At 39.7% G+C, this 72,089-nt stretch overlaps 1 protein-coding gene and 1 long non-coding RNA gene across 2 annotated transcripts; both read right to left on the minus strand.

Annotated features, from left to right (window-relative positions):
* Positions 1 to 32,341: 32,341 nt before the first annotated feature.
* LOC142179587 (uncharacterized) lies at positions 32,342 to 42,466 on the minus strand. The gene is made up of 4 exons (XR_012708133.1): positions 42,148 to 42,466; positions 35,785 to 41,254; positions 33,432 to 34,891; positions 32,342 to 32,896 (listed from the first exon to the last, which is right to left on the minus strand). It is a non-coding gene; the product is annotated as an uncharacterized LOC142179587 (long non-coding RNA).
* A 6,601-nt stretch (positions 42,467 to 49,067) lies between these two features.
* Positions 49,068 to 50,497, minus strand: LOC107779806 (gibberellin-regulated protein 4-like). Its single transcript, XM_016600298.2, has 4 exons — positions 50,319 to 50,497; positions 50,193 to 50,240; positions 50,042 to 50,075; positions 49,068 to 49,344 (listed from the first exon to the last, which is right to left on the minus strand). The coding sequence occupies exons 1-4, from the start codon at positions 50,379 to 50,381 to the stop codon at positions 49,163 to 49,165; spliced, it is 327 nt and encodes a 108-aa protein (XP_016455784.1). The 5' UTR covers positions 50,382 to 50,497; the 3' UTR covers positions 49,068 to 49,162.
* Positions 50,498 to 72,089: the final 21,592 nt, after the last annotated feature.

Here is a 72,089-nt window from a genome sequence, read left to right on the forward strand (position 1 = left end):
TGCCTTTAAATATGCATAAATATCTTCAAAATACCCAATTCCTAAAAGAAATGAGTCATTACATCCCATAAATGTCGAAACCCGGACCTCTTCCCCCGTCAAAAAGGGGAGGGAAAAAGGGGGCGCGATAGGATTTTCTCCGAATAGGAGAAAATATGATATCTTAGGCTCTTGTGTGTTTAATAAAAGGATGATTTAATATAAAGGAGATATTATGTATCCTATAAATATGTATACATAATATATGCCTTAAGTTCATAGCATAATTATAAGGAGAATGAAAACCAATATCATATTTATTTTAATTCATGAAACTGCTTAAAGAACGGTTATTCTCCGAGTTTGTTTACATGCGTGTGGTTATGAATTTGACGAACTTCGATTGACCTAAGACTTGGTAGGTTCATTGAAAACAATCTAATGAGAAAAACTCACTGTTGTGCAGTAAATCATGTTGTTTTTTGGCATTTTGAGGTCATTTAGATGGGTTTTCCAACAGTTTATTAAATTAAACTTGTAATAAATATAAAAAATTATTCTTTATATATCGGCTATATTTGTGTTAAATGTGAAACATGATGGCACATGATGATTTAACTTGATATGATATATAGCAAGAATGCAAATCACATGGATTTAATCCTAAATACGTCAAAAATATTTTATTCAAATTTGGTCTAGTTTTTTGGCAATCGTGAATTTCATGATCTCCGAATGACCTGAAATTTGATATGATCATCGAAAACAATCAGTTGAGAAGAACTTACTACTTTGCAGTGAATCACATCGTATTTTGACGATTCAGGATCGTTTAGATGAGTTATTTTTGTGGTTGGGCAGATAAAAATGTAATTTACAAACGAAATAGCATTCTTTTTGTCATTTTATATTATGTATAATCTGGAACATAATAACACATGTTGACATGAATTTTTATATAATAAGAATGTAGGTCATTTTTTAAATTCTTAAAAATGCTTAAAATGGTAATTTTCCAAATTTGGTCGCAGTTTTGGAGATTGTGATTTTAACAGTCTTCGATTGATATGAGTTTTGGTAGTTTTATCAGAAATAGCCCAGTGATCAATACTCACTTCTAAGTAGTGAAAAACGTTAATTTTAGTTTTTAAGACTATTTAGATGGGGTTTTGAGCATTTATTTTAATTTTGGAACTTAATCCTTAGAGAAAAGTTCGTGGTTGTAATCAAGTGGTGATAAGAATTAACCCCTATGGTCTCCACTTTTTATATATGGTGAGATAACAAATTTATGCATTGACTTTATGTCTTCCTTCATATCGGATAAATTTATTATGAACCTCACTGGGTATAGTTACTAGTTATTGATAACATGTATTGACTCTCTATCTGAATATAAAGGTTGAATCAATTTTGTAATTAAAATATAATCATGATTAAGTGATGATAGAAATATATTTTTATGGTCTTCCACTATTAGTTTCAAGTGAGTAATAAATTTACGCGTTGACTTTAGGTCTTCCTCTATATCGGATAAATTTATTGAAAGTTCACTAGGTGAAATACTAGTAATTGATATCATGTATTTACTCTCCACCTGAGTGTACAAGTTGGATCAATGGAACTAGAGCTATTAATTATGGTGTTCACTTGACTTAAATTTATAGTGTACTCTCCATCTTAGTTGGGTCTGTTTAAGTTATTTGAGTGAATAATCTGGTATTACATGTGTATGTTGCATGAGTAATTCTTTTCCGATCGAAATTTGCTATTCAAGATCCATGAATACATATATTTGTAGTGTGTTTAATTTTTTTTTTTAAAGGGTTATATACAATTGATTGAAAATAATAATATCCTCTCCGTCTGAGTTGGTTCTATTTATTTTTGGATTGTATAATTCTTGTATTATATAATGTACTTTGCATGAATAATTCTTTTCCCATTGAAATTTATTATTCAAGATGCATGTACGTATATAAATATTGAATGCAATCTGAATTTTATTATTCAGTGTTTTGACTTATTATGATCTATTTAATGAATTATCTTAACTTCACAATGACTTTATGTAATTTATCGTATTACTTGTTAAAATTTTCTTTTAGTGATAAGACATTAATTTAAAGGATGCAATATATGTACCTTCTGTTAGAAGGAATTTAATTCCGATTTTTGGGCAAAATAAGAGATGCATATTTCTTATATTTTTCGAATAACTCTTGAGTTATTGAGCTTGATAAACATTTTATCTATTGTGGTAAATGAATGCATGACTTTGTTATTATATATTAATATCTCATAAGAGAATATGTTCTTCAAAAGTGAGTAAACTTTATATGTGCACTTTTGTCTAAGTCATAGTATTAATATGGATAGGATTTCAAGTTGGTCAAGGATGGACCTTAATGTTCATTGAAAGTAGAAGCATTACCAACTTCTGAATCCTGTTTGGAAGGAAATTTGACCAAAAGAATGTATTCCTTCAAAAGGAAATAAAGCTAGTGATAAGCTATAATGCATCCCTTTTGATTTGTATGGTTAAATGAACATACTCGTAAGAGATAGTTTTGAGTATTTTGTGGCGTTCATAAATGATTACTCAAAATATTAATATATTTATTTGATGCATCGTAACACTTAATGATTTAAGCAATTCAAGGTTTTTAAGACTTGAAATGGAGAAGCATCAAGGAAATATATTAAGTTACTGCTATTTGATTGTAGTGGCAAGCACCCCTCTAAAGAGTTCTTTTGTTACTTATCAGAACAAGGGATTACATCTCTATTGTCTATACTGTAAACTCCATAATAGAGTGGTGTGGTAGAAAGAAGAAATAAGTCTCTTTTGGACATGGATAGATTAATGAAGTGTTATTCGGATTTGCCTTATTCGTTTTTGGAATATTTCCTAGAAACTGCAAATTACATTCTGAATTTAGTTCCTTCTAAGTTAGTACCTGTGACATCTATAGAACTGTGAACTGAATATAAGCTTAGTCTGTGGCATGTTTAGATATAGGATTGTCCCGCATATGTGATGAAAGGGAAAACGGATATGTAAGTTGGAACTAAGAACGAGTAGGTGCGTGTTTATTGAATATCCAAGAAAATGAATGAAGTTTTATTTTATTGTCTTAAAGAAAATAAGGCAATTGTTAAAACAAATGCATTTTTCTAGATAAGTACTGTTTAATAAACTACGTTCCTAGAAGTAAATAGTTTTTACAGGAAGTGAGCAAAGAAATAACTAGATGTTCAAGAACATCAAAAGTCATGCGTCAGAATTGACCTTTCATTGCCTTTAAATGGTGGGAGAATGTTAATAGACATAATATGCCTTTATGGAGTGTGAGTGATGTTTGAACAATGAACACTATAGTAAGAAGTCACTAATATTTCAATGCTATAAGGTAATGAAGGTAATATTAGTAGTACTTCGTCGTAGTGGGAAAATGCTAAAGAAAGTCATAGTTCGGTGCACACTCTTGGGATAGTTTCGGTAACAGGATCCCTGAAAGGTTTAATACAAAACTAGATGGTTACGACGAAGCACTACTGGACAAATATTGCATCAGAAATAACTTGGCAAGATTCTTTAACAAAACCTTATTTGGTGAAGACTTTTAATAATAATGTAAAAGAATGCCTGAGAAAGTTATAGATGCATGGTTACGAGTCTAAGTGGGATATTTTTGGGGAATATAGTATTAACCATGCATTTGGATATAGTATATTCTAATAATTATCATGGTTAAAAGTCTAAGTGGGAGATTGGTGGGATATATACTATTAATGTAACGACCCGGCCAGTCGTTTCATGAGTTACCGCTCCATTTTTCTTATTTCTGCTTTCTTATGAGTTGTTCAACTACATTTCATCGTATTGTATTGGTTGGTTCGGGCTTGGGGTAGTTTCGGAGTGTTATGCGACACTTAGTTTCTTAAGTTGGCCATTTAGTTGGGAAAGTCAACCGGAAGTTGACTTGTGAGTAAATGATCTCGGAATTTGGTTTTTATGATTCGGATAGCTTCGTGAGGTGATTTGGGACTTAGGAGCATGTTCGGAATGTAATTTGGAGGTCCATGGTGGATTTAGGCTTGAATTGGCGAAATTGAAATTTTGGTATTTTCTGGTTAGTAGTGGAAATCTTGGTATCGGGGTCAGAATGGAATTCCAGAAATTAGAGTAGGCCCGTAGTATCATTTTTGACGTGTGTGCAAAATTTCAGGTTATTCGGAGTTGATTTGATAGTTTTCGGTGTCGTTTGTGGAATTTGAAAGTTTCTAAGTTCTTAGGCTTGAATCCGAGGTTGATTTGGAATTTTAGTGTTGTTTTGAGTGATTCGAAGGCTCAACTAAGTTTGAATGATGTTATGGGATGTGTTGACATGTTTGGTTGAGGTCCCAAGGGCCTCGGGTGAGTTTCAGGAGGTTATCAGACCAAGTTCTTGGTTTTGAGAGTTGCCGATTTTTCTTCTGTTCTGTTGTAGAGGTCTTCGCGATCGCGTGAGGAGGCTCGCGATCGCGTAGAGAATTTGTGGAGGCAGTCAATTTTGTTTTTTGCGTTCGCGTATTAAGGGTTGCGATCGCGATGGTTGATCAGGTGAAGCATCGCGAATGCGTGGGTTAAGTTGTGTTCGTGTAAGGTTAAGTGGACCAAAGCCGGGGCCACGCATTTGTTCTTCACGAACGCGTTCAATGGTCTGCGATCGCGTAGGAGTGAGGGGCAGAGCATCGCATTCACATAGGTATCAATGCATTCGCATTGAGTTATTTCTGGAGCTAGTAAAATTTGTTTTTCACGATCGCGATTAAGGAAAATCACCTAGGCAGAATGTATATAAATTCTTCATCGCAATTTTTAGGTCATTTCTCAGCATTGTTGGACGGTTTTGAAGCTTTTTCAGAGGGATTGAAGAGGGATTCGAAGGGAAACACTTGGAGGTAAGGTTTTTGAACTCAATACTCGATTCTATGGCGATTTCTAACTAATTAGACATGAAATTAGTAGGATTTAAAGCTAAAAATTGGGGAATTAGGGCTTGAAATGGAGAGTGTAAATTGGAGATTTGAGGGGACATTTGTGGCTTGACTTTGATATTCTTTGTATGTATGGAATCGTGGGAGGACAAGGATTCTATTGATGTAATTTTTATCGGATTCCGAGACATGGGTTCGAGGATTGGGTTTGACCAATTTCGATTTTTTTGATGTAATTTGATTATTTTTGCATGGGCTTTGTTCCCTTAGTATATATTGATGTTATGGTTCTGATTTTGGTTAGACTCGGGGCATTTGAAGGCTGAATCGAGAGGCAAGGGCGTCGCGGGCTAGAGTTTGGTTTGGCTTGAGGTAAGTGATGCTTCCAAACTTGGTTCCGAGTGTTCGAAACCCCGAACTATGTGTTCTATGATTACTATTGAGGTGACGTAAATGCCAAGTGACGGGCATGTGGGTGTGCACCGTGAGAAATACGGCCTAGATCATTCCATGATATCGCGTATTAACTATTTCTTGTTGATATCCGTGCTTCTATCATGTGATTTAGTAAATGTGCTGTGAAAGCATGCTAGATATCCTGTTAGGGCTTCACGCCGATACTGTTGAGATCCGATAGGTCATTTCTTGTTGTCATATCATTATCTTCATTAATATTCTGTATTCAGTCATATTCATGCATTGTATATCATGCCTTAGTCTCGATTATTGTTATTTGGCACATCATATCATTGTTCAAGCTAGTATCATGACATTGTAAGCCCGTATGTGTGAGACTGGAGAGTTATGACTAAGTGAGGCCGAGAGCCTAGTTGTGAGTAATAGTATACGGGATCGGGCTGCATGCCACATTGGTTATGTTGATGATTATGATAGCGCTTGGGCTGTAGGAGCTCCCCCCGGGAGTCTGTAACTCACCCCCAGTGAGCTTAGTTGATGATAATGAGGGATGGATCTTCCCTAGACATGGATCTAGTCCGTAGTATTTATACCTGGAGATGGATTTTCTCAACAGGGTTAGAATAGCCTTCCTCGGTACTGGATGACTGCGGTCAGTGGTATATATATATTCGGGGATGGATCTTTCCTGGGCCGGATGACCATATACAGTACCGAGTGATTGAGCACTTGTGACACGGAACATTGATCATGCTATATGTGCATTGGTTTATCGAGATTTCTTGAGCTTTATACTCCGTACTGTTCTGACTGCATTTATTTATTATTGAGTTTTTGCCTGAACTGCAAGCATGTCTACTTTTCTATACAGTTTAATGATATTACCTGTTGAGTTTTGGTTCGTCACTACTTGTTAGTCCATAGTTTGGGCTTGTTATTTACTAAGTTGGTGTACTCACATTACCCTCTGCACCTTGTGTGCAGATCCAGGTATCTTGGATCACGGTAGCAGTTGCTGATCATATCAATTGTGGACTTTCCTTGGAGATAGAGAGGTAGCTGTCTAACGACTGTAGTTCTGCCTTCTACTTCCTTATCTTCCTCTTAGTATATTTGCTGGATATTCTCAGACTTTGTTAGTCTTGCTTATTTCGAACAGTTGTAGTATTTTGCTCATGACTTAGTGACACCTGAGGTCGGGCTTGTATTTTTCCGCTTTGTTAAACTTGATTTTATATCTTTATCGGGTTTCTGTTGAAAAATAGTTTTTCTTAAGTTTTAAATGAAAATGTGGTTTGTTTTGGAAATGAGTTGGCTGGCCTAATTTCACGATAGGCGCCATCATGACCGGGTCGATTTTGGGGTCGTAACAATTAACCATAAGTTTGGTTTTAGATATAGTATTTATTATAAAATAATTATTTATTCAGTTTTAGTAAAGTTTTAAATAAATCATATATTAGTATGTGTCCTTTGCTTATATAAAGATGATTTAGTGTATAGAGTTTAGCTTATACATGGAAGATTAAATTATCGGTTCTAAGTATAAAGTTTGAGTTCACAATCTAATGATGGAATTGGACAAACCATGAGGAATTATTGTAAAACAAGATTAAATATAATTTATCTTGATTATGGGAAAGGTTTAACTCCAACTTCTTGTGCTAGTACATTTTGTATGTATTGAACGGACCAAGTAGAGATAAGTATTTTATACTTACTTAATAAAATAAACTCTCTAGCCATTAAATGTACTTATACAATTATACTCTTAATGTTGATATAATTATTATTAGTTGTGTATATTATTATTATTATTTTAATTTATTAAAAGGCGAGATTCTTTCGTGGGTCAATATGCCTGGTAAATTGGACAATAATAATGTACATTAGCGAAGTAATAGTTAGTTAATGGAATCCATGTCTCCGTTTAGAGATTAATGATACACCTTTATTAAAGCTTATATGTTTTCATGTGTAAACCCAGACGGTGGATTTTGTATCTGGCACATGAAATAAGTTAAGCGAAACACTAAAGAAAATAATCAATAAATTAAATTATCAATAATTTAATTTAATTTAATTGATTAGTATTTGAATCTTAACATGGGGAGTTAAATAAGATTTAATGGATGGATTTCGAAATTGAATAAGGAGTGCAATTGCGAATTTTATTGGAATAATTCGTAATTAATTATGGTGGATATTTGTGATGACTCAAAAGGGTCATCACTTGCGTTGCAAGTGCATTCAGTGTTTCGAGGCCTAAAAACCTCCCTTTTTGCCCCAACTTGATTTACATGCACGGTCCGGACCTATATTCGGAAAACCCTTTATGTGAAAATATGAGAAATAGAAATTTTAGAGTTAAAACTTTGATTATGGTTGACTTTGGTCAACATTCTTAGCAAACGGACCCGGATTCGTGTTCCGACGATCCCGGGAGGTCCGCAGTAAAATATGAGACTTGGGCGTATGCCCGAAAATAAATTCCGAGGTCCCAAGCCTTAAAAATCAATTTTTGAAAGAAATTATTTTACTGAATTATCTAAGGAATAAAGAAAAGAATTAATGTTTGAAACTATTGTTATTTGGCCCGTATTTTTGTTCTGGAGCCCGGTACAAACTTGTTATAGTATTTGAAATATAAATGTGAAATTTGGTGGAAAACGGAGTTTATTTGACGTGAGTTGGACTTCCGGTTGAAGAGTTATGAACTTTGAGAGTTCTTGATGAAAATGTTGAGTTTTGAGGTTTAATTCATGATTTTACAGGTTATTTTGATGATGTGATCGCACGAGTAGGTCCATATGATGTTTTTGAGTTAGTATGACATTTGGTTTGGATCCCCGAGGGCTCGGGTGAGTTTCGGGATATGTTTACACTTAGGAAAAAGTTGCAGGTCTCTGAAGCCAGGTCTCTCGGTCCATGGTGGAAGCTTCGCGGCCGCGGTGGGGATTTCGCAACCACGGTGGAATTTGTGCGGTCCGCGGTGAGCAAGGCCAAGCTTTCGCGGCCGCGCTCGATTTCTTGCGGTCCGCGGTGGAGCTCCGCGATCGCAGTATTTTTTACGCGGTCCGCGGAGAGGGTCTGAGAGGAGTATATTTAAACGGACTTTTCAGTTATTTTTCACTTTTCAAAATCCTAAAACATAAGAGGCGATTTTTCAAACAACCTTTCTTCTCCAAATCAATTGTAAGTCATTTTTAACTAGTTTTCTTCAATCATTAACGTCTTTTAACATGATTTCAACTTCAAATCAATTATTTTTATGGGGGAAATTGGGTATTGTGGGTAGAACCTAGGTTTTTCAAAAAATGGGGATTTGGACCTCGATTTGAGGTCCAATTCCAAAACAAATTACATATTTGAGCTCGTGGGGGAATGGGTAATCGGGTTTTGGTTCGAACCTCGGGTTTTGACCACGTGGGCCCGGGGGCTATTTTGACTTTTTAGGTAAAACTTTAGAAAACTCATTTTCATGCATTCAAATTGATTCATTTAGCGTTTATTGATGTAATGAAGCAAATTGTGACTAGATACGAGCGAATTGGCGGTGGAATCGAGAGGTAAAGCTACAATTGAAATTTGAGTTGTGTTCAAGGCATCGAGGTAAGTGTTTGGTCTAACCTTAGCTTGAGGGATTAGGAGTTGACTCTTATTTGCTACGTGATAATTGTTGAGTACGACGTATAGGCATGGTGACGAGTATCTATACATTGGTGTCTAGCATGACCGTGAGTCTTAAAATTTTGAAGATCTTGATTTCGTTATATCTTTCATACATTGGTGATGATTTCTAATTGTTGTGGAAAGTTTGTGCAAGGAAATGTAATCTTCGAACATCGAGGAGCATTGGCTCAAGTTATATTAGAATTCTGAAGTATATGAGATGATTGAACCCTTTGGAGCATTGGCTCAGATTATATTGTGAATTGTGAAGTATTTAATTGTTTAACTGTTGTTCCCTTGTCGGGATTTAATTGTTTAACTGTTGTTCCCTTGACGGTATCTCCATTACTATTTTGTTTATTCACATGTCCCTTTGCTTGTGATTGTTGTTTGGGTGAGAAAAGTGTTAAAGCACGAAGGGTGATGTCGTACATTGTTTGCTATTGTGAGGAAAAAATGTTTATCACGAAGGGTGATGTCGTGCCGCATGACGTACCATTCCTTGCCGATTCTATTGATTATATGGTGAGGAACGAGAGTAAAAGCACGAAGGGTGATGTCGTGCACATTTTGATTATACGATTGTTTTGGTGAGGACAAGAGTAAAAGTACGAAGGGTGATGCCGTGCACAATTTTATTATATATCTGCTTTGGTGAGCCTGAGAGTAAAAGCACGAAGGGTGATGCCGTGCAATTGTTGATCTCTCCTTCCTTGTTGATATTCTAGTTATGTTGTTTCTTTCCTTACTTGGTGCCTCTCTATTCGGAACTATTATCTTCCCCACAGCATGTTTCCCCCTCCCACATTGACTGGTTATTTCTGTATTTCTTTTCCGCTGTATACATATATGAATTGCACATGTTTATTTGGTAGTCTGGTCCTAGCTTCGTCACTACTTCGCCGAGGTTAGGCTAGACACTTACCAGCATATGGGGTCAGTTGTACTGATACTACACTCTGCACTGTGTGTAGATCCAGGAGCAGCTTTCAGACAGTAGTTGGAGTGCTTCCTTTAGTCCACCCGGAGACCCAAGGTAGACCTGCAGGTGTCCGCAGGCCCTGGAGTCTCCCTCTATCTCTATTTCCTGTTTCATTTCCTTTTGTTTAGAAATAATGTATTGTTTTTCTTCAGACCTTGTATGTAGTAACTCTTAGATAGTCTATGACGCTGTGACACCAGGTTTTGGGGTATTTGAGGTTTTTAAAAGTTGTAACAGACGTAGCCTTAAGATATATAATTGTTGACTTCTGCTTATTTATTTAAAATTCCGCTTTTATTATATTATCGACTTGTGTTTGTTAAAAGAAGCAAAAATAAAAGTGTAGCAAGTAGTTAAGGTTTGGCTTGCCTAGATCCCATTAGTAGGTGCCATCACGACTCCCAAGGGTGGGAAATCTGGTTCGTGACAAGTTGGTATCAGAGCTCTAGGTTACATAGGTCTCACAGTTCACAGACAAGCTTATTAGAGTCTTAGGGATCGGTACGGAGACATCTGTATTTATTCCCTAGAGGCTACAGAGTTAGGAAAAACTTCACATTTGTTCTTTCTCGTCATGCGGTTTTGTTTCTCAATGCTAATTGAACTTCTACTCTGTTCTTTTGCAGATGGCGAGAACACGTGCTTCCTCATCCTCCGCTCAACAGCCCGAGCCCCCACCAGCCGCCCCCACGAGGCTAAGAGGGCGAGGCCAAGGCCGTGCTAGAGACCGAGGTTAGGGCAAATCTCAGTCCCGAGAAGCATCCCCAGTGACAGAGCCTCAGGTTGATTTTGATGAGGAGGTTCCGGCTCCAGCAGTTCCAATGGGCCCAGCTCAGGTCCCAGAGGGGTTTATTGCTACCCTAGTTTTTCAGGATGCTTTAGTCCGATTAGTGGGCCTCATGGATAGTGTCACCCGGGAATACTTGCTTCCTGTAGTACCAGCCATTTCTTAGGCTAGAGGAGGGGCCCAGACTCTTGCTACTCGCACTCCGGAGCAGGTAGCTCCTCATATTCAGACTCCAGCAGTTCAGCCAGTTGGAGTAGTACAACCGGGTGTGGTAGCTCAGACTGGTGAGGGAGCGACTATGTCCGCCAATGCTTTGTGGAGACTGGATTGGTTCACTAAGCTTTTCACTTCTACTTTTAGCGGTGCATCTACTGACGATCCCCAGGATTATCTAGACAGCTGCCACGAGGTTCTCAGGAACATGGGCATTATTGAGACCATTGGGGTCGATTTTGCTACATTTCGCTTGTCTGGATCCGCCAAGACTTGGTGGATGGATTATTGCTTAGCGAGACCAGCCGGATCGCCAGCCTTGACTTGGGAGCAATTTACAGTGTTATTCCTAGAGAAGTTTCTCCCCGTTATTCAGAGAGAGGCCTATCGGAGGTAGTTTGAGCGCCTCCAGTATGGTTCCATGACTGTTACCCAGTGTGAGACCAGGTTCATCGGCTTAGCTCGCCATGCTCTCATCATACTCCCCACCGAGAGAGAGAGGGTGAGGAGGTTTATTGTCAGTCTTATTCAGTCGATTCGTCTTTAGATGGCTAGAGAGGCTGGGAGTGAGATTACTTTTCAGGAGGAGGCCAATGTGGCCCGTAGAGTTGAGATGGTTCTGTCACAGGGAGGCGGTCATGGGTCAGACAAGAGGCCCTGTCATTCCGGCCGATTTAGTGGTACCTCATCCGGAGGTCGAGATTCGTATGGTAGAGGCCATCCTCCTAGGCCCTTTCAGTCAGCGCTCCAGTTTTCTCACGATACTCCAGGTGGTCGTGGTCCCCAGATGTAGTATCCCGATCAGCAATCCTACAGTGCACCACCTGCTCCTATCAGTGCATCGCTGCTTCAGAGTTTTCGGGATGGTCATTCAGGTCGTCAGGGCCAGCAGCCCCAACAGCTAAGGGCTTGTTACACATGTGTTGATGCGGGTCACATTGCCAGGTTTTCTCCTCGAGTACCGAGTAGCTCTCAACATTAGGGTTCTCATGCTATGGTACAGGCACCAAGTGTTCCACAACCCACCCAGCCAACTAGAGGTGGGGGTAAAGGTGCTAGAGGTGGAGGTAGAGGTACTAGAGGTGGAGCTCACACTGATAAAGGTAGAGGCCAGCGAGCTGCAGGCCATCCCAGAGATATAGTTCAGGGTGGTGGGGCCCAGCCCCGATGTTACGCCCTTCCAGCCAGGCCCAAGGCTGAGGCTTCAGATACAGTCATTATAGGTACTATTCCGGTTTGTGATAAATATGCTTTAGTGTTATTTGATCCAGGGTCTACCTACTCGTATGTGTCATCTTATTTTGCACCGTATCTGGTCATGCCTAATGATTTAATGAGTAGTCCTGTTTATGTATCTACACCGGTGGGTGATTCTATTGTGGTAGATCGAGTCCATCGTTCTTGTATTGTGGTGATTGGGCTTGTTGAGACTCGTGTGGATTTGTTGCTTCTAGACATGGTTTATTTCGACGTTATATTGGGGATGGACCAGTTATTACCTTACAATGCTATCTTGGACAATCATGCCAAGACTGTGACCTTAGCCTTACCGGATTTGCCCCGTTTAGAGTGGAGAGGGACTCCTAGTTATTCTATCCGCAGTGTTATCTCGTATGTGAAGGCTCGGCGTATGGTCGAGAAGGGGTATTTGCATATGTTCGAGATTTTCCTGATGTTTTCCCTTCAGACCTGCTGGGTATGCCACCCAACAAGGATATTAACATTTGCATTGATTTGGCTCCAGGCACTCAGCCCATTTCTACCCCGTCGTATCGTATGGCCCGCCGGATTTGAAAGAGTTGAAGGAAAAGTTGCAAGACTTGCTTGAAAAGGGTTTCATTAGACCTAGTGTTTCACCTTGGGCTGCGTCGGTGTTGTTTGTTAAGAAGAAGGACGGATCGATGAGAGTGTGTATTGATTACATGCAGTTGAACAAGGTTACAATCAAGAATAAGTATCCGTTTCCGAGGATCGATGATTTGTTTAATCAGCTTCAGGGTGCCAAGGCGTTCTTAAAGATTTATTTGAGATCTGGATATCATCAGTTGAGGATTAGTTCATCTGATGTCCCTAAGACAGCTTTCCGCACTCGGTACGTACATTATGAGTTCCTGGTCATGTCATTTGGGTTGACCAATGCCCCAACAACTTTTATGGATTTGATGAACCGATTGTTCAGGCCTTATTTGGATTCGTTCGTGATAGTCTTCATTGATGATATATTGATATATTCCCGCAGCCGGGAGGAACACGAGCAACATCTTAGAGTGGTTCTTCAGACCTTAAGGGATAACCAGTTATATGATAAGTTCTCGAAGTGTGAGTTCTGGCTGAGTTCAGTTGCATTCCTGGGTCATGTTGTATCAACAGAGGGTATTCGGGTGGATCCGAAGAAGATTGAGGCAGTCAAGAACTAGCCTAGACCAGCATCAGCTACAAAGATTCGGAGTTTCTTAGGATTGGCAAGCTACTATTGCCGGTTCGTGGAGGGGTTTTCATCTATAGCAACCCTGATGACTAGGTTGACCCAGAAGGGTGCCTAGTTCAGATGGTCAGACGAGTGTGAGGTGAGCTTTCAGAAGCTCAATACAGCTCTGACTACGGCACCGATGTTGGTTTTGCCCATAGGTTCAGGGCCTTATACAGTTTATTGTGACGCTTCTCGTATTGGGCTTGGTGAAGTGTTGATGCAGGATGGAAAGGTCATTGCCTATGCTTCGTGGCTGTTGAAGATTCATGAGAAGAAGTATCCGATTCAAGACTTGGAGTTAGCATCCATTGTTCACGCATTGAAGATTTGGAGGTATTATTTGTATGGCGTGGCATGTGAGGTGTTCACGGATCACAAGAGTCTTCAGTATTTTTTCAAGCAAAAGGAGTTGAATTTGAGACAGAGGAGGTGGTTGGAGTTGTTAAAAGATTATGATAGCACTATCTTGTATCATCCGGGAAAGGCCAATGTGGTGACCGATGCGTTGAGTAGGAAGTCAGCCAGTATGGGTAGTCTTGCTTATATTCCGATTGGTGAGAGACCGCTTACGTTCAAGCTTTGGCCAATCAGTTTGTGAGGTTGGATATTTCTGAGCCTAGTCGTGTATTGGCCTGCACGGTCGCTCTTTCTTCTTTATGGAGCGTATCCGTGATTGGCAGTATAATGATCCCCATTTGTGTGTCCTTAGAGACACGGTGTAACGCGGCGGCGTCAAGCAGGTTACCTTAGATAATGATGGAGTTTTGGGATTGCAGGGTCGATTTTGTGTGCCTAATGTGGATGGGCTCTGAGAGTTGATTTTAGAGGAGGCCCATAGCTCACGGTACTCTATTCATTCGGGCGCCGCGAAGATGTATCAGGATTTGCGGCAACATTATTGGTGGCAGAGAATGAAGAAGGATATCATTGTATATGTAGCTTGGTGTTTGAATTGTCAGCAAGTTAAGTACGGGCATCAGAGGCCTGGTGGTTTATTTTAGAGGATTGAGCTTCCCGAGTGGAAGTGGGAGCGGATAACTATGGATTTCATTGTTGGACTCCCACAGACTCGGAGGAAGTTCGACGCAGTATGGGTCATTGTTGATAGGCTGACCAAGTTAGTGCATTTCATTCATGTGGCAGTCTCCTATTCATCCGAGAGGTTAGCTGAGATCTATATCTGGGAGATTGTTCGTCTTCATGGTGTGCCTGTATCTATCATTTCGGACCGAGGTACGTAGTTTACCTCGCGTTTCTGGAGAGCAGCTCAGCGAGAGTTGGGCACCCAGGTTGAGTTGAGTACAACATTTCTTCCTCAGATGGACGTGCAGTCCGAGCGGACTATTCAGATTTTGGAGGATATGCTTCGAGCTTGTGTCATTGACTTTGGAGGCTCGTGGGATCAGTTTTTGCCTTTCGCAGAGTTTTCTTACAACAATAGTTACCAGTCGAGTATCCAGATGGCTCCTTGTGATGCTATATATGGTAGGAGGTGTCGATCTCCGGTTGGATGGTTTGAGCCGGGAGAGCTCGATTGTTGGGTGCGGATCTGGTTAAGGAGGCTTTGGACAAGGTCAGGATTATTCAGGACAGGCTTCGTACAGCTCAGTCCAGGCAAAAGCGTTATGCAGACCGCAAGGTTCAAGATTTGGCATTCATGGTAGGTGAGCGGGTATTGCTTCGAGTGTCGCCTATGAAAGGCATGATGAGATTTGGGAAGAAGGGCAAGCTTAGCCCAGGTTCATTGGCCCGTTTGAGATTCTTGATCGAGTAAGAGAGGTGGCTTATATACTTCCATTGCCGCCTAGCTTATCAGTCGTGCATACAGTGTTTCATGTGTCCATGCTTCAGAAATATCACGCCGATCCATCTTACGTGTTAGATTTCAAAACTGTCCAGTTGGACAAGGACTTGTCTTATGAGGAGGAGCCGGAAGCTATTCTAGATTGGCAGGTTCGTCAATTAAGATCAAAGAGTTTTCCTTCTGTTCGTGTTCAGTGAAGAGGTCAGCCCGCTGAGGCATCGACCTGGGAGTTTGAGTTCGATATGCGGAGCCGTTATCCCCATCTTTTTCCCGACTCAAGTACTTCCTTCTTATGTCCGTTCGAGGACGAACGATTGTTTTAGAGGTGGAAAATATGATGACCCAAAAGGGTCATCACTTTCGTTGCAAGTGCATTCAGTGTTCCGAGGCCTAAAAACCTCCCTTTCTACCCCACCTTGATTTACGTGCGTGGTCTGAACCTATATTCGGAAAGCCTTCTATGTGAAAATATAAGAAATAGAAATTTTAGAGTTAAAACTTTGATTATGGTTGACTTTGGTTAAAATTCTTAGCAAACGGACCTAGAACCGTGTTCCGACGATCTCGAGTGGTCCGCAGTAAAATATGGGACTTGGGCGTATGCCCAAAAATGAATTCCGAGGTCCCAAGCCTTAGAAATCAATTTTTGAAAGAAATTGTTTTACTGAATTATCTAAGGAATAAAGAAAAGAATTAATGTTTGGAACCATTGTTATCGGACCTGTATTTTGGCTCCGGAGCCCGGTACAAACTTGTTATAATATCTGAAAGATAACTGTAAAATTTGGTGAAAACGGAGTTTATTTGACGTGAGTTGGACTTCCGGTTGAAGAGTTATGAACTGTGAGAGTTCTGGATGAAAATGTTGAGTTTTGAGGTTTAATTCATGATTTTACATGTTATTTTGATGATGTGATTGCACGAGTAGGTCCATATGATGTTTTTGAGTTAGTATGACATTTGGTTTGGAGCCCCGAGGGCTCGGATGAGTTTTGGGATAGTTTTACACTTAGGAAAAAGTTGCAGATTCAGAGAAGTTGCAGGTCTCTGAATCCAGGTCTCGCGGTACGCGGTGGAAGCTTTGCGGCCGTGGTGGGGATTAGGAGTTGAGTCTTATTTGCTACGTGATAATTGTTGAGTACGACGTATAGGCATGGTGACGAGTATCTATACGTTGGTGTCTAGAATGACCATGAGTCTTAAAATTTTGAAGATCTTGATTTCGTTGTATCTTTCATGACTTGGTGATGATTTCTAATTGTTGTGGAAAGTTTGTGGAAGGAAATGTAACCTTTGAATATCGAGGAGCACTAGCTCAAGTTATATTATGAATTGTGAAGTATATGAGATCACTGAACTCTTTGGAGCATTGCTCAAGTTATATTATGAATTGTGAAAGTATATGAGATGATTGAACCCTTTGGAGCATTGGCTCAAGTGGTAAAGTGAGTTATGAAATAAAAGTGAAAGAAAGAGAAAGAGTTATTAAATTGTCCCCTTGCCGGGATATTGTTGCCTTGTTGATTATCTCCCTTACCGGGATGTTGAGATTATTGATGTTGTTCCCTTGCCGAGATTTAATTGTTTAACTGTTGTTCCCTTGTCGGGATTTAATTGTTTAACTGTTGTTCCCTTGCCGGGATTTAATTGTTTAACTGTTGTTCCTTTGCCGGGATCTCCATTACTATTTTGTTTATTCCCATGCCCCTTTGCTTGTGATTGTTGTTTGAGTGAGGAAGAGTGTTAAAGCACGAAGGGTGATGTCGTGCATTGTTTGCTATTGTGATGAAAGAGTGTAAAGCACGAATGGTGATGCCGTACCGCACGACGTACCATTCCGTGCCGATTCTATTAAATATATGGTGAGGAAATAGAGTAAAAACACGAAAGGTGATGTCAGGCACATTTTTATTATATAACTGCTTTGGTGAGGCTGAGAGTAGGGTGATGTCGTGCAATTGTTGATCTCTGCTTCCTTGTTGATATTCTAGTTTTGCTGTTTCTTTACTTACTTGGTGCCATTCTATTCGGAACTATTATCTTCCCCACAGCATGTTTCCCCCTCCCTACATTGACTGGTATTTCTGTATTTCTTTTCCGATGTATACATATATGAACTGCACAGGTTTATTTGGTAGTCTGGTCCTAGCCTCGTCTACTTCGCCGAGGTTAGGCTAGACACTTACCAACACATGGGGTCGGTTGTGCTGATACTACACTCTGCACTGTGTGCAGATCCAGGAGCAGCTTTCGGACAACAATTGGAGTGCTTCCTTCAGTCCACCCAGAGACCCAAGGTAGACTTGCAGGCGTCCGTAGGCCCTGGCATCTCCCTCTATCTCTATTTCCTGTTTCATTTCATTTTGTTCAGAAACAATGTATTATTTTTGTTCAGACCTTGTATGTAGTAACTCTTAGACAGTCTGTCACACTGTGATACCAGGTTTTGGGTATTTGAGGTTTCAAGAATTGTAATAGACGTAGCCTTAAAATATATAATTGTTGACTTCCGTTTATTTATTTAAAATTCCGCTTTTATCATATTATCGACTTGTGTTCGTTAAAAGAAACAAAAATTAAAGTGTAGCAAGTAATTAAGGTTTGGTTTGCCTAGCTCCCATTAGTAGGCGCCATCACGACTCTCGAGGGTGGGAAATCCGGGTCGTGATAATATTAATTTCAAAAATTAGAAATTAATTCCATAATTGGAAACCTTGTTAAATTTGTGGTCTCAGCTGTGCCTAAATAATAGGAATAAAGGAATCCTTTTTCTGGTAGAAAAGAAAACCCAACATGTTTTGGAAAAGGATTTTAACCCTTAAAACTTGTGCTATAAATACATAAAAGACAGTGGAATGTTCAGGAATCGTGATCATAATGATGATGATGATTTCATTGAGTTGCCATGGAATTAGAGGCTCACGTGATAGGAGGGCTTTGTTCACGCTCTAAGAGGTAACCTGTAAAATTTCGTTTATACTAGTTGTCTAGGTTACATATAATTTTAATACTGGAATTACTTCCTTTGCTCATAATAATCCATCAAGATCTTGGCTTGAGAGCTTTATGTCAAATTTAGAGAAAGTGACGATTTAATTTTCAGAAGGCAAGCTGAATATACTTATTACACTTGAAATGGTATGTAGAAATAATTTAGAGGTATAATTCAATATTTTAAGCATTGCAATGGTATGTATGCCTTGATAAATTAATTTTGGTGCTCGCCTCCATAGAAACTCCTCCAAGTAGGAAATGGCACCTACCCTAACACTATTTTTCACCTTATCCACTACGGCACAAAAGCTTAAATTATTAGATGAGTAGAAACGAATATTACGATACTAACCCACAAATTTCATAAACTTCCGAACCGCTAAACTTTCCAAACCACGAACTTTTGAACTCATAAACTTTAAACCCGTCAACTTTCAAACACATAAATCTCCGAACTCATAACTTTGGAACTTGTAAAATTTTGAACCTGTAAACCGAAAGATGAAAAAACTAAAACTAAAATATATTTAAAAAAAATTCTCGGGGAGGGGGACGAGGTGTAAAGAAAAACGAAAAAACAGAAATTTGAAATTACAAAAATAAAGGTATCATTGTGAGAGGAGAAGCTTCTGGACAGAAATGAAATTTGGAAAAAAAAAGCATTTTTTAAGAGGGGTTTAGGTGGGTAGGCAAGAGTGGGGTTGGGTGGGTGGGTGCGGAGGTGTGGGGTGGGTTAGTGAGGGTGGGGAAGGTTGAGAAGGAGTTTCGAAAAATGTTTTCCCTTCTCTTGATAAGAAAAATATTTTTGGATGAAAATGAGTTCATAAGGAAAATATTTTCCAAAACATTTAAGCCAACAAAACATGGGAAAATTGGAAACAAATTTCCGAAAAATGTTTTCCTTTCATCTTCAAACATTTCAATGAAATGATATATGCCTTTGCAGTTAGATTTTGAGGTTTTGGTATTAGTTTGTTTACTTTTTGGGGCGAGTGTTGGGGAGAGACGCACCAAAAACACCTTGAGGCAATGGTGTGGGGCGAAAGTCTCAAGAGGCGTACGCCAAAAGCAATTCGGGGTATATTCCAGGCGTTCGGAGTGTACGTCCGGCGTTTGAAGCTCATTTTTGTAGTGAGGTGTAAGTTGATCAGGTCCAACCCTACACCACTATGGAGTGGCAAGAGCGGTCGATGCAGTTTTTACCCGAGAAGGTCGAGATCGAATCCACAGGGCGCTAGAATCATTTGGAATTGGATTCCTATCTAAACTAGTACTGCGTAGTGCTTTTAATTACACTTATAATCATAATTGTTTGTTTGTTACTTCTAATTTTTATGCTAATGATGTGCGAAATTAAGCTAAGTATGAATGCTTGAAAGGTTTACTAAATGGATAACGAGACACTAGGGAAGTGACTTTCTCCTAGGTGAATACTTGATGGGTTCTAAAGCTTAAGGTAAAGTTGTTATGTTAGGGATTGCGATATAGACAATGCACGAAACTACTCACTCTATACCTCTCGGTAGCTTGAGTGACTTTGCCCTAATTGACTTTCTCAAGACCAATTGAGTGTCAAAATTGTGCAAACAATATAGGCTCAAGTCAGGTATTACTATCTTTAGGTTTAACCCTTTAATTGGGGCTATTAATTTCTTGAATACACCTCAATTCCTTGTTGGACTGATTTTTCTAGTCTCAAGCTCTCTTTCTCAAGAAAAGCCCAAGTCAAAAAGGCACAAATTAGTGTTTGCAACCACTAATTCAACATGTAAAACACAAATTAGTCAAAATATCAACTATCCATAAACATCTAAGCCTTAAAAAAAGACCCATCAAATACCCATACTAGGGTTGAGCCACAACCCTAGCTAATTAGCTACTCATAATGATAGAAGAAATCAGATATTGAGATGAAGAATAACCCATAAAATAGAATTACAAGCTAAGATTAGAAGGTTCAATATTAAACTAGCTACAAAATTTCTCAAAAAAGCTTAAAACCGCTGTTCATGTGCTCTGCTAAGATAAAGATACCCTAAAAATGTGAAAAAGAAGTATTTATACAAGGCCAAATTTTCTGGACAAAAATACCCCTGACAGAGGTACTGCGGACCGTGAAAAATGCACTGCGGCCGCAAAGAGGCTTTTTAGCTCCATTGCTCAGTCTCTGAATCTAGCCACCGCAGACCGCATAAAAATGCATGCGGTCCCCACAAAATAGACCGCGGACCGCAATGGCTTCCAACTTCAAAACTTCCTCTCTTAATCCCCTCTCTGCAGACCGCATAAAATGGATTGCGGCTGCGAAGAGGCTACCGCGGACCGCAGTGCTTGAACATCCGAAAGTGCACCTCTCAGATCTTTTCCACTGCGGACCACACTAAATGGACTATGGCCGTGGTGGGTCTGTTGCAGCTGCAGTGGATTTTATGCTACAACAGTGCCTTGACTTTTTTGGTACTTGTGCAGGTTTCACTCTTTTTTGAGCTGATTTTGACTACTTGTCACTTTTTTGACCAAACTCTGCAAACAAGCACAACATGTAAGCTTTCGGGATTACTTGTATACATATTTAGTCCTAAACTCAAGCAAAAAAGAGTATAAAATAGACTAGAATCCCTAGTTATCAACTCCCCCCAAACTTAAGCTTTTGCTTGTCCTCAAGCAAACAAAATAATTCCCACCACCTTAAGAATAAAACCAAGAAAATTCAGCTGACCTAAAGCAACTCATCTAGCATCAATTGGGACTAACAATTTCCCTCAAATCCTTTTAAGCACCATGGTTTTAGTGCGACATAAGAGCATCAAGAGTTGACTCAACTCATCAAGGAAACTCTTTCTACTACTTTGGTCATTGTGGAACACAAACTCATACTCCTCAACTCTTCATAAGTAAACCACACTTTTAGGTTGTAGCACTCAGAACGAGGATTATGGAAAACACACTCATCTCTCTCAAAGAAAGGTCACAAGTCCGGCTTTAAGTACCATAAGCTTGACCCTTATGTGAGTCACCACTAATGTAAGCTTCATTCAACTCAAGATCATATAGGGCTTTTGTGGAGATATAGCGAAGGCTTTTGGTTCAGGGTAGGAAATATTTGGTCTAAGTAGGTTTCATCTTCCCTTAAGCACTTTATTTCTTTATTTCGGCACAAATTCTCTTGACTTTTTGTGTTATTTACTTCTTTCTTAGGGGTTAGAGAGACACACTATCACTCTTTCTTGTGCATTTCAAACCATTTTCTCCTTTCTAAACTTTCCACACCTTTAATCTCTTTATTTTTATTGAATCCCTTCATTTCTTCTACATTGTTTATTCTTTTTGACTTTTTGATTTTCTTTCTTTTTCTTTGTGCCTTTTCTTTTCTTCATTTTGTACCTTTTACCACTTTGTTGCATTCCTCGTCTCTCCCCCCCCCCCCCCAAACTCGGGATATTATCATTGATAGTCTATGGATGTTTTCATGATAACATTCGGATCAATGAGAGCCTATAATCACTTCTCAAGTGAAACTACATTTAAGATTTCGCCTAGACAGACATTCAGGGCAAGTTCTAAACTAATGGCATGGGACTTGGACTTGCAATTCAAATTCTTACCACACAAGCTATAGGATTGCTAAAGAGACAGAGTCGGGGTCCCACAACAATCTTAGCTAAGATTTGAGCAACACAAATGGTCCCGAAAACCACTTGATGATTATTGGCCAATACAAGAGTCTCAAGGTCACAACTGTCACCATCCTATACACACCAATTTGTTTTTGACCATGAGATCAAAGGCAAATGTGTTAGGCCCAAGTGAAGCCTTGCTTGAGGCACTATTACTCATTATCTACTATTTACACAAAAACAAAAAGAAAACAGACTCAAACCCTTAAGAAAGTTGTCATGCCATCCATCATCGGGAAGAGCCACCCGGTTCACACAAGTTCCACCTTCGGAAAGAACTGAGGCATTAAGAAACCAAAGTCTTATTGAACATAAAACTCAAAATAAGACGCTAAGAAAATGAAGTAAGAAGCTATGAAAGAAAATGCAGAAATTAAACTGAATATGTACAATAGGGGATTTAAATGAATATACATAAGAGGGAATGAATATATACATCAAAAATAACTTTATATACAGACCAAGGTTGCAAAGTACAAAAAGTGAAATAAACTGGTAAAATTATATACATACCAAAAGTGAAAAAGCATAATAAAAATGAAAATAGTATCATATTTACAATCCAACATCATCAAAATAGGGCTACCCCCTCAAATAAAAGCTAGCATTTTCCTCAATACTAACTAACCAAAAATAGCCCAAAAATAAGATAGAGTATAAAGAGAAACTCCCTATGGTCCTCCATCTGCATGAGATCATGAGCCTGGTTCTATTTGTCCTGTGACTGCTCGGGAACCTGTGATTGGATCCCAGTATCTTGTACTTGCACTGGGACCTGAGGCTGCTCTGGGGCATGAGGCTGGCTAGAGGACCCTCCTGCGGGTCCTCCAACTCTATCACTGCATCATCTGTTTGTGGGATCATTCTCCTCCTCTTTGGTGCCCTCTCCATCTCCTACTCCTGCTCCGGCTCAATTTGAGCTGCTGGAGGCAGCTCGTGCAATAGTAGTTCTAAAGGTAGATGATCGGTAGCCTTCATCTTCTCCACTTCTACCCTCAACTCCTTCACAGACTCCTTTGAAGCTCGAGTCTTTCTCAACTTCTTTGTCTCCTTTGTCAGCTCCTTCAATGCCTTCTCATGAGTACCTACAGCCTCCAATATCAACTACTGCTTCTCCAGGAGCTTCTTCTGGTTGTCCAGAAGCTCCTTGAGAGTCTCCTCCACTGAAGCTGGAATCTATAGCTGTGGGGGTACGGACTGGGCTGCCACCGAGCTAGAAAGCACATATAGCTTAGAATTAGCTACTTGCATCCAGTTGTTGATACTGACAAGGGTTTGGCTCAAATGGTGGGCAGTGAAAGGGTAAGCTAAGGATGAGGGGATATCTGGAGCAGTGGCGGTAGAGGGTCCTAGGGCAATATCTGGTGTGGCTGAGGGAGGCTGAGAAGAAGTGACTGCTACTACTACTGGCTCTTTAGAATAGCCAGTAAAAGTAATGGATTTACCTTTAGGATCTTTGGGGTTGTCATCACCTTTGAGGATGTACCAGGAAAAGGGCATCTTTGGTTTCACCTTCACATCAAACTTCCTTTTCTCCACTTCCTGGTCCTCAAAGTACATTGTCAATAAATTTGGGAAGGGGTATGATCTATCACGTTCATTGACCACGTGTGTGATCACCCTCGACATAACATTCCCGATGTTGATCGGGTACCCCGTCATGATAGAGGTCACTAATATTGCTCGGGCGACAGGCAGAGAGTTCTCATGAGTAGTGGGGTCCAGCCTGCTACATACGAAAGTCTCCCATCCCTTTGTCTCAAAGTTTAAAATTCTCCTCAAAATTGAAACTCCTGATGTCAACCATGGTGGGGTGGTACCCAGAAGTGCCATGTATTCGGCCAACCACGGACGAGCTGCCTCATCCAATGCTACCTTCTCTAAGTATAGGGATTCATCTTCCTCTGGAAAGCCCAGGTAGTCGTTGATTGTTTTCCCATCAAACTTCACCATTAAATTCCGCACCTTCATCACTTTAGTGCCCTTTTTGATATGGGCAGCATTTCACATTAGGGTTGTGAGGCGGAAGGTCCCTCTCAATGAATTTCCGCTTAAGTATCAATTTCCTCTCGGTCCACCACTCTCGAAACTTGTGGTATTCTATCTCACTAACAAATCTATCCTGCCAAGCCTCCGGGTTTCTAGTTCTCTCTACCCCTCCCCCCTCCAGTTTGGGGTTCTCCCCTTTCTTCTTCAACAATGGGATCCTCCCCAGGTGTTGAAGTAGATGTTGCACTATCACTGCTCTCTGTTGAGCCCTCAGACGTCTCAGAAGAAATTTGAACTGAAGCTTGAGCAGTAGGAGAGCCTGGAGGTGCGGGCACATCTCTCAATATATGCCTCCCCGGGAAGTCAGGTACATATTTCGGCATTGAATCTGACTCAGATGTCTCCCGGGAGGGCAAATACTCACTTCCCTCTGAATGGGAAACAACTCTATCTGCAGCATTTATTGACTTTCTGGTGTCCCCAATTGCCTTCCGGACTTGGGCGGTCAATTTGATCATACCTCGTCCCTTACTCCCGGAAGACTCTCGTTTGCCTTTCTATTTTTCACCTCCGCCTTGTGATTTAACCATTGTCTGCAAGGAGAATTCATTTATTGTTTGTTAGTATCACAGTACTAGGATAAACAATGAAGAATATGATTAAAAACAGCTGAATACGGACCACATAAAAAGTAGTACGGCCGCCAAAGTACCACCACGGACCGCACAAAATGGCACCGCGGTCCGTATTGAAGTGGGGTTCAAAATACCCATTCTCTGGTTCCAGGCACTGCGGATCGCAAGAATTGCTATGCGACCGCGGTAAGGTACCGTGGACCGCAAAAAATCTACCGGGGCCACATCCCTTAACATTTACCTCTCTGAAGTTTTACCACCATGGCCGACATAAAATAGCATTGCGAATCGCAGAGAGGCACCGCGGACCGTGGTAAGCCGTACTAAGCATACCAACCTAGGGTTTCAAATTTTTTCTCATTTTTAGTCTTAATCTACATATTATCAACTCACTAGGTAGTTAATCATTATTTTTAACTAATTAATCCTAATCTAGACAACTTATGCAACCCTAAGCTAAAAATTGAAAGAAAATGGAAGAAAAAGAAGTAGAACTAACAAATTAAAAGAAAATAGAACACAATTAAAGACTAAGGAAAGAGTTAAAGTACCAGAGATGAGATACAGTACAGATGAATAAGAATCAGTGATTGAATTTGTGCAAAGAGGGCGTGATGAACAGTAGTTTTTTCTATTTAGAGAGCAATTGAGCGAAAAGTGTAAATGAAGGCCTGAGGTCCTATTTATAGAAAAATGACATGGGGCCCACGATACCTACCTACCGCGGTCTGCGGTACTTAAACACAAGAAGCTCTGAGGAGGCAGTCACTGCGGATCGCATAAAATGCTCCGAGACCGCGGTAGGCCAACGCGAACTGCCTAAAATGCATTGCGGCCGCAGTGACCACTTTAGAGAACCCCCACTTTTGACCATTCAACACTGCGGACCGCAATGAAATTTTTCCCCGGCAATAAGGCCATTACGGCCGCGAAAAATGCATTGCAGCAGCAGTCCAAACTTCAGAGAGTGCAATATTTGTCCAATTTGGTCCTGCACTGCATCAAAATATCCCTATACACATCTTACAACTAGTTAGTCCAAAATCAAATCCTATACTAAAAAGAAAATCAAAGAAGAACAAAAAGAAAGACACATGTGTTGCCTCCCAAGAAGCGCCTGATTTAACATCGCGGCACGACACATGTTACCATCAAATCACTTTAGATGGATCAGTGCCACCACGTGACTGTCATCAATCTTGCCGAGATAGTGCTTGACTCTGTGCCCATTAACTCTGAAGACCTCCTCATTTTTGTTTTTCAAGTCAAGTGCACCAAAAGGAGTCACAAGCACCACTTCAAAAGGTCCACTCCATTTCGACTTAAGCTTTTCCAGAAACCGACGTAACCGAGAATTGAACAAGAGAACCAAATCACCCACTTTGAACACCTTGCCACGAGCATACTTATCATGAATATACTTCTTCTTGTCCTTATACAAGGACGAACTGGAGTAGGCATGAAATCGAAATTCATCAAGTTCATTAAGCTGCTCCACACGAAGATTTGATGCCACATCCCATTCAAGATTCAGCTTCCTCAAAGCCCACATGGCCTTGTGCTCTAACTCAACCGGTTGATGACAAGCTTTCCCAAACACCAACCGGTAAGGAGACATACCAATCGGAGTCTTGTAAGCAGTCTTATAAGCTCATAGAGCATCATCTAATTTCTTTGACCAATCGGTCCTATTTGCATTGACCGTCTTTGACAATATACTCTTGATTTCCCTGTTTGAGACTTCAACTTGGCCACTAGCCTGAGGATGATAAAGGGTAGAAACTTTGTGATTGACATCATACTTTTCAAGCAAAGTGTCAAAAGCTCTATTGTAAAAATGAGACCCCCCATCACTTATAATTGCTCGAGGAGTGCCAAACCTAGTAAAAATACTCTTCTTGAGAAACGCAACAACACACCGAGCCACGACCTCAACCCACTTTGAAACATAGTCAACTAGAATGTATGTGTTGCCATATGAACTAAGAAACGAGCCCATGAAATCAATGCCCCATACATCAAAAATATCAACTTCGAGAATATTATTGAGATTCATCTCATCCTTCTTCGAAATTCCACCCGCTCTTTGACATTCATCGCATCTCTTCATAAGATCACCTGCATCCTTGTACAATGTTGGCCAGTAAAACCCGTAACTAAGAACCTTCGAAGTAGTCCTCTCTCCACCACGATAACCACCATAGGGGTAGGAATGACAAGCCTCTAAGATATTCAATTGCTCCTCCTCCGGGACACATCTTCGGATCATACCATCAGTGCATATTTTAAACAAGTACGGCTCATCCCAATAGAAGTCCAAACTATCCCGCTTAAGCTTCTTCCTTTGGTTAGAAGAGAGCTCACACGAGACAATACCAGTCACAAGGAAAATAGCAACGTCCGCAAACTATGTCATACCATTCACCGACACATAAAGGAGTTTCTTATCGAGGAATGAATCATTGATCTCTAGGCCATCACAAGGCCTCCCCTCCTCCTCCAAGCGGTACAAATGGTCTGCCACTTGGTTTTCACACCCTTTCCGGTCCACAATCTCCAAATCAAACTCTTGAAGTAACAAGACCCATCACATCAGCCTAGCTTTGGAATCCTTCTTCGTCATCAAGTATCGGAGTGCAACATGATCGTTATGAACTATGACCTTGGCACCCATGAGATACAGCCGAAATTTCTCCATTAAGAAGACAATAGACAACAACTCTTTTCAGTCACCGTGTAATTCACTTGAGCATCATTCATTGTCTTGCTTGTATAATACACCGGATGAAACATTTTATTCACTCTTTGATACAAGACCGCCCCAACCATAACATTACTCGCATGACACATGAGCTCAAAAGGCAAGCTCCAATTGGGTGCGGTAATAATAGGAGTGGTGGTCAACTTGTGCTTGAGAAGTTTCAAGGCTTGCATACATCCCTAATTGAACACGAACTTGGCATCTTTTTCCAATAACTTGCACAAGGGATTCACTACCTTCAAAAAGTCATTGATAAATCTGTGGTAGAACCACGCATGCCCTAGAAAACTTTTAACTCCCTTGACTTAAGTAGGGGGAGGGAGCCTTGAAATCACTTTAGTTTTAGCTTTGTCCATCTCTATACCGTGCTTTGAAATTTTATGGCCAAGGACTATGTCCTCCTCAACAATGAAGTGACATTTCTCCAAATTAAGCACAAGGTTGGTTTCTTCACAATGGGCCAACACTCTATCAAAATTTTTCAAACATTCATCAAATGATTCACCCACAACACTGAAGTCATCCATAAACACCTCCAAAATGTCCTCCACCATGTTGGTAAATACGACCATCATACACCGCTGAAATGTAGCCGGTGCATTACACAAACCAAATGGCATCCTAGAAAAGGCAAAGGTGCCATAAGTACACGTGAAGGTTGTCTTCTCCTGATCTTTCGGAGCAATCAAAATTTGGTTGTACCCAGAATACCCATCCAAGAAACAGTAAAAGGCACGCCCAGCAAGTCTGTCTAGTATCTGATCAAGAAAGGGTAATGGAAAATGATCCTTGCGGGTCACTTTATTTAACTTGCGGTAATCCATGCACACCCTCCATCCGGTGACAGTCCTGGTAGGAATCAACTCATTTTGTGCATTGGTAACCACAATCATACCACCCTTCTTCAGCACATATTGCACTGGCAAAGTCCAAGAGCTATCAGAGATGGGGTACATAACCCCGACATCCAACCACTTGATCACCTCATTTTTCACAACATCTTGCATTGCCTCGTTCAACCTCCTTTGATATTCTACGGAAGGCTTTACATCATCTTCAAGAATAATCTTGTGCATACAAAATGCGGGGCTTATCCCCTGAATATCGGCTAAAGTCCATCCAATTGCCTTCTTCCATTTTTGGAGCACCGCCAAAGTGGTATCTACCCGCATGTTAGTAAGACAAGAGGAAAGAATAACTGACAAAGTTGAACTAGGGCCTAAGAATTCATACCTGAGGTGTGGAGGCAACAACTTCAACTCCAACATGGTAGGTTCCTCGATTGAGGGCTTTGTTGGTGGAGTCTTCCTATTCTCAAGATTCAAAGAGAGTTTCCGAGGCTCATAAGAGTAAGAGCTCATTCCATGTAAAGCATTGACACACTCCACCTGGCCTTCATCCTCATTTACATCAAGATTCAACAATACCGCCTCTAAAGGGTCCTCCACATTGATCATTACACTAGTATTATCAACTATCACTGCTGTGACAAGATCCACAAAAGAGCACATTTCAGAACTATTGGGCTGCTTCATTGACTTGCACTCATGAAAGACCACTTTCTTCACCCACCCGGAAGGTGAGTTCCCCTACTTCCACATCAACTAAGGCCTTCCCAGTTGTAAGGAAAGATCTTCCCAATATGATAGGAACCTCAAAATCAACCTCACAGTTCAAGATCACAATGCCAGTAGGCAAAATGAACTTGTCCACCCGAATAAGAACATCATCAATAATACCAAGAGGCCTCTTCATCATTCTATTCACCATTTGTAATCTCATGGAAGTCGGCCTCAGTTTCCCAATACCCAAAGTCTTGAAAACGGAGTAAGGTATTAAGTTGATACTCGCCCCCAAATCACATACTCCCAATGGTGCAAGAAATGGTGAATGCATTGGGATCTTCAAGCTTTGGAGCCATCGAATGCACAATTACACTAACTTGGTAGGTCATCTTGATGGTCTCACAATCCATGAATCTTCTCTTTGTCACCAAGTCTTTTATGAACTTGGCGTAACCCGTCATTTGTTCTAGAGCCTCCACCAAAGGCACATTAATTAATAATCTCTTCATCATATCAATAAATTTCTTGAACTGGTTCTCATTTTTCTGCTTCGCGAGCCTTTGAGGATAAGGTGGAGGTGCCCTTGGCAAAGGAGCCTTGGCTTTAGGCACAACCATTTTCGGCATGTCTATTACGTGTTCCCTAGACGGGTTCATGTCATTCTGAGTTTCCACCTTGGTATCTTGGATATCAATCCTCACTTCTTCATTCACGTTCTCATCAATTATATTCTCAACCACCAAAGGGATCTCATCCTCTTGAAACTCAACTTCATCACTTAAAATTTCTTTTTGTTTGGAGGCATTCACATCACCGCCTCGTCCACTTCTTGTAGTTACCACCATTACATGCCCGAAATTGTTTCCACCCTTTAGGTTGACTACTGTATCACTAGGTAGAGCCCCCTTACGGCGAGTATTCAAGGATTGTGAGATTTGGTCTAATTGACCTCCAAGTTTCTGATTGAAGTATTGTGGGATGACAACTGGGCATCAGAGTCAACATTCTTTTTCATCATCTATTCAAACATCATTTTGATTCTCCCTATTTCATTATTGGAAGAACTAGGACCTTGGGATGGAAATGGGAGTGGGTTGTTCGGTTGTTGATACATTGGGGGCCTTTGAAAGCCTTGACCACGATTTCCTTGGTTGTTATTGTTCCAACCACCTTGGTTGTTATTTCCACCCCAGTTGTTGTTGTTGTTGCCACTCCAATTACCCTGATTGTTCTGATTATTGTTCTGGTTGCCCCAATTTGAATTTTGGTTGATGATCCCCCAATTATTATTCCCTTGTTGTTGTTGATTTCCCCAATTGCCTTGGGGTCTTCATTGTTGTTGGTTGGAAGAATTTCCCCTTTGGCCTTGATAGCTGTTCAACTATTGCACTTCTTCATTCTGCTCATCATACCCATCATCTTGGAACCCACCACTATCTTGGTCATATTGATCTGAACTCCTTTGGTTCTGTTGACCTCTTTGTCTTCTTTTGTTCACTAACATGTTGACACCCTCCATAGCATTTACTTGTCGTGGAGATTGAACCTGCTGTAATTGTGCCTTTACTAGCTGGTTCATTGTTAGTGTCAGTTCTGCTATTGCCTGCCCATGATCATGGAGCTCTTTGTGCAAGTGAATGACCATGGGTCACCCTGTGGCACATTGGTTCTACTTTGCCAAGCAGAGGTTGTGTCAGCCATCTCATCCAATATTGCATTAGCCTCATCAAATGGTGTGTTCATGAAATTGCCCCCGGCGAGTTGGTTCACTATGCATTGATTTGTTGTGTTAATACCCCAGTAGAATGCATGTTGTATCATTGCCTCAGTCATATCATTATTTGGACATTCCTTTAACATGGTCCGGTATCTCTCCCATATCTCATGCAGTGGTTCGTTGGGCTCCTGCTTGAAAGATAAGATTTCATCACTTAAGGTCGGCATGTGTCTCGGCGAGAAAAGCTTTGCAATGAATTTATCTGCCAACTCATCCCAAGTAGTGATGGAATGGTTGGGAAGACTTTCAAGCCAATCCAAAGCATTCCCTCTAAGTGAAAAAGGGAATTATCTCAACCGAAGTGCATCCTCTGACACATTTGTTTTCTTGCTCCCCCAACAGGTATCCATGAAACCCTTAAGATGTTTGTAAGCATTCTAATAGGGAGCACCTGTGAAATACCCTTGCTGCTCCAACAATGTCAGCATCACATTTGTAATTTGAAAATTGCCCGCCCGGATCCGGAGTGGGATGATTGCACTAGCATATCCTTGGTTTGGAATCACCCGAGGAGCCACTCTTGGAGGTGGCGGGGGAGGGTCTGGAACATTATCATTGGCCTGGCGTCCTCTCCTTTGAGCTTGAGGAAGTATAGGTACCTCATCATCAATATTGTCATCTACTTCCTCCCCCGGTGGAAGGTCTCCAAGAGGTGTGTTGTTGTTGTTTGCCGCCATTTTGTACCTGAGTTGGCAACACACACAAATTAGTAACATATAAGGAAAGAAAAACAATACACAAAACTATTTAGATAGATAGCCAAAACCGTTAGCGCCCAGGCAACGACGCCAAAAAGTGATCGGGTCCAACCCTACACTATTATGGAGTGGCAAGAGCGGTCGATGCAGATTTTACCCCAGAAGGTCGGGATCGAATCCACAGGGAGCTAGAATGATTGGGAATTGGATTCCTATCTAAACTAGTAGGGCGTAGTGCTTTTAATTACACTTCCAATCATAATTATTTGTTTGTTACTTCTAATATTTATGCTAATGATGTACGCAATTAAGCTAAGTATGGATGCTTGAAAGGTTTTCTAAATGGATAACGAGGCACTAGGGAAGTGACTTTCTCCTTGGTAAATACTTGACAGGTTCTAAAGCTTAAGGCAAAGTTGTTATGTTGGGGATTGCGATATAGCCAATGCGCGAAACTACTCACTCTATACCTCTTGGTAGCTTGAGTGACTTTTCCCTAATTGACTTTCTCAAGACCAATTGGGTGTCAAAATTTTGCAAGAAATATAGGCTCACGTCGGGTATTACTATCTCTAGGTTTAACCATTTAATTGGGTCTATCAATTTCTTAAATACACCCCAATTCCTTGTTGGACTGATTTTCCTAGACGCAAGCTCTCTTTCTCAAGAAAAGCCCAAGTCAAAAAGGTACAAATTAGTGTTTGCAACCACTAATTCAACATGAAAAACACAAATCAGTCCAAATATCAACTACCCATAAACATCTAAGCCTTAAAACAAAAGACTCATCAAATACTCATACTAGGGTTGAGCCACAACCCTAGCTAATGGGTCTTGCTACTCATAATGATGGAAGAAGTCAGATATTGAGATGAAGAATAACCTACAAAATAAAATTACAAGCTAAGATTCGAAGGTTCAATATTAAACTAGCTACAAAATTACTCAAAAAGCTTAAAACCGTCGTTCACGTGCTCTGCTAAGATAAAGATACCCTAAAAATGTGAAAAAGAAATATTTATACAAGGCCGAATTTTCTGGAAAAAAACACCCCTGACGGAGGTACTGCGGACTGCGGAAAATGCACCGCGACCGCGATGAGGCTTTTTAGCTCCATTACTCTGTCTCTGAATCAGGCCACCACGGACCGCATAAAATGCATCGCGGCTGCGTTGGCTTCTGTGGGGTCCGTACAAAATGGATCACGGACCGCAATGGCTTCCAACTTAAAACTCCGAACTCTCTGAATCCCCTCTCCGCGGACCGCATAAAATGGATTGCGGCCGCGAAGAATCTACCGTCGACCACAGTGCTCGAGCTTCCAAAAGTGCATCTCTATGATCTTTTCCACTGTGGACCGTACTAAATGGACGGTTGCGGTGGGTTTGTTGCAGCTGCAGTGGATGCAATGCCTTGACTTGTTCTTGGTACTTGTGCAGGTTTCTCTCCTTTTTGAGCTAGTTTTGACAACTTGTCACTTTTTTTATCAAACCCTGCAATCAAGCACAACATGTAAGCTTTCAGGATTACTTGTATACATTTTTAGTCCAAAACTCAAGCAAAAAGGAGTATAAAATAGACTAGAATCCCTAGTTATCATAAGCCCCACGGACTACTTCCCATTCATTTCCTGTGTACCATTCTTCCCTCAGTTCTTCCCATTCTACCAATGAATTCTCTATAATAATTCGTAAATCTAGATCGGCTAATTGTTTTCAAATTAAAACAATATTTGTTAAATAAGTCTGTCACGACCCAAATTTCTCTCCGTTGGGAGTCGTGATGGCACCTAGTCTTAGGGACTAGGTAAGCCTAACATTTAAATGAAATAACAACAATAACTAACATCTAACAATTTCTAATTTGAAGTCTCTATACAAATTTAAAATCCTATAACCGGTAGTACAAGTCATAAGCTCTACAGAGTTTGCTAGAATCTCTAAATACAACTGTTTCGAAATAAGGATAAATAATCAAATACAAATCCAAAGGTGACTCTGAAGCCTGCGAACGCAGCATCAGGTTTACCTTGAAGCTCCATAGCAAGAATCTGCACAGCTATCTAACGATCAACTGATTTTGAAAATACCTGGATCTGCACAAAAATTATAAAGAAGCATAGTATGAGTACACCACAGCGGTGTCCAGTAAGTAACAAGACTAACCTCGGTGGAGTAGTGACGTAGAACAGTCAAGACACCTACTGGACAAATAACCTGAATAAGTATAAGTGTAGAAACAACAGAGTAAGATACCTATACAAAGACTGCGCATAATGACAAGATAAAATGGTAACTACAGTAAAAAAAGGAAAACAACAACTAACAACAGAAAATAACAAGTATTTACACGGTAAAGTAAGCTGAACACAATCTAGATCCGGCGAACACAACTAAAAGAAGAACAAGTAGCAAATAGATGAGAGTAACCACTTTCACATCAGGTTTTATCTAATAATCATCACGAAGTACCAAACCTTAGAATATCCACAAGTTATGGGTCCCACTTTATGAACCATACACACTTGGCCTCGTGTGCCCTCATTTAAACTAGTACTGCACGGACGATGCTCATGCCAATAGGACCATTCTCACATAGAAGGCAAATAAGCAAGGGTGTGCATCAAGACTCAATAATATCAAGATTCATCCTCTTAAACCGATAGGAGTGATTAACTACGTGTATTCTTGTGCAAGTGTCTTAACATAGTTCATGCCAGCTAGTATGTATAGAGAAAATGGACAACACGTAAGAAGGTTTTTCCCACAATGTTTAACAAGGTAAAACTCACACAGGTAGGTACACTAATACACAAATATCATCAACAAGAATGCTCCCAGGCCATCACAAGTCATCACAAATCAATCCCTGACATAGCCCACCTTGTCTCACCATGTGCATAATAATAAAGTAAATGCCCGCCTTGTATCGCCATACGTACATAACAATATTCCCACCTTGTCTCGCCACATGCGGAAACACACGGATATAGCCTGCCTTGTCACGTTGCATGTGTATAATCAATAGTAATAATGGCACGTCAGAAACCTCGTGCAACACAACCCAAACCGTACGACAGAAACCTCGTAAATCACAATAATAATCGTATGACAAAAATGTCACGACCCAAACCGATGGGCCGTAACGGGCACCCAGTACCTTACTTGACTGAGTACCAACGTAATGTACCTTTATTATTACATCATTATATACATGTGACATATGGGCCTAATAGGCTAACATAATCAGTTATAAACTCAAACATAGGCCGTACAGGGCTGTACAATCTTCCACGTACACGATATATGCCTACAAGCCTCTAAGAGTACATAAGTGTCACAAAGGTCGGAACAGAGTTCCGCCATACCAAACAATAGACGTCTAAATCATACTAACCAAATACGCAGCTCCGAAGCAAATGGAGCGCACCGACATCTTCCGCTGAGCTGATAGCCTACTTGGAAGGCTCTTGACCTGTCTATCAGGACCTGTGGGCATGAAACGCAGCGTCCCCAGGCAAAAGGGACGTCAGTACGAATAATGTACCGAGTATGTAAGGCACATAAATAAATACATAGGAGACATGGAAGACATATGGAGTACATGACTCAACCCGTACGTCTGAATAACTTTGTAAATAATAAATTACTTTCAGCGTCATGCATATGTGTATGAATGTCATGTCGTGCATAGGTATATGTTTCATAACATCATCAGCCTCTGAAGGAATCCCATCATATCATATCGGCCACTGTGGGCAAAATCATCATCGTATACCAGCTGATCAGGTGGTGGTGCGTATATAACGCCATAACCTTTCCCATATCCCATATACATATATATACATACATATATACGCGTATATAACGCCGTTTGAATACATACATATACATGCGTATATAACGCCATTTGAATACATACCCATATATGCGTATATAACGCCGTTTGAATCATATTTCAGCCACTGTGGGCAACATCATCATCATATACCAACTGATCAGGTGGTAGTGCGTATATAACGCCATAACCTTTTCCCATATCCCATATACATATATTTACATATATACGCGTATATAACGCCATCTGGTCATGGGTCAGTGCACATGAATGCAGTGCATAAAAAGTACGTCAATAAAATTATTCGGAATGTCATAAGACCATTTTGCCTCTGAGTAATATCATAAAGTAAACTCTTTTCAACTTTCGTATTTTTCTAAGACCCATGAACAGATGATAAACTATTATGACACATGGGAATTAAAGAACATAGATATTTCTATTACTTCTATGAGTAGAGTCACTTATGGAATTTGTGCATTTGCACGTTTCGTTCATATCGTATGGATAATGCCAAAAGAAAGAAGGGATAGCCTTAACATACCTGGAGTAGGAAAAACCCGTATAATATTCCGTTGGAAAAACCTTTGTTGATTGAGCGAAATTTGCCCCTGCTTCTTAGAAATTCATGGACGAAATTATTTTTGGTTCCTTGAACTTTTGGAATGAATCACGTTTTTGGTTCCTTGAAATGTTGGAATGAATCACGTTTTTGGTTCCCGGAAGTATTGGAAGAAATAAGGTTTCTGGTTCCTTGAACTTTTGGAATGAATAACATTTCTTATTTGGACCAACGACAGAACACTTGGAATCTTTAACAAGGAATTCCTAATGTCTTAAATATAAGACTTTAAAAATGACTCATTCCTATAAGTCATTTAATGGTTTACACGTTGCTTTTGTCTACTAAGCATATATGACAATGAGTCATATTCTTGAATAGTGGCCTAATGCCACGTGGGGAGTGGAGTGGATTATTTTATTATTTTTTTTATCCACTTATTAGTTAATCGGGTAATGTTTCGTTACCCGTTAATTAATCTATTACCCGTATAATTTAAAAATACCACAAATTACTGAAAATTCTATTTATTTTCAAAATACTTCGTATATACTTTATATATTATACTACCGTGGTCATATGGTACCTCGTATGGTACTAGTTTATAATTATCGGGTATTATCGCTCAACCTATATTTTATCCCAAGTTGGCCACTTTCAACGAAATTTATTTTCTTCGACTTGCTTCCCCTCTCACCTTCACGAATTTACTAATCACTTGTGAAATAGCATAATCCGTATAACCTCCAAATAATCTTTTACTTGGACTGATGTCAATACGTTACGACAAATTTCACGTACAATACTTCAGGGTGCAACATCGTCGTAACTTTACTGGAAGTGTGACATCACCATAATGTAATACTGCGGAGCGTGATATCGATGTAATATTGCGGGGCGTAAGATTATTCCCCCCTTTTGGAACATTCGTCCTCGAATGTTGAGTGATGCACTTATCATTTTCGTAACTTATACCTTCCGAATAGTTTAGAACTTCCCTTGCCATCTAGGAAACTGTTCTGTGAATGAATCCAAAATTCTAGGGCGTTCCCCCCTTAGGCCTCCTTCTCACATCACAACTTGTAGTCGGAATCCTCCCAATCTCGTAACTGTTACTACCTTTCATCATGCAGCCTGTACAATTTTGACCTTGTAAGTGTGCCCAATCTCTAGGATTCATATGTAGAGCTTGATAAGATGTCTCTTTGGGGTATATATGAGTATATTGAAGTTCTTCGCTCGGTACTTTGTTGAATTCACGAATATTGCTATATCTCATCGTATAGGTCCATTTAGCCATTCGTGTGAATTTACTGCCATAACTCTTACTTTAATTTATCGTTGCTGAGGTCTACTACCAAATCCCAACTTACTCTCATTGCTTATTCCATATGTATAAATTTAAATCTTTTAATGCTTCCTCATAACTGCTCATCTTTAGAATGACGATCCAATCTCATCTCATACTTTGTGACTTTTTTCCATCTATTGTTAATTCTCCTCAATATTGATCTACAATATACCATTGATAACTTAAAACTTCTTACGTAATATTTTTCCCCTACGGGTTAATCCTAATGACTTATCCATTCTCGTCACCCTTTTCATTTGTCTTTCCTCTTCCTTACTCATGCTTCCTTAAAACTTTATCACTCTACCATACTTTAGCTTGCGACCTATACATATCCATTTATAAACTTTTCTTCAACTTTCTTGCACCATAGATTTTCTTATGTTATTCTGGAACGTCAAGCGAGACATCACATCATCTCTAACTTTTTTCTATTTTGTTAACTAGATCTCCCAGTACTTAAAAATCAAAAGCTAGAAGACATGTCGCCGACGATGCCGCTATCATTCCCGGTTATTGGATCCACATGCTTATAACCTTCTATCTGAAATAAGGACTACCCACCACTTTTTGCGTTTGAGTATCTCGTACGTTGTTCACCTTTAGCTTACTTACTTAAAATCCCGCATCGTATCTTCTATCTCTTTCGTGACCTTCCTTCCATCTAGGTGTAATTCATGTCCATAACTTGAAGCTCTATTATAATACTTGTACCTCTGGTACATACACAATCCCATGGGAGCTTCATACTGACTTCCTATGAGACTGGTACCCTTCTAACTGGCTTTATCGTAGAGCCGTTATAGAACATAGTCGTTGTGCTATCTCTCTTGCACCTCTAATATTATGGGTAATTCTACTATGTTCTCAATCATGATTCCTATAACTTCTGGGTCCAATAATCAGATTCCTGATTTACTTTGTTGATGTAACTCTTTAGTTTCCTTCTTCTGATCAGCCTTTACGTAGGCTTAAGCTATCTTCCGATCTGTGGCTCATGGTATCAGTTATTACCTTAGACTTTCATATATGGAATATCCATGACAGAATCTTTTAACAATTCAATCCTTTGTCTATGCCCTGGGCTCAATTCTTTCTTTTAACTTATACCGGAGTTTTCTATAGCTATATGATTGTCAACAAATATGTTGTCTGGATAATGCTCCATAATCTTGAGTGTATCCATAATGTACTCACTGTGGATCAATGATCGAATAATTCGTTTGTTCCGTTTTAGCTTTCTTCAATGTAAGCTATTACTTTTCTTGGTTTTTTTTTTGCCCCCTTGTTGCATGCATACTTAGCTTATCTTAGTTCCCCCGCATGCTAGAGTTTTCGTGCAACTCATATGACCTTTGAATATTACTTTTAATTTTTCTTCCCGTTCATTATCCATGGTAGAGGACACTTTCCTTTGGAGTGCTTATAATGTTGTTGTGAGATTGTTGTTACACGACCCGTTTCCTCTTTAGGTCATTGTGCTTAGGTTGAAGCCTTCTTTCTTATCTCCTCAGCTAGTCTTTTGTTGTAGTATTTAGGGAGAACCCTTGACTCTCGTAAAGTTGTGAGCTTATTACGAACTTTTTTTTTTGATGTCCTTACTTGCCTGTAATCATCCGTAGTTGCTTACCTTCATGTCTTTGTGCTCGTATGGTTGCTTCTAAACTGATATTTTGACTGCCTTCTCAGTGGCACCTTCTTTTATCCCCGTAACACTCATACGGTATCTTTAGCTACCCCGACTCTTGTTTGAATATATTTCAAGTATTATAATGGTATTCTTCGAAGCTGAACTTTCCATGTTGGGTTCTACTTTGTTTATCTCACACGGTCTGATAACTCGTCTGTAACCTCCTATTTAGCCATAATTGGGATCTTTCTGACCAATTACTAACTACTCATTGGCCCATTCTCATATCAATATTCCTTGTAATCTTTCTTGGGTTATTTCCTTTGTCTTAATTTACGTCTCGCATAGGCTCTTTATTTATTAATAATAGTTCGGGCAGGAACCTTTACTTCATCTCCTTGACGTCATGCTTGCACAATATTCTTGAATCGTAGCGTATCTGTAAGATTTGGATAAGTGTCGTTTCATTCCTCTTTTATTTATTGCATTCTTCCTTTACCATTCCATAGTCACTAGAACCACTTAATTCTGACATAATACCACATCACTCCACATTCCCCCCTTTTTGGGGTATACTAAGAGCTGAAGCTACGATGATCTACCTATAGATGTGTTACCTCTTCATCATTGGCGTCTTTTCACAACATCAATGACCCTTACTCTCCTTGCGGCAATCCTTCTATACCAAGGATAACAAAGTTCCTCACTCGCGATGGTAAAATTTAGTATAGTTGGCACATACAGTCCCTTAAGCTGAACTTTTCTCACATTGCTTGTTGTAGGGAAGCGTCTTCCTGAATCACCATTCTCTGGGTTTCTCATGAATCTTCCTCTATGGTCCATTCTATTATTGCCGGAAAGCAATATGAAGTTCTCATAATGCCGACCACCATCAAATTACTCAGTCCCTAATTCATATTTGGTTTATCTTGTTTACCAGTCCATACTGATTTCTTTTCCTCCGGGGATTAACTCTTCCCTATGGTTATCGCATTGGAGTCACGAACTTATTTCTCGAAATGAGGATATAACCTTATGGCATATACGCTATCGTTGTCTTAAGGCCCATCACCTTTAGTCTCTTCCTTCATTTGACTATAAATTCTGTAGCACTCTACCGTTTTCATCCATGTATCACACCTTATTCATAATGCTTTCTTATTCCTTTTCTCATTATTCTGCTAATATTTCTGCATATCCCTTTTCTTGTGAAAACTTCAATATGACATTCTTTCGCTTTTAGCTTTCTTTTGCTACATCCAGTAGCTCTTCAAGTTGCTTAACGTTCTCGCTTTACTAAGGATAAGGGCAACACTAAGGTAATATTTATCCCTTCAAGGCTTATAGTGCATGTCCTTGTAGCACTCATATTTGGCTGCACTATTTCAGAGTGCACCATCTGGTGTCTCATAAGGAGATCTATTAGCATATTTGCAATATCCTTCGGAAATGTCAACTAACGCAAACAATTCATCCACTATATCTTCTAATAATACTTTTGTTAACCCTCATAGGGCATATCTGGAAGGGGTGCGACCAATTTTATATACCTCTGTTACTATTAAATATAACTCAAAAGGCTTATGTTCCTCTTCCTTAATTATAAACGTTGTTAACCTTCATTAACTAGGTACCTCGTACCCTTTTTCACCTTGCTCCTTTTACTTGCCGAAACTTGTACTTATCTTCTTAATCTCTCATTGTCCTTCACCATAAAGATGGATAGACATTCTTGCCTTACGGCTTCTTATCAAGAAGCTTACCTATTTCAGTACACTCATGATCTGCTAAAGACCTCATATTTACTTATCGTAGACATCATACAAAAATCCAATTCCTCTAACTCAGCTTTTTCACAACAATCTCTCTTTCCAACCTTCTTTCCGGATATGGGTACCATCTTATTAGGAATAGGAGTTAGGAATTTGAATTCCTATGACCGAGCTCTACCACACAATCTAGAGTAAGAAGGAAGAGTGACAATCTTAAATGCCTTGTAGCCTCCTGCTTATAAGTGTGGTGCACGACACACCCATAAACAAGACTCTACTAGACACGGCCTGTAGATTCCCTAGGACATAACTGCTCTGATACCACTTTTGTCACGACCCAAACCAATGGGCCGTGACGGGCACCCAGTACCTTACTTGACTGAGTACCAACGTAATATACCTTTATTATTACATCATTATATACATGTGACATATGGGCCTAATAGGCTAGCATAATCAGTTATAAACTCAAACATAGGCCGCACAGGGCTGTACAATCTTCCACGTACACGATATATGTCTACAAGCCTCTAAGAGTACATAAGTGTCACAAAGGTCGGAACAGAGTTCCGCCATACCAAACAATAGACGTCTAAATCATACTAACCAAATACGCAGCTCCGAAGCAAATGGAGCGCACCGACATCTTCCGCTGAGCTGATAGCCTACTTGGAAGGCTCTTGACCTGTCTATCAGGACCTGTGGGCATGAAACGCAGTGTCCCCAGGCAAAAGGGACGTTAGTACGAATAATGTACCAAGTACGTAAGGCACATAAATAAATACATAGGAGACATGGAAGACATATGGAGTACATGACTCAACCCGTACGTCTGAATAACTTTGTAAATCATAAATTACTTTCAGCGTCATGCATATGTGTATGAATTTCATGTCGTGCATAGGTATATGTTTCATAACATCATCAGCCTCTGAAGGCATCCCATCATATCATATCGGCCACTGTGGGCAAAATCATCATCGTATACCAGCTGATCAGGTGGTGGTGCGTATATAACGCCATAACCTTTCCCATATCCCATATACATATATATACATACATATATACGCGTATATAACGCCGTTTGAATACATACATATACATGCGTATATAACGCCATTTGAATACATACCCATATATGCGTATATAACGCCGTTTGAATCATATTTCAGCCACTGTGGGCAACATCATCATCATATACCAACTGATCAGGTGGTAGTGCGTATATAACGCCATAACCTTTTCCCATATCCCGTATACATATATTTACATATATACGCGTATATAACGCCATCTGATCATGGGTCAGTGCACATGAATGCAGTGCATAAAAAGTACGTCAATAAAATTATTCGGAATGTCATAAGACCATTTTGCCTCTGAGTAATATCATAAAGTAAACTCTTTTCAACTTTCGTATTTTTCTAAGACCCATGAACAGATGATAAACTATTATGACACATGGGAATTAAAGAACATAGATATTTCTATTACTTCTATGAGTAGAGTCACTTATGGAATTTGTGCATTTGCACGTTTCGTTCATATCGTATGGATAATGCCAAAAGAAAGAAGGGATAGCCTTAACATACCTGGAGTAGGAAAAACCCGTATAATATTCCGTTGGAAAAACCTTTGTTGATTGAGCGAAATTTGCCCCTGCTTCTTAGAAATTCATGGACGAAATTATTTTTGGTTCCTTGAACTTTTGGAATGAATCACGTTTTTGGTTCCTTGAAATGTTGGAATGAATCACGTTTTTGGTTCCCGGAAGTATTGGAAGAAATAAGGTTTCTGGTTCCTTGAACTTTTGGAATGAATAACATTTCTTATTTGGACCAACGACAAAACACTTGGAATCTTTAACAAGGAATTCCTAATGTCTTAAATATAAGACTTTAAAAATGACTCATTCCTATAAGTCATTTAATGGTTTACACGTTGCTTTTGTCTACTAAGCATATATGACAATGAGTCATATTCTTGAATAGTGGCCTAATGCCACGTGGGGAGTGGAGTGGATTATTTTATTATTTTTTTTATCCACTTATTAGTTAATCGGGTAATGTTTCGTTACCCGGTAATTAATCTATTACCCGTATAATTTAAAAATACCACAAATTACTTAAAATTCTATTTATTTTCAAAATACTTCGTATATACTTTATATATTATACTATCGTGGTCATATGGTACCTCGCATGGTACTAGTTTATAATTATCGGGTATTATCGCTCAACCTGTATTTTATCCCAAGTTGGCTACTTTCAACGAAATTTATTTTCTTCGACTTGTTTCCCCTCTCACCTTCACGAATTTACTAATCACTTGTGAAATAGCATAATCCGTATAACCTCCAAATAATCTTTTACTTGGACTGATGTCAATACGTTACGACAAATTTCACGTACAATACTTCAGGGTGCAACATCGTCGTAACTTTACTGGAAGTGTGACATCATCATAATGTAATACTGCGGAGCGTGATATCGATGTAATATTGCGGGGCGTAACAAGAAACCTCGTCCATCACAATACTGAGTACAACAACAACAATAAAAATAACACAAGAGTACGACAAGTAAATCAACTCAAGGGCTTTCGATCACAAAGGAATAGTAGAACTAGTTCACAAAGAATAAGCACAATAGAGAATATCAGTTATAATAAGAATAACTCAACAAAGAAGAAATAATATGTAACACCGATCCCACAAGGTACGGTTCTAAAACAAGAGAGATAATACGAGTCAATAATTCCAAATAAGGACAAGTCAACTAAGATATATGATATCTAAATGTCTTCTAAGGTTGAGCAATTACGAAAGAGATACAACAATTCAATTAAGGGTAAACAACTGAGAGATAATCAAAACCTCAATTACAGATGGACAATTACATGATAGATAATTATACTTTCAATTAAGGAGAAACGACTAGGGAGGGATGGCATGGCAAAAGAAGAGGTAACAACTTCAGTTAAGTCACATAAGAGTCAAATATGCAATAAGAGTGGACCATGAGGCAATTAATTCCAATTAAACTATGTAGAGGTAAAAACTAGTAAATGAGGACTCAATCATAGTAAAACAACTTCATATCTAGTAAACATAAAGACCTAAGAGTTCTAAAAGGTCAACTTTCTATAAATAAGCCCGAGTACATACTCGTCACCTCGCGTATACGGACTTTACATGATACAAATAGCATAGAAGACTCAAATCGTAAGGAGTAATTCCCCCACACAATGTTATGCAAGATACTTACCTCAAAGAAGATAGACCGTTCCTCTAAAATGAACTTCTCTAGTGAAATAACCTTCGGACGGTTCAAATCTAGCCAAAGTAACTTCAAAGCATAAATAAACTCATAAGAAACTATTCCAGATAATAAAGCTTCGATTATTAATTAAAATTAAAAAGTCAACCCAAAAGTCAACCCCCGGCCCGCATCTCAGAACTCGACCAAAATTATAAAAAATCCGAATATCCATTCAATAACGAGTCCAACCATATAAGAATTTTTCAAATCCGACCTCAAATTACCTTTCAAATTCCCAAAATTTAGTCTAAGAAGTTTTTACAAATTTTTAACTCAAATCACTAACTAAATAATGAAAATAACAATCGATTCATGTAATATAGCCAAAACCGATTTAAAATCACTTGCCCCGATGATTTTCTTGAAAACCCCATGAAAAATCGCCACAAACCGAGCTCTCTAGGTCCAAAAATAAAAAATGAGGTGAAACGCTCATTTATATAGTACCACATTTGACCTCCAAAGTGCTGACCACACATTTTTTGTGCGGTCGCACATCCCAGGCTCTGCGTCCACGATCCAAATTGTGCGGCCACACTTCAGCAAAATTTGCACTACTAGGCTTTAGTAAATTGGCTATAAGTTTTTATAAAATATCCAAATGATGACTTCTTTATCTTGCTAGAAACTAGACACAAAGGGCTACAACTTTCGTTTTTGAATTATCTCCAAATTTCTTGTAGATAAAAAGAGATATGCTTCCGAAGTCGGGCCATCGATCCTGCCGAATCCCTAAAGTGCGACGGCAAGAAGAATTATGCGATCCTCACTTTTCCTCTGTGGTCTGCACTTTTTCCTCTACCTCAGCACTTTTTCTTTTGCATCAACACTTTTCTTCTGCCTCAGCGCTCCAAAATGTGCCCCCCGCACTTCCAAAAGTTCTAGAACAACATCAGAGTGCCGAAATGCCCCAACTCGCTCAAAACTCACCCCGAAATACACTCGAGGCCCCCGGGACCTCAACCAAATATACCAACAAGTCCTAACACATAATGCGTACCTACTCAAGGACTGAAACCACATCAAATAACGTCAAAACTATGAATCGCACCACAAATCGAACTCATGAATTTTCAAAATTTTCAACTTCCAAAACTCGTGCCGAATCATATCAAACCAACTCGGAATGACGCCAAATTTTGCGTGCAAGTTCCAAATGACATAACGGAGCTAATCCAACTCTCGGAATCGCATTCCAACCCCGATATTGCCAAAGTCAACTCTTGGTCAAACCTCTCCACCTTCCAAAATTTTAACTTTTTCAACTTTCGCCGAAATGCTTCAAATTACTCTACGGACCTCCAAATCTAAATCTGAACACACGCCTAAGTCCAAAATCAGCATACAAAGCTATTGGAATCATCAAAACGCCATTTTAGAGTTGACTACACAGAAGCCAAATTTCGGTCAACTCTTACCGCTTAAGTTTCTAAAACAAGAATTCTTCTTCCAAATTGACCCCGAATCATCTGAAAACTGAACTCGGCCACACATGCAAGTCATAACACACAATACGAAGCTGCTCAAAACCTTATGCTGCCGAACGGGACTTAAATTTTCAAAATGACCGGCCGGGTCGTTTCAAAGTCCTTCGCATAATACCCAAATTCTCAAAACTCAGCTTGGTAATTACTCTGAAGTTTTAAAAAAGAACTGAAATGTATTAAATTTAAAAGTCAAGACCTTTCTTATTGATTGAATCCCTAATTCATGGTCTTTCCCATTTCTTTATCTTGTCCGCTAATATCTGTAGACATGTGATTTTTTACCCTCCCCAAGATTTTATATATTTTAGCACGTAAATATTTAATTTAGGCATAATATCTTTCAACAACAACAACAACCCAGTATAATCCCACTTAGTGGGGTCTGGGGAGGGTAGTGTGTACGCAGACCTTACCCCTACCCTAGGGTAGAGAGACTGTTTCCAAATAGACCCCCGGCATCCTTCCCTCCAAGAACTTCCCACTTTGCTCTTGGAGAGACTCGAACTCACAACCTCTCGGTTGGAAGTGGGAGTTGCATAATATCTTTATTTCAACTAATTTTGATTCTTTTACATTATTTCGTCACAAAAAATAAAAATTACAAAAATATTTTAGTTTACGTATCTTTCATAAATTTAAAAAAATAAATACAAAAATTGTACCTTATTTTTATATTTATATAATCTTGAAAAAATACAAAAATATATAATAGTTTCATGTTTTTAATATAGTTTAGTTTAATTAATTAAAATTAGTTTTTGCATTGTGTAGTATTTTTATCTTTTATTAAATGGGATTAACTAAGGTGTTAGGACACAATTTTAGGAGTCTTTGAGCCTAATTTGGATTAGCCCATAATTTTCAAGCCCAATAAGACCAAACTCATACCCCTTCACCTAAAAACATTTCTATATAGCTGAAAATATACAAATATACACCCTACACTCTAATACCCTAAGACCGGGAATCACGCCTAAGATTCAAAGGCTTTAGCCGTTTTCCCTACCCCATGTGACTCCATCTTCTTTGATTTATTTTTTTTAATTGAAAGGAAACAGACACACAAATACAAAATGGGATCATCATGATAATGATCTGTTCATTTGCAATTGATTAACCATAAGGCTAAAGCAATTTCCGTGCTCTTGAGATTGAGGTATCAATCAGAAGTTCAGCTCCGAAATGGCATGAACAAACTTTATACTCACGGTAGTGGTAAAAGAAAATAGAAATCCGGCTTCTGATGATCGAAATGTACAGCAGAGGGAAACACGGACGAAGAGGGATAAAGATTGAAAGAGATTAACTCTTTCTTTAGAGTCAAAAACGGACAAAAGCTACAAGCTACATTAATCTCCCCATTTTCTAAATTCTACACCTCTAAACTCCAAGGTTTATCCATTTTGTATCACATGGATTCGATTTTATCTGAATTGTTGAAAAATGTTGTCCTTCGAAAGGAATGGTCGGAAAACTTTCCGGTGCCGACGAGGTTCGGGTTGAGTTCCTATTTGCCGATTTCATTTTCCGGATCAAACCCGGTTGTTGGTTTTTGTTTTGCGACTTCAGCTCTACATCGAGGAATATATATTCATTGCTACTTCATTGATTTTTGAAGAGAATTTTGGCTTAGCAGGTTTATTTCCGTATCACTCTTCTTTATTTGAACTTGTTTGGGTGATTTGAGCTTTAGAATAGTTATTTATGTTTAATTTCCTCTCGATTCAAGTTTTATGTTCTATGTTTGATTGCGTGTGAATCCATACCGTGCTTAGTCATTTGTGGTGAATATTTTGTTTGAGCGTTTTCTTTGCCTTAAAATGGTTGGAAGTTTGAACGATTCCATTTGACTTCCTTGATGGTGTGCTTCTGTTAGTAGCATCTAGACATCTCGCCCGTTCATGAATTGGTTTTGGTTGAAGACTTGAAGGAAAAGAGAATAAGAATTGACAACATTAATCACTATGTAAATTACGTAATTGAGTAGGCACTAAAGTATTTGCGTACTTCGTATTTGTAAACTAACATTCTGTATCCAAGCCACTAGCAATGGCTATCTTGGTAGCTATGGACGTATCTCATGGTTGTTTTATGACCTTGAAGTTGTATTGGGAAAAAACTGAGGTTTTTTTGGGAATTAATTGTGTAAGAAAAATGAGTATGGATCGAGGCGTGCCATTCACAATTGAATCACATAGCATATGGCTCTCATATTAATTTTACAACTTAGTGTAGAAAGCACTTTGAATTCTCGTAGTTTGCTTTAGGTGCGTTAATTAAATAAAGTATCATAGCTACAGGTACGATTCCCGTGACGTAGTTGTGACACACAATTTCCAAATCCGGGGGTACATTTTATGTGGCCCGGTTTTATTGTTCTAACAAGGTTAAATAGAACGTGTCGTGACTCACGGGTGCATTTCATGTAGTGTGGCTTACGATGTGTTTTAAATAACCTTGAAATTCCTTGAATAAATAAAAGCGGTTTTAAAGAGTTAAAAAATGCATAGGTTTTAAAACGTGTAAAATATCAGATAATTAGGCCAATAATAATAGTTGAGCGATCGTGCTAAAACTACGGAACCCGGGAATGCCTAACACTTTCTCCCGGGTTAATAGAATTCCTTACCCGGATTTCTGTATTCGCAGATTGTGAATAGAGTCAATTTCCTCGATTCGGGATTTTAAACCGGTGACTTGGGACACCATAAATTATCCCAAGTGGCGAATCTGAATAAGAATAAATAATCCCGTTTCGATTGTCACTTAAATTGAAAAACTCCCTTATACCCCTTTCGGTGTAGTGAAAAAGGAGGTGGGACAGTATCTCCCAAAAGCAACGAATATTCAATTTTTTTTTTTTACAAATACGAAGAGAACTCCATTCTCCTTCATAGCATCATGTTCAAAGTTCTAATTGCAGGTTAGTCATCCTTTTTGTTCCTCCATGTATAAAACTTTATTCTTTTCAACTCAAGTTATTTGTACTTCTAAGCAACGTATAACACACACACACACACACACACACACACACACACACACACACACACACACACACATATATATATATATATATATATATATATATATATATATATATATATAGTGTTCTTCAATTTTTATGCAATTTTACCTGTTTATAAATATTTACTCTAATAATATTATTTTATAAAATATTAAAAATTAAATACCAATAGGGCTTACGCCCTGTGCTTCGGGGCTTAGGCCTCACCTTACGCCCACGCCTTTTAAAATACTTATATATATATATATTGTTGGAAATTTTTTGTTAAAAGTTAATATATTTGCTTAACTTGTTACAGGAAACTACGCATGCTTACTTACTCCATGGGCATCTCTAAGTTCTGTACTCTTGTCAATAAAAGGATCTTTTTTCGTCAAAGTACTCCATCATTTTCATCCACCCAAACGCAAAGGCCGAGATGACACATCATCCGGCAGAATGGTTTGAAGAATTAACTAGATTAGACATAATTCAAGTGAATATCTGAGTGAATCGGGAATAGGGTGCTCATATTAAGACTTAGGGATCAATTAATTAACCCAACAAAGCAAGCATTGACAGAGCAGAATCCGGATGCAGCTAGTTGCAAAACAATATATACCATGCTTACTGTTTAGAAATTGAATCTTAGGTCTACCTCAATCCTAAATGCTAGATCAAGAAGTGAGAAAATTTCAAGATTAAACAACGAGACAACAATCCATTCCCTTGAATAAAGTGAGAAACCAAACACCTACTGGTCAAAATAGAGTAGTGCTAACATCAATTACTAGTCTTAAGGGCATTTTGGGCCTCCTTCCTTTGTCTTCCAGTTGTTGTAGCAAGGGCAGAGGGCTTTGTTACCATAATAACCAGGAGGGACGCAAAGGCACTTTCTACAGCACTTTTGGCAGAAGAAAATGCATGCCTTGTGGTATTGGGTCCTTCCGCACCTCCTCGTGCATTGTGATGGGCATTCTGTTCATCCAAAAACCAAATGGAGTATTGTACTATGCATGCTTGGTCACACTGTCAAACTCTTTGTTTGTTTTCAGCTAGACTTCTTTTGCTTTATTGACCAGAAAACAACTTAACCCAAGTAAAGACAGACAACGTGGAGAATATCACTATCAAAGTTTGACTAGTTCCATTTTCATATAGTTTCACACTTTGACCAGCACTTGACTTTCGGAAGAATATTAACAACAAACCACCTATGTTGATTAGTCCAATGAGTATAATGAGCACACTTTTAGGAAGCAAAACAAATTAAGTACCGGATCTGTTCGCCAAATATAGAAGCAAGATCGATATAATTAAGTGTGAAGGCTAATAGAAGTGCTCTTGCATGTAGGATGCATTAGAGAAAATACCTATAGGATCGCTTGGTATAATGCATTAGAGAAAATATAAAAAAGTGCTCCTGTCTTTTTCTTGAAATAGATTAAAAGGAACTAAAGAATGCCGTGTAAAAGATAATAGAGGGAGATATATATTACTTTTACGAAATTTTAAAAAAAAAAACGTCTAGCTTCGTTAAATACTACTCTAGTTTTTTATTACTTAGAAATTGGACTGCAACCGCACCAAAACATCAATGGTAAGCAGAATTACAACTATATACGAGGTAGAAACAAAAAAAAAAAAACTAAAGAAAGGAAGAAGAGGAACTTACGGGAGCTCTTCAGACTGCCGGGACCATATCGGTTCTGTAATTCAACAAGAATATACAACACAAGACAATCAGTATTACTATTCATCCGGATAAAAGAAGTGTTGATCTAATCTACAGACTCTATAGGTAAACAATGTGAAGAGCTATGAACCTTGTTTGAATGATGTGCTTCATTTCCCTGCTGAGATATTGCCAACACCTGTGAGACATGCAAAACAATTAGCTACACAGACAGTTGAAAGATATTAATTATGAGCTTTAATAGAAAGAATATTACAATGGCCTGCAGCATAGAGATGGCAACGATGGCCAAGAGAAAAAAAGCACGGACTTTAGCCATGAGTAGATGAATTAAAAAAAATTACACAAAAAGAAGAGAACCAGAAACGGTAAGGAGAGGGACTTTGGTTATTAGCTCTGGTAATAAATAGGAAGAGAGAATTTTGCTTGTCTAGTTAACAGAGTTACCTTTATGTGTCCGCTTTCCACATGGGCACCTGGGTGGTCATGTGAACTATATATATGCTGGTATTAATTATTACTACATTGTTCCAAAAAACTTATTCTCACTCGATGTTCCGTACCAATTTAATAAATATATACATATCATTATATATATACATGAGAAATTAGCATGATTTAATGAAAACATTGAGTACAAGTAAATTTTTGCCCTCCGAATCCTGCAATACAAAGAAATATTATGTTTATTTATCGTCTTCTTTTTCCTTTTTGGCTTTGTTGCAATTCACGGCAAGAGGACTAGAAAAAATAACAAAAGATAAGAGAAGAAACAAAATAGATTAACTGACGAGGCTAACTTAACATCTGAATTGAAAATGAATATGTGGGGGTGATGTGTGGCTATAATTCATGGCTTAGCACATTATTCGCCTTGCATTTTTATATGCTTTAATGATAAAGTACACCTTATTTGCATGTAATAGGGTCCATTTTATATGTAGGTGAATTGAAGATGAAAGTAGAAAAAAAAAGGAGACTTACAAGTCGAAAGCGTGCGCGGGAGCAGTTAATGAGAGACCCTGGCGACGCCAGGCTTGAAGCTGGCGTTAGGCTGGCGATGCAAGGCAAAGGACAAGCAGAACCAGGCATTAGACCTGGCGATGCCAGGCCTAGGGCCACGTCCACCAGCCGTTAGGCTGGCGACGCCAGGCCTAGGGCGAGATCCAGTCCGAGTTTTGAAGACTTAGTTCTTTCCCGGCTTGACTAGGATTTGACCTACACGTTTAGATCTTGTCCTAAACATATAAATAGACCTAAAATGCCACTTTGAAGGACTTTTGCAACCGGAGGCAAGGATAGCTCGTGGAACACCTGTTGGGAGTTGGAATCATCGATTTTTACATCCCTTTATCCTTACTTTGTAATTTAATTGTGCAAATTAATTTGGATATTATTACTATGAGAATGAGTAGCTAAACTCCTAATCTAGAGTTTTGATTGAACCTGTTGGATGATGATTTTCTTGTTACGTTAATATAGATTTGTCATAGTATTCTCTCTATTTGTTCAACTATATGTTTATTGCGGTTGATTGAAGGGCCCTCAATTAATTGTTCTTATTTAGTATATATTACTTGAGAGAGGGTACATATTTAGGTAGTTGTTGAGCAACATCACTCCTAATGTATATGAGGGATCAATACGAAGGGTTTAAAGGTGGAATTAGGGATAACGAAACCTTGGTGCAATCTGAGTGAGTTGTACTTAAGGCCAGCTAGCGTAATTCGGGAGAATATGTGTAGTATATTGTGGTAACTACTCAGGAGAGAGTTACGACAGTCAAAGTGCTCATTATCGATAGAGAAGACTTAGGCAAATTTATAGAAAATGCAGTGGAAAGGATTCCGACAATAGGGGAAATCAGAAATTTAGATCATTCCAATTCTTGTCTATAACCTGTTCGTAGTTAGTTCTTATTTATTGCATTTTTAGTACGTAATAGTTAGTTAGTAAACATCCAACTTGTTACTCAAATAATTCTGAAGATTGACTGTGTGAAATTGTGCGAGTCTAATAGTTGTGCTTAATAGGTTAATTCTCTGTGAGATTCGACCCGAACTTATTAACCAGAATATATTTGCAACGACCGCTAAGTTCTTTTTATAAGTCATAGTTAGGCTTGATTAAATTTTGGCATCGTTGCCGGGGTATTAATGGTGTTATTAATTGTAGCTAAAAGAAGTGCTAAAATTCTTAGTGTAGTCAATTTTCTTCAATTCAAACTAGATACATTGAAATTTGTACGTTTGTAGTCTTGGGTATTATAGGTGCATGCCTAGAAACTCCTCAAGAACTGGTGATTTGTTTGAAGCATTATCAAATCCTGAGAAAGTTTTCAAGGCACTGAATCATGCAAACAAGAAGGGAAAACAGCAATAGAACACAACAGAACAAATCGAACCAGACATGGGAGAGGAAGTAAACAGCAGAAATAATGGGAATGAACTGAACAATCAGGGTGTGGTGCCTGTTGCACCAGAAGCAGCATTGTATGATTGGGCACAACCCACCGCTGACAACCTAGCAACCGCAATTACAGTCCCTCAAATACAAGCAGAATCATTTCAAATCAAAAACAACATACTGCATTTGCTGCAGAATAAGGGATTGTTCTCAGGGTCATACGTTGAAGATCCTTAGCAGTATCTGAAGAATTTTCTATCGATATGTGTCACTCAAAGGCAACCTAATGTGACACCGGAAGCAATAAGGCAGTTGTTATTTCCATTCTTGGTGACGGGAGAGTCGCAGTCTTGGCTTAATTCGCTTCCCATATACTCCATCACTACTTGGGATGAATTAGTCTAGCAATTTGTGAACAAATTCTACTCACCCAATAAGACTGCTAAGCAAATTGATGAGATATTGAGCTTCAGGCAGAAACCAACAAAAATATTACAAGAAACGTGGGAGAGGTTCACGGATATGCTGGTTAAGTGTCCACACATGTCATTCCGGAGCAGATGTTGGGGCAGAGGTTTTACATGGGATTGGTAGATAGCTTAAAGGCCAATGTTGATTCTTCAGCAGGTGGAGCATTTTTGAGCAAAACATTCAGAGAAAGCAAAATCCTACTTGACAAGATGGCCCAAAACTCAGGATGGATGACAAGAGACTCTCCAATCACTCCTGTAGTTCATTCAGTGGCTTTAGACCCGAATAACTCCATAGCTGAAAATATGATACACTCTAGTAACACAAATGAGTATCATCACCAAAAAGATAGATGAATCAGGCCAGAAGCAGCAGGTACATATAGTTGATACAACTAATGGGGGTTTATGTGCATCATGCATTAACCAACCATATGTTTGCTCGCGGAGTGCGTAAGGTGACAACCAGCAATATCAGGAAGATATGAACTACGTGGCCAACTATGGGGGACAGAGGCAAGGTGGTCAGAATTAGGGTCAGCAGAATCAACAATACAGACCAGCACAATAGCAGTACAATAACAGCAACAATCTTGCAGCTATGCGACCACAGGGTCAAGTGATGCCCTACCAAAGGCAATAAGGTTACAACCAGCAAAATCAGATGCAGGCTTATCAACAACCTCAACAACAAATTGTTAGACAAGTTGATGGGTTTACTGAACTTAAGGGAATGATGCAACAATTGATTGGTTCCATTGGAAAAATAACTGAAAGAGTAGACTCACATGATTAAGAGATAAAGGGTATTGAGATTCAATTATGACAGATTTCGATGGCTCTAAATAATCGTCCCCAAGGGACGTTACCTGCAGACAAACAAATCAATCCAAAAGAGTAGGGCCCGAAATAGATTATGGAAATGAGTATACGAAATGGTAGATACCTAGATCTGGAGCAAGAAATGGCTCGTGAAAATCGACCTACTGAAACACTTATTCCAATACCCATTGAGAAAGATGAATGAACAGGGTTAACTGAAGTGACAGTACAGCATGCACATGAGAACGCCAACAAAGAAATAGAGGTTGCGAAAAAGACTAAGGTAGCTGATGTTTTACACTTCAATACCACACAAAAGGGGGGAGGTGATTTGTGTGGTGACCAATTTTTCGCTTAAGCTGTTTATGGAAGGACCTGGTTCATTTAAGTGTTCCTTAACCTACTATTGCAAAAATAATAAATGCAGAAAGTAAAGAACACAAGTATTTTACGTGAAAAACACCCGGCTAAAAAGGTGAAAAACCAACGACCTACTGTCCAGTAGAATTTTTCCAAACTCTCCACTAAAATCACTGAGCCAAAAATAGCATTTGTCACACCTCCTTTTTCCGCCCCCGCGAGGGGTGAAGGAGTTTTTCCAGTTAAAGGACAATCGAAATGGGATTTGTTTGTTTATTTCAGAGTCGCCACTTGGGAGATTTAGGGTGTCCCAAGTCACCTATTTTAATCCCGAATCGAGGAAAAGAATGACTCTGTATTACAGTCCGCGAACCAGAAATCCGGATAAGGAATTCTGTTAACCCGGGAGAAGGTGTTAGGCATTCTCGAGTTCCGTGGTTCTATCACGGTCGCTCAACTGTCATATTCGGCTTGTTTATCTGATTTTATTCAATTATGCGCTCATGCGCAAGTTTTAACTCTTTACCGCTTTTATCATTATATCTTTAAAAGAATGTGAACATCGTTTAAAAACATGTCTTTGGATTGCGTCACATAAAATGCACCCGCGATCTGAAACGTATTTTTATTCAATGTTTTAGGATTTGGATTTGGGTCGCATAAATGCGCACCCATGTTTAAGAATGTATTATTATTAAAATCGTGCCTAAAGCGATTAGCGTATTATTATTTCTGGGCAAGACCGTGGAATTCACTAATCAGTCCATCCCGAATTCTAAATACTAAATTAAATATTTATTGAGGGCCCCGCAATTGGTTCATTTTATTGGGCGAGGCTCATCTCATTTTATTTTTAAAAGGACAGTTCTAAAATGCCTACATTTTTCTCTTATTAAATTTGTCTCTACAAAATAAAAGAGAAAATATCTTAATTTATTTACATGCTTGAGTTGTTATAGATGGATTTTGAATATGATTCATAAAATCTGAAAATGATGCAAACAGGACAGTCCGTTGCCACTGTGGGCTCAGTCCCAACGTGTATGACATAAAACTAGACCTGGGCCGTCTTATTCACATGTTACTACCTAGTTACATTATACTAGGCATGTTCTCAGTTTGTCAAATTAAAAAAAAACTTAGCAATCTAATTTTAATCCTAGACCATTTACATGCTGAAATTAACCAATATTATTTAACTAAAGAATATTCCTACCAAGTTCCTACTAGATGGCCTATTCGTTTGATTTTTTGACTTGACGGAGTTACTACACCATTTATTTATTTTTAGGCAATATATAGATAGTTCATCCGTTAAGTTATCGTCGGATGTTCTACTATATGTATTAAATAGCTACATGATTCTGATTTTTGCAAGCTAAATAATTTATACATACAAATAAAATTCAAAATATAATTAAAGTAAATTTAGAATTTCAACTCTTCATTTCGTATTCATGCTTCCTGTTTCAGTTTACAATAATCAGCGTGTCAGTTGTGTACCTGATATTGGAAACAAAAGAAGATGAAGATGAGAATCAGCAGCAGTAATAACAATACAGCACAGCAACAACAGTCCAGCAACAGTAACAACCCAGGAACAGAGTTTGCAAACCGGTGGAGTAGTAATCCCAAAACAAAAGCTTCAAGCTTTGATGAAACAACAACAATTAATGCTGATTTCAAACAATGAAAGAAAGCAGAAGATTTTTTTTAGTTTTTTTTTATTTGAAAGTTTTAATATTTTTCGGAATTTTTCTTTCTCTCTTAAATATTCAGCTCTTTTTTCTCTCTCTCTTATTCTCTCTGTCCGTTCTTTCCCTTATTCTCTTTTTAAAATCTAATTCAAGACCTCTTATTTATTTCCCATTCCCAAACCCTTTAATCAATTAATAACAATCACTTTCTCCTACCAAACCCATTATCTTCTCACTCATCCCTCACTACATTAAACTAATATATCAAACCAACTCATTACATCTTGTCCCCCATGCCTACCATAAACAATTACCATATTCCCCTCCACTACATTTTGTCTTGTCCCCCATTTATATTAAACAACTATATCACCCACACCCCATTACATTTTGTCCCTCATGCTTAACATAAAGAATTATTCAAAAATATTCAATTACCAAACTACCCCTCCGACCTTATTGCAATTACCATTTTACCCCTGCACGTACTGCGATTTACCAAACTACCCCCATCAGCTATAACAATCAATTAATCAAACTCAACCAAAATATAGCCAATATGACCAATTTCTTAAACAAATTCAACAATAACTCATATGAACACAGATGAACAACATCAAATTAATGTGAATAAATCAACCATATTGGGAACCAATCCTGGTTAACTTAGACCAAAAAATGGATGAGCAATGAAACAACAATATTAACAACACAATACATGATTCATCAACGAATCAAAAACCAAAACATAAACTCACATTAAATCACTGGATTAAAATGAACTTCAAACCAAGATGAACATGAATTAAATCATTTTAGACAACAAAAATGACGGATTCAAACGATTAAACCAACATATTTCCCTATTACAACTAAATTCTTTTAGACAAATAACAAGATCGACGAAGAAACAATTATGAAATTAAACTTGAATTTAACAATATTAACAATTTCTGAAAAATACATAAAACACATGAAACAAATTGAAGAAATAATTAATTAAACTTCAATTTGTATCTAACCAACATTAAACTAACAACTTTTACCTAAACAATAAATAAGAACAATGAAACAAACTGAAAAATTCACAAAATAATGAATAAAACAAACATTTACCGATTTTAGATTTGAGAATATCAAAAACAAAATACGGACAGAAATGGAACTCAAAATCCAACTAACCAGAAATGACCAACGACGAACGGAAATGGAAAACTCGGACAGAAAACTCGACGTACCGGACCTCGACTCAACGAAAAACCCTCGAACTTTGACGAAAGGAAGAAGATGAAGCAACAGCAGAAGTAGAAACGTGAGCAGCAGTGACGACTCAAAACAGCAGCAGCTTGACGAGGCAGCTGGAAGGAGGAAGAGAAGCAGCAGCGACGTAGCAGGAGGGTGTCGAGCTCAAGCTCGAAGAAGATGAAGTAGGCAGCGATGGGGTTTGTTTGGATGCAGCGAAGAAAAAAGCAAAAGCAGCTGAAGATGAAGCAGCAATGGCGATGAAGTAAGCACGAAGCAGCCAACGCAGCTGTGAAGCAGCTCGTCGAGGGTCGTTTTTTTTTTTTTGGTCGAGGGTTTTCCGGCGGAGAAGAAGACGAAGCAGCGGCGGAGGAGCTGGTCGTGAGGCAGAGGATGGTGGACTGGAGGGTGGTCGGCGTTGGGCAACCATGGTTGGAAGGTTTGGAGCTTTGGGGTAGATAAAGAGAAAGAAAGGGGGCGGATAGCTTAGCATTTTTAGGGTTTTCTTTTTGTTTGTTTTGTAAAAATGTATGATAATAGGGGTGTTGGGTCTTTGGGTTATGGACCGGGTCAACCCGGTTTAAAATGGACCGGGTCATGGGGAAGGTTGGGTAATTTTTTGGGCCTGTGGCTTGAATTTGAAGAAGAGGCCCAATTCCGATTTTTCTTTGTATTTTTGCTCTCTTTTCTTCTTTTATTTTTCTAAAACTAAATTATAAAAATACTTAAATTATTATTAAGAACTAAATTAAGTTATAAAAGTGCAAATTAACTCCCAATAACAATGAACGCACAATTAAGTAATAATTAAGCATAAAATTGTATATTTGGACATTAAATGCTAAAAATGCAAAAGATGCCTATTTTTGTAATTTTTAATTTTTGTAAAACAAACTCAATTACTAACAATTGTAGAATTAAATCCTACATGAAAAATGCGACATATTTTTGTATTTTTTTATTAATTTAACAAATAAACATGCACAGACACACACAAATAATTATCCAAAAATGTCACAAAATTCTCAAAATTGCACACCAAGGAAAATCATTTTATTTTGAATTTTTGGGAGTAATTCTCATATAGGGCAAAAATCACGTGCTTACAGCATTTACAAAAACTCTTTTGTAAACCTAGGACTAACTCTAATCTCGTTGTAGTAGACAGCCTCAACTATTGCGACAACTTCAAGTTAACTCTAACTTGAAAACTCTGAGTACCTAATACAATTGCTTCTAGATAAAGTTGAAAGGTACAATATGAAACCACCTACTACAATTGAACTAGAATAAAAGACAGACACTTGAAACTGGTTCTTCTATCTAGTTCAAGTAGCTTCAGGTTTGCACGCTTGAATCACACACGAACTGCTTGCAAAATTGTCTTGCTATTTTGCTCTCAATTCACATTTAGCTTCTACTTATGTGTGTTAAATGTAAAAGAGAACAACACTGATATTTATAGAGTTAGTAAATAAATATTGACTAGAATTCTGATGCTACTCTTCCTTGGTGGAAGAGTTCTAGTTGATCTAATCCTCTAACTCCTTCCCTTTCTTAACCCGTGTTCTCTTTGAGTAAGGAGTCCTTCTCCTTATTCAATATGCAACCTTTTCGATCAGGATCATGAGATATTATTTCTGGCAAGTTAGGTTTATCTCCTTCACGTGCATCTCACATGCTTAAGTCTATCCATATTTGTGCTCCACTAGGATGGACCTGGTTCATGTCTGAGTTCCTTTGTCATTCTTCAAAACCAACCTTTACTTGGGCCAGTAAATTTCCCCTTTTTGATGATGACAAACTCTATGTTTTTCATACACTTAGGCTCTGCCAGAACTCAACTCAACGTTAATGCAATGTTAGAAATTCATACTTACTATCAAGGACCAGGTTCATTAAGTTATAAACATCACTATTCAGAATATAAAGCACAATATCTTTTTTCCCCTTTTGGCATCATCGAAAAGTTGCATAAATAATGCGTGATTCCCATATTTTAAAAATTACTTATGGCCACTGGGGCAACTGCAAATGCATTCATGGATTAATCATCAATAATCAACTACACATTCAAACTATCAAGAAAAAAGAAACAGTCAACAAGAGCAAATGCAGCAACTTTATTGATAGAGAATATGATTCTGCGACAATCCACAAAAAGAAATAAAAATAGTTAAAACATGAGCAGAAAAGGAAAATTCCCTAATTTGGATCACTGAAAGGTCTAGGCAAGGTTCAAGAAAAGAAGTCTTAAGAAATTAAGGCTTGGACGAACTGGAGGGATGGGTTTTGGCTTGGATAAGGTGTAGAATGTCTTGAAGAATTTCATCATTCTTTTCCTTTTCCTTTGTGAGCTCAGTTCTGAGAGCATCTCTCTCAGATTCTACCTCTGCCAAACGAGTCTTCAGCCTTGCTATCTCAGCATCTTTTGCCCTACTTTCCTGTAATAGAGCTCTGACCTTGCTATTGATAGGTGTCTTTTTAGATGAACTAGGTTCATTGGGAATGGCAGTGACCTCATAATCACAAGCAATCAGAGTATTGATTCCAAAATGGTCTCTGCGTGTGGCCATCTCCCAGGTTTTCAGTGGCACCTTATAGTGGGCAAGAACAGTAGTGAGAATGAAACCATAAGGAGTGGTATGGGCCTTGGAGCCACAGATAACTCGATCAAGTAGCTTGATCATAAACCCGTGCCAGTTGATCTGCCACCCACTTTTCGGACACTCCATCAAATGTGGTTAGCAATGTGCCTTATTTCCTACCTAGGCTGTAAACACTTGTTGACAAATTTAAACAGGAATTTGTGGGATGGCTTCATTTCACTTTTATACACATTCTTGGCCTCATTTGTGCTATCACAGAACATCCTAGTAATGGCTAGGGCAGTAGGAAGGGAGTCCATACTTGGCCATTTTTGCCTAGTGTAGTCATCATAACCTTCAGAAGGAATACCAAGGATTTTACCCAGCTCTTTTGCATCAAAAGACACTTGAACCCCTTTCACCTGGCTAGTGACTCTTCCATCCTTGACCTCTGCATTAGCCATGAACTCAATTATCTTATTTCTAGCCAGATTTCCATCTAACTGAAGGACCATGTCCTTCCACCCCTGAACCTCTAGCAGATCAACTAGTAGAACCATCTCTGGTTCCTCCAAGTCCTTCAAAAGTCTACCCTTCAAGATGGTTTGTTTGCCAAACATGGCCAGCTTATCTTGCTCATTGATCGCTGCCAACTCCACACTACTAAAAGGTAGGAAGAGAGGGTCGCAATAGCTTTTACCCGATATGAGGGTCGGGATCGATTTCCACAGGGAGCTAGAAATGGAGTCGAGTATCTATCTAGACTAGTGTTGTGTATTTGTTCCTAATGTCACTTCCATACATTTTTGGGTTTTTTTTATTATAAACTACTATTATCAAACTATTAATTGAAACTAGATTATGCTACAAGATAATTGCTAAGTTGTATCTAATGGGAAGAAGGACACTAGGGTCATGACATTACCTAGGTAGCTAATTGATGGGTAGATGTTAATAAGGTTCGATTGACGTAATTGGGGCTTATGCTATAACCGTTGCACAATTTTACCCACTCTCACACCTCTCGGTAGAGAGAGTGATTTTGCCCAATTGACTCTCTCGAGACTAAATAGGTAGGCAAATTAGCTCAAGCAACTAGGGTTCAAGTTGGGTAATTACTCTCTTGAGGCTTAACCCTTTAATTGGGACTATCAATTCTCTTGAGTCCATCCCAATTCCTTGTTGGGTCAATTTTGGTGACTTAAGCTCTCTTTCTCAAGAAGAGCCAAGTCAACTTAGCAAAAACCAGTGTTTGCAACCACCAATTCATAGATTAAACCATAAAATTGACCCAAATAACAAACACCCATAGTCAATCTAACAATAGATGGCAACACCCATCAATTATCCATACTAGGGTTGAGCCACAACCCTAGCTAATGGGTTTAGCTACTCATGCTTGAAGGAGAAAATAGAGAAATAGATGAAGAACAAGGCATATTAATTAAATGCTAAATTAAAATACAAGAATCTATCATTAATTTGAAGCTAAGATGCCAAAAATGGCTACAGATGAAGTTCCCACGAGCGCAGCTAAGTTCTGGATATATCTGATGAACCTAAAAATGGTAAAATGTTCTATTTATACTAGGCTGGAAAACCTGGACAAAAATACCCCTATGGGGTTAGTGCAGGCCGCATAAAATTGACCGCGGCCGTGCTAGGCTCTTGGACTTCAATTCTGGGCTCTCTGACTTGAGCTTCGCAAACCGCGTAGAATGGACCGCGGCCGCGGAGGCAGCTGTCGCGGTCCACACAACCATGACCGCGGACCGCATTGGCATTTTCCATCTCTTTGAATATCTCTTTCACGGACCGCACAAAAAGGTAGTGCGGTCGCGGAACCTTTACCGCGGACCGCGCAATGTGTATTGTGGCCGCGTTGCCTGAAGCCTAGTTTTTGTCATCTCTCTAAATCTCTCTTCCGCGGACCGCACAAAAAGGCAGTGCGGTCGCGGAACCTTCACCGCGGACCGCACAATGTGGACTGCGGCCACGTTGCCTGAAGCCTAGTTTTTCCATCTCTCTGAATCACTTAGTGCGGCCATATTCGAATTCGTGTGGTCTGCACTAGGCCTGTTTGCCCTCAGTTGACTTGAGCAGGTTTCACTCCTTTTGAGCCGATCTTTGACATTTCGTCACTTTGTCGATCAAATATGCAATCAAGCACAACTTATGAGCCTTTTGGGATTATTTTGTAATGATTTATAATCAAAGCATAGGCAAGAAGGAGCATGAAACTCGTTAAAATCCCTACTTATCAACTCCTCCAAACTTAAGCTTTTGTTTGTCCTCGAGCAAACAAAATAAGACACACCCCTTAAGGGAAAATCCAAGTATTTCCAACTATCCTAAAGTAACCTCAACAAGCATCAATTGGGACTAACAATTGCCCTCAATACGAATGAATCATTCACAACATTAAAACTTTGAAAAACTGTGGATCAAGTATGACACAAGAGCATCAGGAGTTGACTCATTACATCAAAGAACTCTCTCAATTATTTTGGTCATTGTGGAACCCAAACTCACACATCCTCAACTCTCTCTAAGCAAACTCACCTTTTAGAGTATTAGCACACAAACCGAGGTTAATGGGAATTCACTCATCTCTCTCAAGGAAAGGCCACAAATCCGGCTCTAAGTACGATATGCTTACCCCTCATGTAAGTATCCACTAATGTAAGCGTCATTCAACTTAAGATCATATAGGGCTTTTGAGGCGTCAATGTGAAGGCTTTTGGTTCAGGGTAGGAAAAGTTTTTTGTCCTAAATGGGTTCCATCTTCCCTTAAGCACTTCTTTTGATTCATTTGGCCCAATTCTCTTGACTCTTTGAGTATCTCACTTCTTTTTAAGGGGTTAGAGAGACATAATGTCACTCTTTCTTATGCACTTCAAAACGTTTCTCCTTTTTTTAACTTTTTCCACACCCCTTTTTTTGCTCTTTTGTTTTTTTTTTTCTCTTGAATCCCTTTTTATTCTTTTTCACATTGGGCTTTCTTTTTGTCTTTTTCTTTTCTTTTCTTTTCTTTTTCATTGCCTTCCTTTTCTTCGCTTTAGTGCCTTTTACCACTTTGTTCCCTCTCTCGTCTCTCCCCCCAAACTTAGACTTTTGTCATTGCTCAAGGGAAGATCGGGTGCCAAAAGAGGGTATATTTTAGAACGGATATAGGCTTATATTATTGATTCTTGAAAGAAAAAGGTTTAAGGCTCAAAAGGGTTAACTAGGGATTATATCATTGGTGGGCTATAGAATTTTTCAACTATCATTTGGATCAAGGAGAGCCTATAATCACTTCTCAAGCCAAATTTCATTCAAGATTTCGCCTCAACAGACATTCAGGGCAAGTTCTAGACCATTGGCTCGGGACTTGGACTCATAGTTCGATTTCTCACCACACAAGCTCAAGGATTGATAAAGACATAGAGTTGGGGGCCCACAACAATCTTAGACACGATTGAGCACATAATAGCCCCGAAAGACCACATGATGATTTTTTGGTCAACACAAGAGTCTCAAGGTCACGACTTTCACCATCCTAAACACAATAACTTGTCTTTGATCATGGGATCAAAGGCAAATGTGTTAGGCCCAAGTGAAGCTTTGCTTGAGGTACCCTTAACTATAAGCTACCAAAAATAAAAACAAAAACGGACTTAAATCCTTAAGAAGGTTGTCATGCCATCCATCATCGGGAAGAGCCACCTGGTTCACACAATACTCCACTTTTGGAAAGAACCGTGGCATTAAGAAAAACAAAGGCTTATTGAAGCGCCAAAAACGAAACGGAAAGCTACGAACCTATCTAAGAAGCTAAAAACGAGGAATTTTTACAAAAATAGAAAATATAATGAATATGTACAATAGGAGATTTTAATATACAACGGGGGATGAATATATATACAATAATGTAACTTTATATACAGACCAAAGGGAAGATAAAAAATACGATAAAAGTAGCTAAATGTAAAGTTATATACAGACCGATACAAGATCAAAAAGACATAAAATGTAACAATATATACAGTCATCGAAAAATGTAGGGCGCACCCCCTTAAATAAAAGTTGGCATTGTCTCCAATGCCAACTAAACAAATAAGCACCAAAAAGTATAAGGAAAGGATATGGTAACTCTCTAAGTCATGTCCGTCTGCATGGGATCATCAATGGTCCCCGGGTCCTCTGTATGAGCGGGAACCTCAGACTGGTTCCTAGTCTCCTGCTGCTCAGCTGCTGGGACTAGTGTCTGGACCTGGACGAGCTGAATATTAGGGACATCCTATGGCTGACTAGAGGAAGCCTCTGGTGGGTCCGCCAATTGGATGATCGCATCATCTGCACTAGGGAGCTTCTTCTTCTTCTTAGGAAGCCTCTGTGTCTGCTCCTGCTATGGCTCTGCTGCTGGTACTGCTGCTGGAGCTGGGTCCTCAAATAGCAAATCTAAAGGCAGCTGGTTTGCCTTCAGTCTGTCCACATCCGCTCTAAGCTCCTTTACAGACTCCTTGGAAGCCCGTGTTTTGTGCAACTTCTTGTGCTTCCTGGCAAGCTCCTTCAAGGCCTTGCCATGTGAATCCACTGCTTTAGCCAAGGCAGCCTGAGAATCAAGGATCTTCTGTTGGTTGGCAAGAATCTCCTTAAGTGAATCCTCGATAGACTGGGGCACCTGCACTGGCTGTGGTGCCGACTGAGCCGCAATGGTGGAGGTCAATATAGACAACTTCGACGAAGCAGTCGCCATCCAGTTGTTCAAGATATGAAGTGTCTGGCTCAGCTGGTGGGCGGTGATAGGATAGGCTCGGAAGATGGAATCCCCGGGCCAGCTGAAGTAGAGGGGCTATCAATAGTGGAATGTCCGAGAGGCATGTCAGTAACTGTGGAGGCAGGCTCGGTGGAGGGCTCTATCGCAACCGGCTTTTCAGACTGGCCAGTTGGGGCAGAAGCATGCGGCTTGTAATTCTTGTCCTTGAGGTTGTCTGACTCCTTCAAACTATACCACAAAAACGGAGCCATAAGTTTGACCTTGATGTCAAAAGGTCTCTTCTCCACCTCCAGGTCCCGGAAATACATAGTGAGGGTGCTGGGAAAAGGGTTGTTCCGGTCATGTTCAACCCCCCACAGCAGAAATGACGCGGGACATCACATTGGCCACGTTGATTGGGTATCCCGCCATATTAGATGCAACAAGAACAACCCAGGCAAGTGGAATAGTCTGATCATAGATAGTGGGGTTGAGCCGACTGCACACAAAAGTCAACCACCCCCTAGCCTCAAAGTTAAAGGTCCTCCGAAGTATTTTGGCCCCTGCTTGACACCACTCTGGAGCCGTACCCGGGATTTCCAGGTATGAAGCTAACCACGGACAAACCTCCTCGCCCATTGCCAACTTTTTATTGTAAAGGGACTCATCTTCTTCATTGAACCCCAGGTATTCATTTAGTGCCTTCCCCGTAAATACCACATTTTTGTTTCGCACTTTGGTCACTTTAGTGCTCTTCAAGATGTGGGCCACATTGCTATAAAACTCCTTGATCATGTGCTCATTAGCCTTCATACAATTATCTTTAAAGTGCTCCCAAACCACTCGAGCTCGAAACTGTCTATATACATTGGGGTGTAGGGGTAGAAGGTCTTTGTCAATGAAGCTCTTCTCAAGAATCAACTTTTGTGCCGGCCACCATTCCCTAAACTTGTGGAACGCCACCTGGCTGACGAATCTATTTTTCCAAACAGCGAGATTTCAAGTCCGGTCAATATCCCCAACCTGAGGCACACCACCCCCAGGAAACTCCCCATTTCCTTCATCACCTCTAGCACCCTCTCCAAATATTGAAGCTATGGGAGAGGTAGAGTATCCATCCCCACTACCTGCTGTTGATTCCTCAGACGACCCAGAAGAAATGTTGATTGAAGCTTAAGCATCGGGGGACGAGGGAGGAGTGTCTCTATGTATGGCCCTCTCCGGATACGGGATGTATAGTGGGACTGAATCTGAAGAAATCTCCTGGGAGGGCTCGTACTCACTCCCCGAGTTGTTAATGGCTCTGTCAGTCGCTTTTATGGCCTTCCTCATGTCTTTGATGTTTTTTCTAGCCTGGGAGTGAGTTTTACCATCCTTTGCTTCCCTCCCTGGGAGGAATCACCTCGGTTGGATTGTTTTGAGCCTTTGCCTCGTTGTTTAACCATTGTCTGCAAGCACAAACATCTAGCTTTTTTAGCATCAGCATAGGCAGTGAATCAGTTGTGGAAAATGAATTGCAGAATAGAAGCCGAAAAGTTTCAGAAGATATGGCAGACACAGTGCACCGCGTACCGCATAAAAAGCAGTGAGGCTGCAATGAAGGCACCGCAGACCACATAAAAACAATCGTGGTCCGCATTGGGGGTAAGGGCTAAAAATTCATCCTCTAAATCTCACCACCACGGTCCGCACAAAGTGGCATAGCGGCCGCGGTGGGCCAGCGCGGACCGCACAAAATGTAGTGCGGTCGCGCTGGGCAACAAGTCAATCTTTTAGATATAAGCATTGCGGTCCGCACAAAGTGGTACCGCGGACCGCATCAGACCACTGCGGACCGCACAAAAGGGACCGTGGTCCGCAGAGGGTGCTTAGTCAAGGCACTAAGTTAGGGTTCATGGGTTTTGCCTTTTGTTGAAGTTTTCACCTAACTTTGTCCCTACTCAATTTACCCAGTTAATAATACTCCTCAGGTACACAAAACTTAACAGTTAAACTAAACTAACATCAAAATTAAAGAATTACGGGAGGGGGGAAGAAGTCTATACAGTTAATAGAAAATGACATAAAATGAAATTAAATACTTAAAATAACAAGAAGTGGTGAATTGTTACCAGATATTGAGAAGAAGTGAAGAAACACAATGCAAACAAGCTAGTACGAAGAAGAGGGAAGATGAACAGTAATTTTTAGGTATCTGAGAATCAATTTTTCGAAAAGGGTAACTGGTGGCCCCTGTGGTCTATTTATAGAAAAATATGTGGGACCCGGTCATACCTACTATCGCGGCTGCACAAAACGGACCGCGGACCACGTTGGGTTTGTTCAGAAGAAGCTTGAGAAGGCAACCTCCGCGGTCCGCACAAAACAGACCGCGGTCGCGGAGGTCCACCGCGGTCCGCACTAAATGGAATGTGGCCACGGTGGCAATCTTCAGAGAGTACCTTACTTGGCCTTCTCCAGTGCGGACCGCACAAAGTGCAATGCGGCCGCACTGGCAACTTCAGAGACTGTTCAATTTTTCCAAAATGTCTTGCACTGTATCAACACAATCCCTGCAACATCTCACAACCAATTAGCTCAAAAATCAATCCTACACTAAAAAGAAAATCAAAGAAAACAAAAAGAAAAAGACATGGGTTGCCTCTCAAGAAGTGCCTGATTTAACGTCGCGGCACGACGCATTTTACCATCACATCACTTTAGATGAAGAAGTGCCACCACGTGGCTGTCATCAAATTTTCCAAGATAATGCTTGACCTGGTGCCCATTAACTCTGAAAACTTCACCATTTTTGTTCCTTAGATCAAGAGCACCAAATGGGGTCACAAACACAACTTCAAATGGCCACTCCACTTTGACTTGAGCGTACCCGAAAACAGATGTAATTGGGAATTGAACAAGAGAACCATATCTCCAACCTTGAACTCCTTACCCCGAGCATATTTGTCATGAAAGTACTTCATTTTGTCCTTATACAAGGATGAACTTGAGTAGGCATGAAATCTAAACTCATCGATCTCATTGAGTTGTTCAACACGAAGATTTGCCGCAACATCCCATTCCAAATTCAACTTCCTCAAAGCCCACATGGCCTTGTGCTCTAACTCAACCGGAAGATGACAAGCTTTTCCAAACACCAACCGATACGGAGACATACCAATCAGAGTTTTGTAAGCCGTCCGATAAGCCCATAGAGCGTCATCTAACTTTTTCGACCAATCGGTCCTATTAGCATTGACAGTTTTTGACAAGATGCTCTTAATTTCTCTGTTGGAGACTTCCACTTGACCATTAGCTTGAGGATGATAGGGGGTAGAAACCTTATGATTGACACCGTACTTGGAAAGCAACGTGTCGAAAGCCTTGTTGCAAAAGTGAGACCCCCCATCACTAATAATCACACGAGGAGTGCCAAACCTTGTAAAGATGCTCTTTTTAAGAAATGCCACAACACTCCGGGCTTCATTATTAGGCAAAGTCATGGCTTCAACCCATTTTGAGACATAGTCAACCGCCACGAGAATGTAAGTATTTCCACAATAGCTAACAAATGGACCCATGAAATCGATGCCCCAAACATCAAAGATATCCACTTCTAGAATGGTATTGAGAGGAATCTCATCCCTTTTTGAAATTTCGCCCGCTCTTTGGCACTCATCACACCTCTTCCCCACATCGCCCACATCTTTGAACATGGTGGGCCAATAGAATCCACAACTAAGAACTTTCGAGGCGGTCCTCACCCCACCATGATGGCCACCATAGGGTGAAGAATGGCAAGCCTCTAAGATACTCAATTGTTCTTCCTCCAGGACACATCTACGAATCACACCATCCGTGCAAATCTTGAAAAAGTATGGCTCATCCCAATAGAAATCCAAACTATCTCGCTTGAGCTTCTTCCTTTGGTTAGAAGAGAGCTCACACGGGATTATTCCGGTCACAAGGTAATTGGCAACATCGGCAAACCATGGCATATCCTTCATTGACACCGCAAGGAGTTGTTCGTCGGGAAATGAATTATTGATCTCAAGGCCGTCACAAGGTCTCCCCTCCTCCTCCAAACGGGACAAGTGGTCCGCCACTTGATTCTCACTACCTTTCCGGTCAATAATTTCTAGATCAAACTCTTGAAGAAGTAACACCCATCTCATCAATCTTTCCTTGGAGTCTTTCTTGGTCATCAAATACCGAAGGACAGCATGATCGGTGTGCACTATAACTTTGGCTCCCATAAGGTAAGGTCGAAACTTTTCCATAGCAAACACAATAGTCAACAACTCTTTCTCGGTGATTGTATAGTTCCTTTAAGCCTCATTCATGGTCTTGCTTGCGTAGTACACCGGATGAAACAGCCCCAACCACAACGTCACTAGCATCACACATGAGCTCGAAAGGCAAGCTCCAATTTGGTGCGGTAATGATGGGGGTAGAAGTCAACTTGAGCTTGAGAAGCTCGAATGCTTGCATACAACTCTAATCAAACAAGAACTTTGCATCTTTCTCTAGCAACTTGCACAAAGGGTGTACCACTTTGGAAAAATCTTTTATGAACCTCCGGTAAAAACTCGCGTGCCTAAGAAAACTCCTCACCCCTTTGACAGAAATAGGGGGAGGAAGCCTTGAAATCACCTCTATATTGGCTTTGTCAACGTCAATTCATCGCTTCGAGATTTTGTGACCCAACACTATACCCTCTTCAGCCATGAAATGGCATTTTTCCCAATTGAGTACGAGGTTTGTGTCTTCACACCGGGCCAATATTCTATCCAAATTTTTCAGACACTCATCAAAAGAATCCCCAACCACGCTGAAATCATCCATGAAAACCTCCAAGATATCTTCCACCATGTCAGTGAAAATAGCCATCATGCAACGTTGGAAGGTTGTCGGAGCATTACACAATCTGAACGGCATTCGAGAGAAAGCGAATGAGCCATAAGGACATGTAAAAGTTGTCTTCTCTTGGTCCTCCGGGGCAATTAAAATTTGATTGTACCCCGAGTAACCATTCAAGAAGCAATAGAAAGCACGCCCCGCAAGACGATCTAGCATTTGGTCAAGGAATGGCAATGGGAAATGATCTTTTTGGGTCACCTTATTAGCTTTCGGTAATCCATACATACTCTCCACCCGGTGACCGTGCGAGTAGGGATGAGTTCATTGTTGTCATTGGTCACCATAGTCATACCACCCTTCTTTGGCACACATTGCACTAAAGAAGTCCAAGAACTGTCAGAAATAGGATAAACCACACCGGCGTCTAGCCACTTGATAACCTCTTTCTTCACCACTTCTTGCATCGTCTCATTTAAGATTCTTTGATGCTCCAAGGACGGCTTTGCATCCCCCTCCAAGATGATTTTGTGCATGCAAAATGTGGGGCTTATTCCCCGAATGTGAGCTAGAGTTCATCTAATTGCCCTTTTTCGCTTTTGAAGCACCGCCGAAGTGGCCTCAACCTGCATGTTAGTAAGGCAAGAAGAAAGAATGACTGGTAAAGTAGAATTTGAACCCAAGAATTCATACCTGAGGTATGGAGGAAGTGGCTTCAACTCCAACACCGGTGGCTTCTCAATTGATGGCTTTGTTGGTGGAGTTTTCTGGTTTTCAACATCCAAAGATAGCTTCCTCGGCTCATAAGAATAAGAGCACATTCCATGTAGGGCATTAACACATTCCACTGTACTAGCATCATCATTGACATCCATGTTCAAAAGCACAGCCTCAAGAGGATCCTCCACATTGATCATAGCACTGGTAGCATCCACAATCACAGCTGTGACAAGGTCTACAAATGAGCACACCTCGGTGCTATTGGGTTGCTTCATAGATTTGCAAACGTGGAAAACGACCTTTTATATCCCACTCGGAAAGTGAGCTCACCCGCTTCAACATCAACCAATGCTTTCCCCGTTGCAAGGAAAGGTCTGCCCAAGATAATAGGAACCTCATAGTCTACCTCACAATCCAAAATCACAAAGTTGGCCGGCAATATGAATTTTTCCACCCGAACAAGCACATCATCAATAATGCCCAAAGGTCGTTTCATCAACCAATCCGCCATTTGAAGTCTCATTGAAGTTGACCTAGGTTGCCTGATAGCCAAAGTTTTAAAAACCGAGTAGGGCATCAAATTGATACTAGCTCCCAAGTCACAAAGAGCTTTGGCAAAATCCACACTTCCAATGGTGCAAGGAATAGTAAAAGCACCGGGATCTTCAAGCTTCAGGGCCATTGAATGCACTATAGTACTAACTTGGTGAGTTATCTTTATAGTTTTACAGTCCATAAAACGCTTCTTTGTAACCAAGTCTTTCATGAATTTTGCATAACCCGACATTTGTTCAAGTGCCTCCACCAGAGGCACATTAATAGATAAGCTCTTCATCATGTCAATGAACTTTTAAACTAATTATCATTCTTCTGCTTTGCGAGCCTTTGAGGATAAGGTGGAGATGGCCTTGGCAGAGGAGCCTTGGCTTTTGGCACAACCGGCTCGGGCATGTCAATCACGTGTTCCCTAGACTGGTTCACGGCATCTTGGGTTTCTACCTCGGCCTCACAAATATCAATCCTCACACCATTGTTCACATTCTCTTCAACCACATCTTCAACAATCAAAGGTACATCATCATCCCGCAACTTAATATCTTCATCCATAACTTGCTTTTCCTTTGAGGCATTCACATCACCGCCTCTCCCACTTCTTGTTGTAACCGCCATCACATGATTGTTATTTCCACCCTTTGGGTTCACTACCGTATCACTTGGTAGAGCACCTTTCGGGCGAGTATTCAATGACTGAGAGATTTGGCCTAATTACACCTCCAAGTTTCGAATAGAGGTGTTGTGAGAAGCTAACTGTGCATCCGAATCCGCATTCCTCTTCATCATCTGCTCAAACATCATTTCAATTTTACCCATATCATTACCAGAGGAACTAGGACCTTGAGAAGGGAAAGGGGGTGGATTGTTCGGTTGTTGGTACATTGGGGGCCTTTGAAAGCCTTGCCCCCAGTTGCCTTGGTTTCCATTGTTGTTCCACCCGCCTTGATTGTTGTTGTTGCCCCAGTTATTGTTATTTCCATTCCAGTTGCCTTGGTTGTTGTTCTGATTAACCCAATTGTTGTTTTGGTTGTTGTTCCAATTGCCACCACTTTGTTGTTGATTGCCCCAATTTGCTTAGGGTCGCCATTGTTGGTTTGAAGAGTTGCCTCTATTGCCTTGATAGTTTTTGACATATTGTACCTCTTATCTTTGGTCATCATAACCATCATTTTGACACCCACCATATTCATCAACAAATTGCTCAGAATTTCATTGATTTTGTTGCCTCTTTTGCCTTCTCTTGTTGACAAGCATACTAACACCTTCCATGGCATTCACTTGGCGAGGATTCTGAAATTGTTGTAACTGTGCCTTAGCCAATTGATTCATCGTAGTGGTAAGTTCAGCTATCGCTTGCCTGTGATCATGTAATTCTTTGTGCATATGGATAACCGTAGGGACACCTTGAGGCATATTTGCTCTACTCTGCCATGCTGAAGAAGTGTCTGCCATTTCATCAAGTACATCACATGCCTCCTCATAAGAAAGTTTCATAAAATTTCCCCGGCCAATTGGTTAACAATGGATTGATTTGTAGTATTTATGCCCCGGTAGAAGGTTTGTTGGATCATGGCCTCGGTCATATCATTA

The sequence above is a fragment of the Nicotiana tabacum genome, chromosome 3 (assembly GCF_000715075.1).
Source record: "Nicotiana tabacum cultivar K326 chromosome 3, ASM71507v2, whole genome shotgun sequence".
NCBI lineage: Eukaryota > Viridiplantae > Streptophyta > Magnoliopsida > Solanales > Solanaceae > Nicotiana > Nicotiana tabacum.

Coding starts and splice junctions, on each gene's coding strand:
- LOC107779806 (XM_016600298.2), bottom strand. CDS start 50,381: ATGGCTAAAGTCCGTGCTTTTTTTCTCTTGGCCATCGTTGCCATCTCT. Junction 50,241..50,318: donor TCTCTATGCTGCAGGCCATT/GTAATATTCTTT, acceptor CATGTCTCACAG/GTGTTGGCAATATCTCAGCA. Junction 49,345..50,041: donor CGGCAGTCTGAAGAGCTCCC/GTAAGTTCCTCT, acceptor TTGGATGAACAG/AATGCCCATCACAATGCACG.